The following is a 72,089-nucleotide window of genomic DNA, read 5'->3' as shown; positions in this document are numbered from 1 at the left end:
CTAGAAAAGAAGGCACAGTGGGACTTTTGTGCCAGATTCAGTTTCCTTGCTCCCTGGAATGGCTTAGTTTAGCAGCAAAGACCTCAGAAAACAGACTGGGCTACCATTCCCACCAGGTATCCTTCTGCTGATTAATCTCAACAGCTGGATCATGCCAGCTGGGAAACATCCTCCCTCCTCTGGACTGGCCTAGCACTTAATGCCTATACCGTTCCTCTGATATTTAACATGCACTGTGTTGCATTGGTGATCATATTTTTAAGTACATTATTCTTGTCTTCCTATCAAAATTCTAAGCTATTTGAGGATAAGGATCTACACATTATCTTCAAAAGCATCCAGCAGCGTGCAGGATGCCTTGTAGATGTTCCAGCAATACTGGTTGAGTGACTGTCCTCTGATGAAACTTGTCCAAGTTTTCAGACATGAAGGTAATGAACTATGGTAAGGAGGTAACCCTCAGATTAAAAGAAGCAGAATTATATCATGTTTGTTCAGAGGGCATCCATTCTTCTCTTTGATAAACATTTCTGTACCCATCCAGCACTAAGCAAATGGGGGATGCATATTGGGAAGAATATGGCTATATAAAGCAGAGCAGAATTCATCACTCTTCCTGGGCCCAATCTTTTGGTCATATTAATGCAGCATTAACATATTGTCCCAGCTAGTTGTCTATGTGTTTCTCTACCTAGACTATGAGCTAAAATGTACATCTAAAATGTATTATTCACATTTATATTTTGCCCCATTTCACAAACAATTAGTCTTCCATCTAATAGGAGCCAGTAGCTCTAAGATTCCTGGTCATTTAACAGGGGTACAGACAACACCTTCCCAATAAAATCTTTTGAGTTGCAACCTTATCATCCACATTTTCTCTGGAAAATTCTCTTTGACTTTGGCCCTAATCTGCTTACTCCTCAGGTGATCTAACTTCTTGTAACAGCTTTGTTATCACCACCCAAAGAGGCTTTGGTGCTTTGCAGTTTGTTTTTTGTTTTTTTCAAACATCCTGATTCATTAACTCACCAACCAGCTTTTGGTTCAAGCTTTCACATACTAGCATTAAATGTGTCCACAAGTCCCATTCTTCTTGACATGGCCCAATAGGGTGAGTGTTCACTCCCTTCCAAGCACTATGAACATCCTAGGCACACAAAGATGAATAGTCTTTCAGATAATTCCATCAGTGCTGTCCAACCAGACTCTACACAATGATGGAAATGTTCTACATCTGTGCTATCCAATCTGGTAGCCACTAGCCATATGTGCCTACTGAATCCCTAAAATGATAAGAGCAACTGATAAAATGAATTCTTAATTTCATCCCATTTCATTTAAATTTAAGTAGCCAAAAGTGGCCAGTAGTACCTGTATTGGACATTCAGGGGAGAAACAAACCTATTACATCCATAAAAAAGACAATTTAGCAGGTGCTCTATTCATAGCATACTATGTGAAAATACTATGTGAGCAGAGAGTAAGGAACAAGTTTGCTTCCAAAGGCTGAGAAAATAAAGCAAAATAGATGGCATACAAATTTTGATTTGAGCAACAAAAAATATAAGTGCTATAGAGAAAAGTTAAGTAATTAAAGCCTAAGGAGTTTAGGAGTACACAGACAACAGACAAAACTGGAAAGATTGGTTGAGGCCAATGATTTCTAGAGATGTGATACCAAATATGGCAGATACAAGCCACATATGGCTCTGTAAGTTAGTTAAGTCAAATTAAAAGACTCAATTTATTAGTTGTTCTAGCTGTATTTCTGGGATTCAATAGCCACATGTAGCCAAGCCAGTGGCTACCATATTGGACAGCACAGATGCAGAGTATTTCCATCAGTACAGAAAGTTCTAATGGATTTTGCTGCTATAGAGTTTTATGGTTGTTTATTTGTATCTTTGGTTTTGTTTTTAATTTCTCTAATGGAATGGATGGGGAAAGGATGAATGAGTATAAAGCAGTGGAAATTGTCAATAGGCCAGTTGGTCTTTGATGGGAGGAGAGAATCAGTCAATGGGCACCTGCTCTTTCCAAACAATACCTTTCTTTCCCAGGCAATATCATCACCACTGAATACTGAACAACACAACTTATTAAACTTTGGGCCAGCCCTGATCTGCATCATTTGGCAAGAAAATCCTAAGGAAAGGGACATGTGGGGATGAGACTCAGAAACTATAATGAAAGAACTGTGATAAATAAATATTCCAGGTGTTTTTTCATATGATTTGTAAAAGACAAGAATAAGAAACATCAAATGCATTTTTTTCTGTTCTCCTCTTTCATTTTAAGAGGCCTCACACTGATCGATGACTACAAGATGTTCCCAACTCTGCATGAGACTTGCACCCAGGCCAGCAATCTTCTGCTACACAGAGTCTACTCAGAAACACACATACACAGATGTGCTCCAGTTAAATATATCCTTTATTTCTGAGTTGGGCTATTATCCCAAAATTCCTTTCTGCTTGCCTACTTGTAGAAGCTGAGCCTGACAATGTGGGACTCTCATGTCCCCTTCATTGCTGTCCCTTAAAAATAGAATACAGGTTCTAAATAGTTATTCATTTTCTTTCTTTCCTGAGCCCTGCTCAGTTTCCTCTTGCCCAGCAAGCAATTCTCAAAGACTCAGCAGTTCTTTTGGGGCAGGGAACATGATGTCAAAATCATTTTTGTCATATTACTAAATTATCACTTACCCTTTTTACTCTTATTCTTTCACAAATGTATGACGTATTTTTCTGAAGCCACATGATGTGGGATGATACCATGGCTCTGATGGTTAATGGAAGATATGTTTGTGTGTTGAGTTTTCCGTATTTTTTTTTTTAAGTTCATAGGTTTAAAATATAAACCCATATACTTGTTCCTCAGGACTTCAAAGATTTTGCCAGCATCTTCCTATTTGATCTACAATCTATGTCATCTACTGTCCAACAAATTGTTATTTTTAAGTCCAAGTTTTCCTCATACCTATGCAAAAGCACCAAAAATAAATTTGTCTTTTGCAAAAATATTTTTAATTTTTAAAACTTTTAAGTTTTATCTAAAACATTTTAGAACTTAATAAATTTTATTCTAAAATAAAATGTATTTTAAACATGCTTTTCTTGTATTTTAGGATAAATCATTAGCTTAAAGGTAGAGATTGGATACATTTTCAACCCACAGCTGATCTGTAAAATGATGGAAAAGATAGACCTGACATATCGGAGTATTATCCAACTCATAGAAAGAAACTGCTCCAAAGGAACTAAGCAAAACTGTACATGAGAAATAAAAATATAGTCAGAGTTATATGTTTCTTGGTTTCATAGATAATTTACCCAATGTGTCTTATTCCACAGAACACTGTTGAACAGTATTTGTGGGTCAGTTAAGATGTAGTGTTATTGTGAGATTCAGTGTCTAGAGCATCGCTGGCAAGTGAACAGAATAACTGACACTTTAATAAAGCTTGTACATTTGGTATTTACTGACCTGATGGACAAAGTTGGTTAACAAAATCATGATACAGCCACTTTCCAAAAGCATGGTAACTTACTGAATTAAAATTTTATCTGTAAACATAAAAGAAGAGTCTCTCCTCTGCAGAACTGCACTTATGTCTACTATTATAATCTTAACAGCTTTCCAAAACTTAGTGACTTTTCTGATGAGGTTAGTGATTAATGAATGTGATTTTTTTTTAAATAAACACAACATTTGGAAAATTTGCACAACTTAGTAAACTAACATCTTCCAAATCACCTATGCAGGAAAATTATGAAATTATGAGTGAATAAAAAAATATATACAAAGTGCAAGACAGACTAATAGATACCAGTTCCACAGAGCACAAGTTCATTGATACGGTTTTGCATTCTGCATTGCACTCACTTTTAAGAAACTACCACTTATGCATTGATGAAGTATCAAAGAACAGTAACAGTTACCTGAAAAGGGAAAAATATTCCCTTTCCAACTACATTTCTACGTAAAGCTTGTATCAAATATACTTCAACCAAAACAGTATATGGCAATAGACTGAATGCAAGAGCAAATATAAGAATGCCATTGTCTTCTATTAAGCCACACGTGAAAGGGATTTGCAAAAATGAAACAACAAAATGCCTACCCATTACACATCTTGTTTTGGAAAATATAGTCCTTAATTAAAACATGTGATTGAACATGCAGCAGTATAGTATTGTTACTATCAAGTAAATACACTTTTCTCTAATTTCTACCTTAGTAAATATCAGTAAACATGACCCAAACAAAACCACTCAAGATTTCTTAGTCATTTTTACAAGACCAAAGGATCCTGAGACCAGAAACCACTACCTTTTAGTCATCAAGAGTCAGAATCTTTCAAGCTGAATGCATCTGGTCTTAAGTCCTACCTCTGAAGAAACAATGAAAATGATCACTGCCTTTTGACAGTCTCCCTAGATTCTCAGAGTATCTTCCTTCAGCTGCCCTTCATTTGTCATCAATGCACTTCTCCCCACAGCATGCCACCCCCATCCCCCAGAGTCCTCCTCTGATCCTGTGACAATGGAGAGGGAAGGAATGACAGTATCTTTCATTGCCTCTGTTGCCAGCATTGGGCATTGTCCTATTTCTTCCCAACCCATTTTTTGCGTCTATAGGGATCGTTTATTGCCAACACCAGTGAGAGGTGTCAGCATAATTTACCAGAAAGCGCTGGCAAGAATAGGTTCAAATCCTGGCTCCAACCCTCCCTCTCTGCAGGACTTTGGGCAAGCCATCCAGTACAATGGAGGCCCAGTTGCCTCTTCCGTAGAATGCAGAGAAGATCAATTAACTTACAGGGTTATTTCACAAAGCATGTATATTACCCAGCACTTAGGAGGCAATGGACAAATTTTAGCTTCTCTCCCTCTTTCTCTCACTACTTTTTGTTCTTGAATCTCAGGTCCCACAACCCAGGGCACTGAAGAAGTCAGAGAACTAGAGAAAAGTGGCTGTGTGGTCAGTCTATAGACCAACCACCCCACCCCTCATCTAGAAGAAAGATGAGAATACCTGGCACCCCCCTCATCTCCACCCTCTACACAGAGAATCCTGGGGAAAGATAAGCTTTTCCCCACATTTATCCCTGACAATCTCAAGGAAAAGCTGCTTTTGTGGAGGAAGATGATGCTAAAAGTAATACCCAGGAAGATCTTAATAAAATATATTATTGCAAGACCTTTGTAGCTTAGGACACAATGTTTAACTGGTTCCCTGTTGAACAAGAATAGACATTTTTGAAACAAGCATATGGTGACTCTGGCAGAACACCAAATGTATTGCTGAAGGATATGGGTTCTGTACATAGAACACCAAGAGAGACTTGTACTAATAGCATGCTGGTCTTTGTCTCTAAAAGTTATCTGAGTGTCCAACACCCTGGTGGGGACATGACCTAATTGCTTGGGCAGGGCAGAACAAATTGGAACTAGAGCTATGCTGGAGACAGGATTCCAAAGCCAAGCCATGAAGCTATAGCAATAAATGGTTTCCCAGGGAGCCTGCTCCAAAGCCTTGTGTTTATGATTTTCTCCCCAAGAGCCCTTTGGGGAAAAGGACCGTGCTTTTGCATGGCATTTTCCAACCCATTAAGGCAGCCCCTTTCTAGCACAGCTATCCTGACCTTGTACTCCTCCCCCAGGCATTATCAAACCCCCCTTTGAGGAGGCCACTCTTGCCACAGCTGTGGCCCCTCTGCCAAGATGGTACTCATAGCCTGGAAAGAATCTTTTTTATTACCTAATTGATAAACTCTGTTATGGAGAAAACAATTGAAATTTGAGAGACCTCATATAGTTGGTGCAAAGAGCAATTGGTAGAAAACTGCTTTAATAAGCAATGGGGTCATAAAGTTAAAAGCTTAACTCAGCCTATCTGCTTTTCTGTATCTCTAAATGGGTTTTCCAGCAGGATCTGCCTCACCCGACTCTAACAGGAGTGCAACTGTCATTCAAGGTATTCCTAGTGGGTAATTTTAGCCAGCTGTTAAATGTATAACCAAACAAACTTGCAGCCCCCTTTGGAAGCCATGCCTTGTTAAAAGAGAAACATTTTGTATGTTATTCTCCCCTACTATGATACTAGAAGGCACAGTATATAAAAATATCCTAATTGAGAGGATTATGGCAACAAACCTTTCTTTCCAGCCCCCCTTACCCCTGTCACAAGACAGACCTGAGTTTGCAAAGCTGCAAAGTGAAGAGTCAACCCAGGCTTCCAAATGAGAAACCGATGCTGGCACATGAAGCTTGATGCTCTAATTTGGACCACAATGGACCATCCTGAGCACCCAGAGACAACAGAGCAATGAGATCACGTGTGGCTTCAAACCTGCTGTCATTGTCCACTCAGAACTCTTCAAGGGAAGTCTGGAAGGACAGAAGGCTAAGCAGAAACAGTGGAATCTCTGGGAAGTGGAAATATGGTGAGGAGGGAAAAAAGAGGTGACATGCAGGTTACACATTATAAAGTATTGAAGAGACTATAGAGTATGCTGCCTTCTAAAAGAAAACTGGGAAAATAGATACACATATTTGTTTACTTTTTATAAAAAGAAAAACTAGTAGGACAAACCCAAAACTAATGGAAATGGTTGTCTACAGCAGGTGGTGGGAATGGATTCAAGAGGGTTTGGGGAACAATGAGATTTCTTTGAGTATATCTTATGTAGTTTTGACTTTTGAATCATGTCAAGAGTTTACATATTCAAAAAAATAAGTCACAAGGGACATAAAAAGCAAACACTAAAATTGAATACAAATAGAAATGATCCTAACCATATATAAAGTTAAAAACATAGATAACTAGCTGTCACCCAAATGAGAAACTGTATTAGAAACAGTAAGATTAAATCCCACACCATCTCCAGTTCTAACATTATACTGCCATTATTATATTGTCATTAAATATGAGATGTCTGATTTCAAATCAAAAGTTTAATTATACTGCTTCTTCTTTGAAATATAATAAAGTATGAGCCTAAACTACCAATATGGTTTTGCCATCTTAACAATAGCTTGTTTATGCCAGCAGCAAAAAATCCTGGAGAACAAGTGGCAGTGAAATTGTGAAGGGCGTTTTCCACAGCTTGTTGACAATTAAATATTTTTCCTTGCAAGAAGTGGTCCAAAGCCTGGAAGAAATGGTTGTCAGTCAGTGCAAGGTCTGATGAATACAGTGAATGACAGAGTGTTTCCAAGTCCAGCCTCGGCAGTTTAAGCAGCATTGTTTGTGTGACTTGTGATGGAGCACTGTCTTGTAAGAGGATTGATTGGCCTGTCTCTATTGACCAATCTTGGCTGGTTAATCACAAGCATCCTAATTTCATGCAATCAGTTGCAGTAGACATCCGCTATAATCAACCAACCAGGTTTCATGAAGCTGTAGTGGATAATACCAACAGCTAGACTACCATTAGCTTTTTTGCATAAACATTTGGTTTTGGCCTTGTTGCTAATTCATGAATAGGTTGAGATGGATTCATTCCCCCTACAGCTTTCAGCTCATCATTGTCCACCTTAGTCTCAGGTCACCCACATAGCTCATTTCAAAATTCAAATCACCAGAACAGACCTCCTGGAACCATAGACATACTGTGCATTCATTAGCAACATCCTTCCCAAAAACTTCACTTCTACTTCAAGCTGTCTGAGTAGCCTTGGTTCCACGATGAAACTCATTAAAAAATAACACCAAATTTTGACTTATCCATGATTTCACAAAAATTACTCTAAAAAATTTTGAAACATAATCACAAGCCAAAAACCATGCATTTCAAAGAATGAGGATGTACCTTCAGAATAAAAATAAGTGTCAAAGTGAAAATGTCAGAGATATCAACTGTCAAACTTAGTACTTAAGGTTATTAAGTATGAAATGTCCGATTTCTTTAACAGCTCTATATTCACAGCACCAATGAATAATGCTGAGTTACACACTAGAAACATGGACTCTAAATCCTGACACTGGCCCTTTCTTGTGATGTTGGGCTTCACAACTTCCCGAATTTGCCATGTGTAAAATGGGAATCAAGCCATAAATATATTGTCCCAGGATTGGAAGTTATACAAATAAGATGCCATCATGTATATGTTAGCCTGGCTGCCATAACAAAATACCACAGACTAGTTTAAACAATAGATATTTATTTGGAGGCTACGAAGTCCAAGATCAAGGTGCTGACCAGTTCAATTCCTAGTAAGGACTCTCTTCCTGACTTGTAGATAGCTGCCTTCTCACTGTAACCTTACTTGGTAGAAACAGAAAAAGAATGCCATCTTGCTGGTGTCTTTTCGTGTAAAGACACTAATCTCATTATGAGGGTCCCCCCACCCTTGTGACTTCTTCTAAACCTAAAGACCTCCCAAGACCCCAACCCCAAATATTGAGGGTTAGGGCTTCAACATATGGATTTTTGGGGAGACAAAAACATTCAGTTTATAACATGCAAGTGCTACATTGTTATAAAAAGATGCTAAAACTATGAAGGAACTGACATTTATGGCAGGCTTGCCAAGTGCCAAGCAGTTTAAGATTTTGTTTAATTCTCATCCTCTGAAGTAACATCATTTCCTCTGATTTTACAGAGAAGGAAACTGAGGCCCAGAGGAAGCATTTATAGTCTCGAGCTAACAGAGCTGGTAAAAGGCTGCAGCTGGCTTGAAACCTCAGCACCCTGCCACATTCCTGCAGAGGACTCCATGCTTCTTTCTGGGAAGCATTTTTATCATTACAGAGCAGTGACCTTTATAAGGATTCTTTACTATAACCTGATAGAATTCTGATTTATTGGCTGATATTTCAAATATGTGTAAATGTGTATGTTTATCCACATGTGTTAGATGCACTATTTTTATTTAGGAAAAAAATGTCTTATCAATATTCTATCTTGACCAATATTATTAGCCACAATTCTGGATTTTTTTTATGTGAAGATTTTATGACTTTAAATATTTCAAAAAACCTTTAATCTAGAATACTCCAGGATCTAGACCTTCCAGAGGCCAAATTTTACCATACTCGAGTGCCTGGATTAAACTTTGGGACTTCATTGTCCTAGTGCATTGACACATAGAGGTTAAAATGCACATAAACATACACACCCACAACTGGCCCAAGAGCCAATATTCTGCATACAGAACCGAAAAAGCAGGCCGGAATTAAGTAACAAGAGGCCCACAACAGAGTGCTTGTCAAACACGAGGAGAAGGCAATACTTGGTTTGTTTGCATTGAGACCAATGCAGAGAAAGGCAAGGCAATGCCCAGAGCACAGAGGGTGGTGGATTTCCACAATTGCAGAGAGATTTGAGCCACAAACATGGACTTTAGCATTCCCACACACCTGTGGGTGGTCCACAGAGAACCAGAGCCTGGTAAGTTGGAAGCTGTTACCCTATAGGCAGCACAAGCCCTGGAGGTCCCATGGCGGCTATGTGACTTTGACCATCATGCTACTTCTCTAGTAGCAGTTACTCCTCTATCTAATTTCACGTGGGAGCCAGTTTATTCCCAAGAGCTAAGAAATGGTTCTAACAAGTAGTTTTCCCCAACAGTCTCAATGCTTCTAAAACTAGACCTATGGAATGGTCTTTGGTGTAGTGTGACTGAGAGGATACAGGAAGAGTCTTGTCACCAAATATATCTATGCTAAATGCCTAAGAAGCTACCCTAAGACATACTAAATGCTATATGCTGAAAGAGATTATGAAATGAAATCATTAACTTTTTGAAGTGCATGAGCATATCTGATAGCTGCAGAGACTCTGAGCAACAGAGCACTGGTTGTCAATGAAGGAGAGTGGGAAAGGCAGAGAAAGCATGGACTGGAGGCCCAACTGGACTTGAACTAGCCCCGTATATAGGACGGAGAAGTCGGTGGGGTCTTTCCCAGCATAGCGCAGGGTCCCGTCAGAGTGCTCAGGTCCCTTCTTGAAGATATTGTCATGAGGGAAGAAAAAAATACTACCGTAAGAACTAAAAGTTCGCCATCCTAGACTCTCAGTACTATTGATCTAGCCAAGTCACTTCTCATCTGGGATGAAGTTCTTTCATCTTTAAAATGAGTGTGTTTGAGTATATAAAATTTAAGGTCCCTTTATGTTTGAATATTCTATGGTTTCGTCCTACTCTTCTAACCACCATACCCTCCTCTGCCTCACAGTTGCGTGGAATGTTGACATGAACAATGGCTGGTTATGTCTGCCTACATCAGTGCTGATCTCCTTGACAGCAAGCAGCTCACTTCATTCCTTTGTTCCCCCAACACAGGGCCTTGCAGAGATCAAGTTTGCAATCAATGATGGCTGAAAAGACATTTTAAAGTGTAAAGCTCTAAACAAGCATAAGAGGTTATTTTTATCTTTTTCACCCATAAATAGCCACAGGCTGCCCCTGCCAAAACCTTTCATAGATAGTGTGGGAAACTCCAGAACTGAAAACCCAGCCCTTGTAAAACCTGTTTTGTTGCTTTCTTTTAAAAGGACATACTGCATTTATATATTTTTTTAAGCCAATAATGAAATTAAAGCTCTTTCTCAGGTCCCCAACTAGAATTCAGTGTGGATAGAACTAAATTAGTTTGGCATGTACTAAAGTCAAACCACCAAAGCAACATCCATGGTGGGGGAGGTGGTATATTCTATACCCACGGTAACTCTGACCACACCCATCCTTGTGTTCACTAACCCAGGGTTCTCAGGAGGCTTTTGTGGCTCGGGCTGCACCATAAACAACTGTTTGGGAAAACTGCTTTTCAGGTGAATTGCATTTGGGTTTATGCAAAGCCAGGAGCTTCGGGCCCTGGGCCAGGGTAGGCCAAGCTGAAAGCTACAACCTTCTTTGGTTCACTCATCAGCAGCCAGCCTTTGCCATGCAGCTGGTTTCAAACAATCCAGGGAATTTGTACAAGGTCATTTCCCAGGCAAAATGAAAACAGCCAGAGGACTGACCAGCAGGGAACAGGAGCCATAATTAACAATGGCAGAGTCTTCAAGCATGAAGGTTTGGATTGAGTTCAGATAACCACCCAGAGGTTGAAAGACATTCTCAAAACCTTGCAGATTCCAAATTCAGACCTCCACTCAGCTGAGAAACAAGTTGAATGATGCTTACTTGGATGGAAGCCATAGTTCCTATTCCAGGTTGGACCCAAAGATAGGCAAAAGAAAAAGGATAAACTCTAGTGAGTAGGATTGAATGGTGGGTTGAACACAAGTTTAGATGGTTAGATGGATAGATGAATGAATGGATATAGAGACAGAAATATATAACAGATATGTCTGTATTTGTGTGGCAATCAGCCATTCTGGAGCATTCTTATGACAATGAGTAAACCTAGCTTTTGCAGCAAAAAAGGAGGTATTTGGATCAAGAACTATACCATGCTTAAAAGAGAGAGGTCAAAGAGAGAGAGAGTGGGGGAGGTAGGAAGGTATGAAGATAGGTATCTCTCTCCAGATATAGACCTAGATATAGATGCATAGATACAAAACGAGAGGAAGAGGGAGATCATTCCATGGCCAAGAGGCACTGCTTAGCCCAGAGGATTGAATCACCATCCTACCAAGGGCAAAGCAATGGCTATGGAAGTCATAGTGCAAAACCCAGCTATTGATCACCCCCACCCTGACACGGTGACCCTAAAGCAGTGTGTCTGCCAAAGGGGGAGTGGAAGCTGCTCAACATCTACACAATGTTTCTGGGAATCAACAGTGGGGGGAAATACAGACTTTTTTTTCCAACTGAAAGGAACACAAATTATTATAGTATCTTCCCATATTTTCTAATATTTCAGAATAAACAAAAACACTAATATAGGTTATCTTCCTTGACCCAGTTAATCTGTGAAGCAGGAAAGGTTTCTGTTGTTGCTTAGTTGGTTGTATTCTTTTGGGTTTTTTTTTTAGTATTTTCCCATTTAAAAGACCAAAAAAAAAAAAAAACTGAGCCTAGGGGAAAGTATCTTGAATAGGGTTCACAGCTAGTTAGAAATAGTTGGGATTAGAACCCAGATTTCCTATCTGGGTCCATTTCTTTACTCATCACCCTATGTGCCTGTCATCTAATGCTCAAAGGAGTCCACAGAGGACTACATTTGGAAGTGTCCAACCTGGAAGTCAGGCATTGGAGGGTTATATAAGCATGCCGACATTTATTTTGTTTGCTTGCTTTTTTTTTTTTTTTTTTAATATGCCATGTGATGTTGATCCAATCCTACTGCTGTGAAGTTTAGGCTTTTTTCTGCCAGTTACTTCCTCAGGACTGGTACAATGACTCAACATTGCAAGTACAAAGAAAGCTATTAATACATAAGCTGCCTTCAGAGTCAGATTCAAGATCAATTCTAATGAATGTCAACTATATGCCAAGTATTAATATCTTTTGTTATTTGATCTTTGCAATGTCCTTGAAATGTAGACATTTTCCCCATTTTACAGAGGTGGAAACTGAGAGGCAAAGTGGTGAGTAACTTGAAGGCAACAGCACACCTACCAATTGCCTTGTGTAGTTACACACCAGAGTCAAATGAATGTAGACAGTAACATGTTCTACAGAAATTCAGAGGAAGGTGAAATCATTTCCACTTGGAGTGGTTCAGGAAGTGTACACTCAGTACTGAGGGACTACAGAGGCATCTTCAAAACAGTGTGACAAGAACCGTCTGCCCTTCTGCCCCAGTGTAGGGGGCTGTGGCCTGCCCCTGGCTGCCTTTTCTGCCTCTTCATGCAAATGAAAATGAAGTAGCCAGGAATACAGAGCTGGGCATCCCAGCCTGTTTACACCATAGGTGGCCAAAAGAAAGGGAGCCAGGACAGAGGGGTGTGAGCATGGAAGAGCAGCTACCCAGCACCAGCTGAGTTTTAGGAAGAAATTTTGGGAAATTCTGAGATAGTGAAACGTGAGATTAAAGACAGCTGCTGTGTTTTGTGAGACAGGGAAAGAGACAAGCAAAGAAATATCCACTTTCCTGGGAAGCAGTCCAGCCTGTTGGTGTGAACCCCACTGCCACAGTTTAAATCCTGGCTCCTCCACCTACACTGCAGGAAAATCTTCTGTTACCCTCAGGTTCATGATCTGAAAATAAGGAATGCTACTTAAAAGAGTCATTGCAACGATTAAATGAGATAATCTGTGTAAAGTGCTTGGTGCTTTAGCCCTTAAATTGGCACAGGGAGTACTACTGCAACCTACTTTTGTGAGCTGTTTGAGAGGACTGAGCAACAATTTAAACTGTGCTTCAATGCTTTCTTGGATTTCGGACTTGTGTTTTCTTAGAATGGGGGGGGGCGGGGACCAGAGGGAATTACTATTTTGGATGGGATGGTCTGAACCAAGATGCAAATAAAGTGAAAGAGAAAGTTAGGTCAGTAACCTGGGGGGGAAGTATACCAAAACCAATGGGACATCAATTCCAAAGGGCCTTATACATATTCAAGCAACAGCAAGAAGCCAGCCTGGGCAAGGAAGCCAGGAAGGGGAGGAGTGGTAGCAAATAAGGTTGGAGCCATGGCTGAGAAACAGATCAAGCAACATCCTGTACACCTTGGTCAGGACTTTAGGTATCTTGTTAAGTGTAACAGAAAAACAGACTCCAGAGTTTTGAGCAAGAGGGTGACACCTGTTTTACAATTTAAATTCCTCCCTCTGACAACAGGAATTGCAGGTAGGAAACTCTGTGGTGTTAGGGCAGAGATAGCAGGAGGCTTGGACCAGGGAGTAGCCATGTAAGTGGAGAGGTGTATTCAGATTTGGGATGATTTTTAAGGGCCAGCCAACAGAATTTATTGATGAATTAGTTATGAAGTACACATGAAAACAGAAGGATGGCTCCAAAGATTTCGGCCTAAGAAATTAATTGGGTATTACTACTTTTATAATTTGTATAATCATTCTCCTAAACTTAAATTCAGATTGTTTCTACAAGGTTTGGTATTATAAGACAATATAGTTTATATGATGAAGTTTGTTCAGTAAATATCATAAACTTTATCAATTAGATTTTTCTTATTAATCTCTAAGTTTCTGGCATACAAAGAATATTAACTCTATTTACATTTGCATATATTTCCTCTTCATTTATTATTTTCCTTTAAGCTTTATATCTTGGGCCATAATAATTTTAAGTTCTATGTAATCAAATATGTTGATTTTTCTTTAAAGATTTAAAAGAGGAACATAGTAAAACTATACATACCATAGCCTTTTTTTTCCTAGAAGTAATCCTATAAATTTTTTTCCCCCAATTATTTTATGGCCATTTTTCTTTTGGTTTTTTACTTCTTGCGTCAAGTTGGTGATTTACATATCTAAGAAAATCATTAATTAACATAGTATTTTTAGGAATACTAGCATAAAGTTGCTCATAATATTTCTTTTGATATTTAAATCACCTTTCTCTAGGGTAAATCCACTTTTTCATTTCTACTATTAAATATTTGAATTTTCATTATCTTTGTGATTTATATTTGTCAGAATTTGGTCTATCTTATTATATTAAAAATACCAGTTGAATTAATCCATTATATTACCTTTAGGCATTCCAATTTAATATCAACTTCCAAAATTTTCTTCTTGCTTTTCTCGGTTGCATTTTTCTGTAATGACTCCTTGCACTTCAGTTTAATTCTCTGTAACTTTTACTGTTTCTGAGAACATTCAAAGCAGTGATATTTCTCTTGACAACATTGGCATAGGTGTGATATGTGTATTCTCATTGTTATTTCCTAACTAGTCCATTATTAAAAGTTCTGATGTCTCTATTAACTCAAGAATTATTTAAGGTCATTTTTAAATTTAAAACTTTACTGTTCATTTTAATGGACTTTGTATTATGATTCAAGAAACTCTTCCCTTTGTCAAGGCCAGTCAAAAGAATGTTAAAAGAAACCAAATATGTGAACAGCTGTGGTTAAGTCATATCGAAAAAAAAAAAAAAACATTGATCTACCTCTTACAATCTCGCACCCTTGCAATTGCTGCCAGCTGCACAGCTGCCGTCTTGCAGCAAGCACAAGACTTCCTGAGGTGCTCTTTGAAAGGAATAATTTGGGAAACATCTCAGAAATCATCATCTATTCATTCTTGTCACATCTGCAGAGGTTAGATGGGTTGTCTCCTCTTCCTGATATGCAGATAATATGGAGACTGAGCATGGCCTCTCTGCTCTATTGACCCCTTTGCTGGTTTGCAAGATCTGCTGCCAGCCTGGCCCCATGACCCTCACAGCAGAAGAGAAGATGATGGTGTTCAGAACAAGTAATAGTTGACCTAGGACACATCAAAATTAAGATTCCCCAAATGCCTGGTATCCTACAGTAACTGCTACCCGTATGTATCCAGACAGAAGGCAGGGGGGAGAACAGCAGTGGCCCAAGTCTGTAAAAGTCAGCTTAATGTCAGAGCTTTGTGGGAGTTTTCACAGGCTCCTAGATGAGGTGACCCAAAGTGGCCTTCTGGTATCAACAGTTTCCCCTTGAAATTTTGCCATATCCTTTTCTAAGGAAACAAAAAATCCTGGCAGGATATCATTTTAAATGCATGACTTTGTGCCAGGCTCAACGTGAGTATAATGCAGAGGTCAGCTGGGGGCCTTCAGCTCCTTGCATTCTTGACTTGATTTCCTTGAATTGCTGCACCCCCCCCCCACACACACACACACATTGCATCAGACCTCTGTTTCAAAGGTCTGGGGAAGTTCGAAGTTTGTTTCCTATCCATGCTCCTCCCTCCCTCAAGTTTCTCTGAAATCACAGAGATGTGCTGTCTCTAGATCTACCTTTCCCACCCATAGGCACAATCAGCCCTTCTCCCATGTCCACAGGACAACTGGTCACACCAAGCTTCTCAAATTTGGGGATCAGGGTAGAGGTCATAACATCAAGGGCATGGCATTCTGCCATCACACTCATAACCCTGCCTTACTGCGTCCCTCTCTCCCCATCCCCTTTCCTCACCACCTTCCTGTTGAAAACCCCAATTCTCTGGGTCCAAGTACTTTTCTTTCTGTTATGCAAAGAATTTTTCTCCTTCAGAAACACAAGCAACAAGCCCTGGAGGCTCAATTTCTACTCCAAATAGAATAATAAGACATTTTTCCAGGAAAGGAATTGAGACACTCTCAAAGGAATTCCAATACCTGCTGCAAAGGAGTAAGCATCTCCTTTTAATTAAAAGAGAAGTGTCAAGTTCTAGAAGAGGGAATCCAGCAAGCCTGTACTGAGTTTCTACTGGATGCAAGGTGCTTTGGTGGGGCTGGAGCAGTACAAGTCCAGCCTGCCTTTGAGGTGCCTATAGGCAAAGGAAGAAGAGGACACTTCGGCTGTGAGCTTCAGAACCGGAAGAAGCACATTTGTAAATGTGCCACAAATATCCTTATCCAAGGCCCAGTTAAGGGTCCCATAGCCTGATGGCATCCAGTGATTCTCAATCCAGCACACATTAATCCACGCATAGGGAAACACACAGTATTTTTCTCCTAGAAGAATCATCACCAGCCTTCAAAACAAAATAGGAGTGAGCTTGAAAGTGAGAGAATGAGAGATATTGGAACTGAAAAACAATAACCAAAGGTCAAAAGAAACTGAAGTTAATAGTTTGTGACCCAGCCTTCCTGGAAAAAGACCAATAGTCAGAATAAGTGACCTCATAAGTGATGTAAAGTTCGGTAACATTGGAGGCGCAGGCTGTTTTTGTTGACAGTCAGTTTGAGTGAGTATAGCGTGAGGTGAGAAAGGTGGCTGTGGCTAGTCATCTTGTCCCCTCAGGCACACATATGAAAGTAGCAGAGATGGAATCAGCAGTAACTATAATGGATTGTTGACTATATCGGTATTCCTTAATTCACACCATCTGTAAAGCAGGTATGATTGTATCTCAACTTACAGGTAAAAAAAAAAAAATGAAGTTAAGAGTGCCAAAGTGACTTGCCCAAGAGATCCCAGAGTGATCTACCAAGTGACAAAGCTGGATTTCAACAGTGGCTGCTACCTGCAGAGCCCCAGATCCTTCTAGTGGGCGAGATAGACACATATGCGATGAATTAAAATCAAAGTGGACCATGGAGAGTATGTAACAAAAGAATAAACAACATTCAGCAGGACTGTCAGAGAGGGAAATGTTAATCTTGCCCTTTCCCTGCCCCATTAAAATTTTCACTGACCATATTCCAGGCAATACTCAGAGAGGACATCTACGGCCAGTGAGGAAGAATAACTGGGACTGCACAGACACTGTCAAGAACAAAGCAAAGAGTAGACACTCTTCCAACACATCCAGATCAAATCTGCAGTGAGAACTGTTTCCCTGCTGGTATGTCACTTAAAGCAAAAAAGCATCTTCAACCCATTAAGAGAAGGCATCAGACTGGGAGTCAGGACAACTAAGTTTGTAATTCCCAGCTTTTCCATCAACTTGACGTGTAATCTGGAACCAACCGTACACAAGACTTCAACTCTCTGAGCCACAGTATCTTCAAATTCAAGAATTAGACCAGATGATTTCCAAGTTCCTTTGACTTCCCTGAGCTTCTAGGGTCTCCACATGATGCCATGGGCTCCACAGACAGTAAGTTAGAGCAAGACCACCCCTGGGCACCCATCCATATAGAGGACCTCACAAAGCATTAGCCACCTGTATTTTTTCCATCTGACTACATCCTAATCTGCAGGGCTGTGTTATTGTCAGGCTGCCCATCAGATAGAACATTCCACCTCACAGGTGGATGCATTTCAGTGGGTCGCCAATAAACTGCAAAGAAATCCCTGCACTTCCAGGATCAGATAGTCTGAAATGGCAGAAGTATTAACAGACTCCTCATTGTCGATGCAGTGCCCTGACAGAACCAGAAGCAAGCAACTCCAGGATCCTCTGCTGCCTGAGTAAATGCAATTAAACCTAGGTTTTCCCCTACTAAACCTAATTATCATTTACTCACTGATGGCAATAATAACACTAATAATAAGTTCTTACGTCAGTACTTTTCAACTTTTTTCAAATGACTTTGACATGCTTTATCTCACTTGAACTTCATGCTAACCAGGTAGTGTAAGTAGGGCAAGTATTATTATCTCCATTAATACTTAGAATAGCTAACATTTAGGTAGCCCTCTGCATTTACAAAGCACTTTCACACATATTTTCTCATTGTGAGAGGCTGAATTCCTGGGCACAAGGACTTGGTCACAGTCATCTCTGCACCCTGCAGAGTTTATACGGAGCCACACACATACAAGTCACTCAATACATGCACGTGAGATTTCACATTAATTTGAACCTCATGACAACTCCATCAGGCTAGTAAGGAAGGTATTTTTAGCCCTAGCTTTCAGATAGGGAAATTGAGGCTGAGAGTTTCAGTGGCACATCCAAAGTCACACAGGAGTGTCCAAACCAAGAACACAGTCATTTCTAAGTAACTCAAAAAATGTAGTGCTCTTTTCTCCACAGCAGTGCCTGTCAAACTTGATCACCTAGTGATGGTAAAAATGCAAATTCTGATTCTGTAGGTCTAGAGCATGAGAGTCTACATTTCTCACCAGTTTCCAGGTGATGTGGAACCTACTGGTTCAAGAGGCACTTGTTAAGAGGTAAGTGGGCATAGGAGGCCAGGAGCAAGTAAGTGACTTTCCCCAGATCACCCCTGAGCTAAAAGTAGAAAGAATTATGAGCTATTCCAATGACCCCCATTCAGCCCTGGTCTTGTTCTAGCCATTTACACTCCTGGTTCAATAAAATGGCACTGAAAGAGTATGTGTCCCTGCATACTCCCATCTCATTCACAGCTGGTAAGAATTTCTGAAACTCTCACTCAAAAATATCAAAAGCAACATTTCATTGTTGTTTAAAGAGCACACACCAAGACATATAACCAGGGCAAAAACTGCACTTCAGAAAATCAGGCTGGTTTCTTGTTATGTTACTAAGTTGCATTGCTCCCTTCAAATCCCAGTATCCTGATTTTGTCCTTACATGCCACCTTCCAAGGCCCATTAAGCAGAGACCCTCTCTACCCCTTTTGTCAGAGACACCCAGGATTCCATAGTCTAGAAAATCCCCTCTGGGAAACAGGGACAGAGCCAGATCTGGCCCTAGGTCAGGCCATACTAGAGTACCAGAAATTCTTATCCTGCCAAACAGGAAACACAAGACAAGAGAGTCAGTAACCAGGCACGAAATAGGGCCACATGAGCTGGTGGAATAACCTCTCTGTGAACTTTATATCTTTATCAATCACCCTGACTGGTCCCCAGACCTCAGGCAGAGCTTGGGGCCATGCAAAGAAACTAAGTGTATCAGTCAAGGTATATTTCTCCAGAGAAACAGGAATCAATAAGATAGAGAGAAAAATATTAATTTATTATAAGGAATTGGCTCACACTTGACTGGCAAGATCTGCAGTCAGCAAGCTGGAGACCCAGGAGTACGGACACTTTAGCTCCAGTCCAATTCCAAATGCCTAAGAACCAAGAGAGCTGATGGTGTGGTTCCAGTATGAAGGCCTGCAGGCTCAATACTCAGGAAGCACTGACGTTTTCATTCAGCCCAAAGGGACAAAAATCAGCCTATTTACTCTGCTGCTCATTGACTGCAGCCTACCCACATTAGGAAAGGCAACCTGCTGTACTCAAAGTCCGCTAATTTAAATGTTGATCTCATTCAAAACCATCCCCACAGACACCCCCAGAACGTGTAACCAAACATCTGAGCATCCTATGTCTCAGTCAAGTTGACACATAAAATCATGCATCACACCAACCACATCCACACACTATCCAGTTACAGAAGCAAAGCACCAAAAATCTGACACAACTCCAAATCCCCAGTACCCTGTTCATGATGTCTTGCTTAACTCATCAAGCATTCAGGACCCTGATGCTCCGTACCAATTCCTTCATCATCCTCCAAAGCCTGCTTTCAGAAAAAGCTCGGGTGTCAATCAAGGAACCCTTCAAGGTGTGCAACAGTTGGTTCACGACCACTCCCAAGGATTAGGTTATTAATCCTTACTAAAGGAAAAGATTTTCTTCCATCAATGGAGAACAGCAGCAGAGAGAAGTTGGAAGAAGTAGTTAGGAAATCAGGAAGACCTCTCCTTCAAGGAGTACCACATCTACTTCACTCCATCTGAGAGTCAGGCCCCCAAACAGAAACACACACAACTGTTTTGACTAGCATTCATTCTTTGTTTATTCATTCTTCAAGAATTTATTATTCTAGCCTTATTTTTTAATTGACAAATAAAGATGCACACATGTATTGTATACGCCATGTTGTTAAAATATTATGTATTACGTGCCAAGGACTGAGAAATGAAGAAAATACAGGTTCTTCCCTCAAAGACCCAATGTCCTATTGAGGCAGACACACAAACACCAAGCAGATGATCGAAATTCAACTGCCACAACAGAATTATGAGCTGTAGGACCTGAGGAAGGTAACTAACCCAGCCTGAGTGAGAAGGCATCACAGAAGGTTCAAATTTGCTGAGCCTTGAAGAATAAGATGGAGTTTCTAGACAGGGAAGAGAAATCAGCAAAAGAAACTGTGTGAGCAAAGACTGGGAGATATTAATATAAAGAGCATGAAATGTTAGTGGCAGGAACATAGGACATTACCCACTATCTGTGCCCAATATGATGAGAGCTGTAGTGGAAAGGAAGTTAGAACTCAATCCAGAACAAGGGGAAATCAAGACATTTTCAAGGAGAGAAGAAATATGCTCAGCACCCAAAATGCTTTACATGTGGTAGGTGCTCAATTTTGTGTTGAATAAATAAAGACCAATGTTTGGTTTTCAAACATATCACTGCTGTCTTGCACAGATTAGATGAGCAAGGAGATGAGACCAGATTCAAGGAGAGAGGTAGGAATCTCAAAGATGAGGTCTCTCAGAGTCAAAGATCAGAGGAACATCTTCATGCCTCAGTTCAATGTGAAAAGGCTCTTTCTCTTAGAGAGCTGACAGGAGAAGACCTTCAATTATTTCATGGAGCATAGGTTTGGTTTTGTTTGTTTGGTTTTTTTTTTTAATGGAAATGAGGCTTTCCACCTGCCAATATTTTTCTTTTTTTTTCCACATCTAAAGTTTTCTACAAATGTAACTTCTTTGAAAATCAGTGATATACTCCTGTTCAGAAGAAATCATGGAACTGTTTGATAGGCAAGAATGATATGTTACAAAGCCACCAGTCTAGAATCTCAAAGCAACTTCTTGGGGCTCAGGAAGACAATCCTAACCCCAAGTTCCTTCATACCCACTATGGTCCCATGACCAGGCTTAGACAGGATGAAGGGTCTGCTCTTGGTTAAAGCTGGTGGTAGAAGATTGCAGGAAAGAGTATAATATCTTTCCATACTTTTTATATCATGTTTATATCATAATCCCAAAAGACACAATAACAAAAGCCATAATCTCAAATGTTGAAATCCTGAAACATCGAAGCCCCAAAAGTCTAAACCCCCAAAGTCTAAAATCCCGTATGTCTAAAATCCCCAAAATCACAATCATGGGATAGTTGCATCAAGTTAGGCCAGCCCTTGTAGACTATCTCCACACAACTGCCCATTAATATACCTCTGTAATCCACTTTTTCATATGCCAAATTTTCTTTTTCGTTTTTGAGTTGTTTTTTTTTTCTTTGTCCATTCTTAGGGTTTTTTGCACTAAATTGTCAACTTTATGTTTTACAATTTGCTATGCCATGTGTTTCATCTTCACATCATTTCCAGTACTGGAAGTATAAATTGTACAAAGACTTTCAGAGCATTTTATTTCATCTTATACATTTTTTTTTTGCCAATTCAACTCCACAAAAGTGCATATCACCACATGTACTTTGTAACCATTGTGTGTACATGTAAACATGTCGAAACTTCGATGAGACGTCTTTTTCACACATATGCATTCTTGAAAGGTAAAATTTCTCATGATCTCTCTGCTCTTCGGTTCATGACTGCATATGCAGTGGTGACCCATCAAAGTTTTTGGTCAATCTTGCCAAAAGACTTAGGTTGCTCGTCATGGTATTTCAGATGACCATAGTTATAAAGCTCAGCACACACATTTACCAACTGCAGTAGTACACACTTATGCATTTCCCATTTTGACCTATTTCTTTATAAATATGGTTCATCTACTCATAACTGTTGTACCAGTATGACTGTAATTAGTGTTCATCCTTGCAAAAATAGATATTGCCTATTTTATTGTGTGAAGTGTCCTATCAAGTGTTCTGTCATGTCTTTATATGTTTCTCAAATAATCCCCTTTTAAAAATAGAAGTAAATATCTTTGAAATAATTATTTTTTCCAGAGTTAAATTTTCAGGATTTTGATCTTTCAGGATTTTGACATTCAGGATTATGGCATTCGGGATTGTGTCTTTCAGGATCATGACTGACTCTGTTTAATGCTTTGGTCTCATTAATGGAGAGCCTAATATGTGCAAGGAATTGTGGGGAATACAAAATGTTTCTAGCTCTGAGATATAAATTGATGAAATAAAGCATAGGGCACGCAAACACCACCTCCAAAGAGAATTATACCAGGAGTTATCACAAAACAGTAAATGACAATTAATAGTGGGTTATGTGGAGAATAACTCTGGGAAGTTACTGCCCTTGGTCACATCAAGACAGGACCATCTCCTTCTAACAGAAAGCATGTAGCAGACTGTATAGTTTTACATGTAGCTATGGGTCTAGGAGACAAGGTCAGGTTACATAGCCACAGATGAGATTCCCTCAGCCATCAACTACCAAGTACTGCATGATATTTTTATGTGCTCCATTCCTCTCTGGCAATCATCACAGGATAAGCAGAATGGGTAAAATGCTTGGTCTTTTCTCTCCAGGAGCCTACAGTTGAATTAATACACGTACTCCAGCCACTGTTATAGAATAAGTAATTGGAACACGAGGCTTACTGAAGATACAAGCAGAGATGAGGCAAAGGAAAAGTTAAGAGTTTGAATGGAGAAAGTAGAACTTCAGCTATGCTTTGAAGAAGGATGTTAAGAAAATGTTCTGCATAACAGACTGGCAAGGTACAGAAGAGAATTCTAGAAAATGCAGAGTAAAACTATTGGCCTAGGACAGAGGTTTTGTGCTGGAAAGTGATGGGCAGGATGGGAATTACAAGGCCAGATTGTGCTGGGTCCTAACTCTCAGTCATAAACATCTGGACTTGACTTCTGGGGCACTGGGGAGCTCCTGTAGAAGCTACTCAGATTCAGGAATGAACTTGTTGCATGGTTTGGGGAGAGTAGTTGAACTGTTATAGTATAAAAGAGAAAGATTCAGTTAGCACTTGCCTGGGTGGCCCTCTGGAGCAATGAGTTTTTAATACTTCTTTAAGTGGAGTTCAAGGTTCCCTAGAGATATGGAACCCATAGGAGGGAGAGGGAGATAGAGAAGAAAGAATTTAGGGAGTTGGCTCACGTGAGCACGGGGCAGCAAGGCTGAAATCTATAAGTTAGGCTGGAGACCCATGGAAGAGTAGATGTTGCAGCTCAAATCCAAAGACATTCTGGAGGCAGAATTCCCTCTTCCTCCTCAAGAGACTTTAGTCTTTCATCTCATTAGGTCTTAACTGATTGGTTAAGGCACACCCACATTATGGAGGGTAATCTGCTTTATGCAAAGTCTACTAATTTAAATATTAATTTTACCTAAAATATGCCTTCATAATGACATTTAGATTGGTGCTTGACCAAATATATGGGTGCTATGCCCTAGCAGAGTTGACATATAACATTAACCATCATAGCAAGGAAAGCAGGAATCTTCATCCCTCCAGCCCTGTCCCTGCCTGGTGGGTTGGCTCCCTGCAAGGTGCCCAACCTGCCTGGAGTGGATGTTTTGATCTTAATTAAAAAGCACTCAATTCGACCTACAGTGAAGCCAGATCTTGTCCAGCAATAGGAAAATTATCTTTGTCTTCCTAAATCCACCTTTCTCAAGGCTTGAGCTTGCTTCTCACCTCTTCTCTCATTTAGCAAAGTAGCCCCCAGGTTGACCCTGGAAAAACCTACCTCTAGCAGACTCACCACTAGTCTGCAGTAAATAATCCGGCAAAACACTTCACAAGAAACTCATGTTATGAGGGCTGTGTTTTGTTTTGGTTGGGTTCAAATATTTCTGAACCAGCTCTCAAACCTTCATTTAAGCTTATAATTCACTGTGGTTTGACATGGTCTTATGTGAGGGAGAGAGATGACTTTCATTTAATATTAACCAGGCAGCTTTCTACACCACTTCCTCTTTTCCATTGTTTCACTTTAACAAACAATGGGTTTAGCAAGTTGTTTAAAGTCGGCTGGGCTCTGAAGCATTCTCGATATTCTGCCTCACCATGACCTTCTGGAGATTTTACTCAGCATCTGTTTAGAAAAACACACACACATACCAAACACACAAGACCCAAATAAACTATGCATTGTTTCTAAGTAATGGTCAGAACGTACTTGATGTTTCTTGAAAGGGAAATGCTACACACAAAAAATAAAATTGTTTTCCTCCAAATTATTCATGCTGAACAGAGGAAAAAAAACTTTGAAGCCAGAAACATTAACCCACAGCTAATAACTCCCTCTCTCTAGCTAGGAAGGGATCCATGATTAAAAGCCCTTAGAACTTTCTGGTTAAAATGGCACCCCATCTCTAACCAAATTCACATTCGAACATTGCTAAGGGTATAGAGAAATATGAGAACTTACAGCACCAAAAACTAAGGCTTAGAGACTGCATCACATCAGACTATTAGTAATTTCCATTAAGGAGAGTTGGATTGAGAAACACTAAAACCAGATTTCCCCTCATGGAAAAATTATGCTTCATTCTTTGAAACAAGTAGGAAACAAGTAGGATACCTTATGAAAATAGCAGGGCTAACGTAAGGGAGGCAGTGGTGCCCTCTCCTCTAGGAGAGAGAAAAACCCTATAAGCAACATTTCCCAACGTCTGTCAAATTCTGGGTGCAAACATAAAACAACATGATCTAGAAAATTCTAAAATAAAAAATAAGCAAAGATAGGTCAAATAAGTGGTATAAAAGCAGGGATAGCTGTATTTATGGCAGACAAATTAGAATCATAGCTGAAAGCATAAAACATTCCAAGAGGGTCAAGTTCTGGTGTTAAAGGGTAGTATGCCCAATGAATACTTAAATGACATTGCCAGGTGTGAAGTATTAAACTGAAGTGTAAATTATTTTAGCTTCTTATCTTTACATTAAAAATAAAAACCTACTAGACACAAAAACATCCATTTCTTCAATCATTGAAGAAAATATTCTAGGCTATATGCTGGGGTACACTCAGAAAGGACTTCAATGTTCCTGGTCATGCAGTAGCAAAAAATAGGGACACAATTGCTATTCTAAGACTGCCAGAAACATGCTTTCCATAATCCTTCATTTGAAAGCTTGAATTTACCTAAAAAATAAAGGGCAGACATTGTTTTGTTCTGAGAGGCACCTCAAGATGAGTCTTCTTCAGCACGCAGATGTCCTTTAATAAAGTACTTATTCTTTAACCATGGAAGTTCCCAATGCCCATGAGGTCACTGCAATTCAAATACTGTAATGTGAGACGTCAAGTATTCTCTTCAGTACTGCAAGGAGCCATTCTATTTCCTTGGAGGAAGGAGTTACACCTGCAGGTAACTTACATAAATTAGTGGGCCAGGTGGGGATAGGGGAAAAACGCAAAGCCCAGATCCAAAGAGGCAGCCTCATTACTGTGATTTGAGGATGTGGTCCCAATATTGTTAGATCTTCCCATGAATAAAGGAAGCCACAAATCCAGATTTGTTACTATAATTCATTGACTCTAAGATGTATATTATTTTCACATTTTAACATGTTTCAAATCAGGATATGTTTCATAAGCAGTGGTGTCTTATAATTTCTTTGGTGGTGCATAAAATAATGATGTATTTTAAAATTAATTATGACATCTTAGATTTTATGAAATATAAATATGAAATCTCCAGATAACAAAATGCTGGTAACTGATTGAATCCAAAAAGAAATAAGAAAAAACCAGAAACCCACTGTGAAGCCAAACGAAACTAATTAGAGAATAGATGGGCTACCAGTTCACAACCTTTTATAGAAATACCTGCAACAAAATAACCGCATCCATTCAGGGACATGAGTTATTCCAGATCCTGACCTTTTGCCCAGGCCCCGCTGCATTCTCAGGTCTGAAGACATAAAAGTGCGACAGCAGCAATAGTTGGAGAAGGTTGTGTCGGTGATATTAGCATTAGAGAAAAGAAACTTGGCCCAGGAACAGTATTGCTACAGGTGAGCACCCTCAGTGCTTACATGAAGGCCCATCATCCTCCTCATATCTGCACCATGGACTATGTGGGTAGGGAGACTCCAGCCTTCATTCTTCACTATTTACATGAAGGCTAGAAGCCAGGATATCTTCCCTGGATAAAAAGGAAGGTGTGGGAAGCCGCAGAGATGTAGACCTGGGAGGTGGGAGTACAAGTAGCTCTGCTATTAGATCCATGATTGAGCTGGCCAGGTAGCCAGAGCACCCAGAGAACCAATGGGTCCAATTTCCATTGAAAGAGGAGAAGAGAGGGTTCAAAGTCAAATCAGCTGTTTCCCAGAGACCTAGGTGTAGTTATGGAATTGAAGTAATGCACTAGTCCTTCTATGTATCTCTGGTGATCACGTTGCTGTTAACTCACCCTCAGCATCCTGGGTCACTTAAAGGCCTATTCATGTGACTGGAGCTCCAAAGAACAGGATTCTTGGCTTAAGTCCTATTTAGAGAAAATCCTTCAGAAAGAAAAGTTGAAAGTCCTGGCAGGGATAGGCCAAATGGCAGCAATCTCAAACTCAGAAGTGCAAAATGAAAGCATCCACACTCCAATGGCCTCAAGAGCTGAAAGGAGATTTGTATTATAATATTTACTCACTTCTCCAGGGTGGAGTGATTCTATTATAGTTAATATTACTTATTATAGTTTTCATCATTTCCTTGTAATTTGCAAATGTGATACTGCTAGATTAAAAGAGGACATCTACATCACAGAGAGTTGTTAAAAGCTAGCTGAAAATGAGTGATACACATATCCAAAGCCTTCTATATACACAAACAACTAAAAAGGTACACTGGCAAAATGATGCTCACGACATAGATGTACCTAGATATAAATTTAAGAAATGCACTATGGATAAGTGCAAAAGAATACATAAGTAAATAAAGTGGTCATATGCATTCTTGAATAGAATGTCATCACAAAGATAATTCTTGCTGAATTTATGAACTGAATGCATAACCATGGGATATTTTAACTATACAAGTTAACTTTAAAGTTGATATCAAAAAATATTAATGAGAAAAAATAGCTTTATCATGTATTTAAATGCATCATAAAGTTATCACAAATAAACAGTGATAAACTTGTATGTGGACAGATTAATGTAAGAGATTAGGAAGTCCAGATATATACTCAAGAAAGAAGATGTCATAAATTATGAGGTATTTCAAGTAAGCTGTTAAATATTAATGATTTTTTAATAAATGCTTTTGGGACTACAGAGAAACCATCATGAGAGAAAAATGAAATTGGCTCCATATTTTATAGCATACATCAAAACAGATTTTAAAGACTTTAATTTCTGATCCATCTAAAAATTAAAACCATAAATAGTGCCAAAAAACATTATGGAATGATTTTTTTGTCATCACAGAATAGAGACAGCTTTTCTAAATATAACACTGAACTGAAAAGTTATAATATAAAGACAGAACTTCTGCTTCTGGCCATGATAGAGTAAACTCAGACTACATTAGTTTCTTCACAATAAATAATTATAAAAGTAGACAAAATATATGAAGAAATTAATACATTGGATAATAGGCAGGGCGAGACTAATTTCTGAGAGTAGAAAAGTCAAGAGGAAAGCAGAGCTTGGCAATCTTGCTAAGCTCAGGAAGCAGAAGTCAAGAGCTCAAAGCAGATGATTTTACAGAAAAAGGCCTAGAGAGTGAGATTTGTAGAGTTGGGAGCTCCAACAGTCTGTTAGATACCACCAGGAGCCCATAAGGAAGGCTAAACTGTACTGTACAAGACAATTCCATTCAAGGCTTACCGGATACCAACTGCAACAATCAGGGTTGAAAATGGAATCTAGATTTTAGAGGTTGGGTTGTGATAAGGTAAGAGCAGTACTGGGGAGTTCTGACCCTGCCAGAGCGGAGAATCCTCAATTACTTCCCCAACATCAAGCTGAATTACCAGAAAAGCTTTCCTTAAGATTAAGGATGATGTTCTAGTCTAAGACTTATTCTGGACCTTCCTAAAATCAACAATGCCTAAAAATCAAATCCTGACAAGGTTCTTACAGAAGAGAAACTTTGGAAGTTGAGATCCCTTTTGTTATAGAGGACTGCCAGGACTTACATAGGGGCTTGGGAAATATATCCACCCAAATAAAGCATAAAGTCAAGCCTATTCAAATTCAAAATGATCAACTAGTTTCACTGCCTGCTAAAACATGCCTCAATAATCTTCAAAGACAGATAATAGATTCCAGAGTCTCTAATAGTGTCTTACTCTAAATGTCCAGTATTCAATTAAAGACCACTAAAAATAAAATAAGAAAATATAACCTATCATAAAGAAAAAATTAGTTAATAGTAACTAGAAGCAGGATGGCTCAGATTGTATATTTAGCAAAGATTGTAACCTAACAACATTGTGGTGGATTGTATTTTCTAAAGATGGTTACAGCGATATTTCCCATCATATATGATCTTTTGCCAAAGTGTGCCAATTTCCCATTGTCTTGTCTTAGAACTTTTAAACCAATAGAATGCAGTGGAAATGACATAATAAAACTCATAAGCCCTACAACTTCCACCTGTGTCTCCTGGGACACTTGCTAAGCTGCTACAATGTAAGAGTTCAAGCTATTATAATAAAGAAGCCATATGTAAATGCTGTATGTGACACCTCCAACTGAGTTGACAACCAGTATCAACTACTACTCATGTGGATGAGCCATCTTGAAGGCCTAGCTTGGTATTTCTGTAGAGTGATAGAAATTATTCAGTCTGTGGGACAGGGAAAAAAAAATACATTCTTAAGATCTGTGGAAAAATATCAAATGTTCTAATACATGTATAATAAGAATTTCAGGAGGATAATATAGTAAAATGTAGCAGAAAAAAATATTTGAAGAAATAACAACTGGAAACTTTCTTAAATTTGATTTTAAAAAATTAAACTGACTTACAGATCCAAGAAGCTCAAACTCTAAGCAAGAGAGATATTTAAAAAACTGCTCTTAAAATGATGATAAAGTTGCACAAAGATGAAGTCTTAAAATTAGCCAGGAAAAAAACAAAAAGTCTAATTACATGTAAGGGAACATAGATAAGAATGACTAATGTCTCATCAGAAACAATGGAAACCATATTTTAATGGAATAACATTTTTAAACTGCAAGAAAAAAAATCATATCCAGAATTTTATATCTAGCAAAAATATCCTTCCAATATGAGGGTAAAATAAGGATATTTAAGAAAAATCAAGAACAGAATTTGTTGTCAGGAGACCTTAACTAGAAACAGTGCTAAAGACTAACCTTCAGTCAGAAGGAAAGTTACACTAGATGTAAATTAGGATCTACAGGAAGGAATCAAGAGAAACAGAACTGGTAAATAAGTAGGTAAACATAAAATATCTTTTTCTTCTGCAACTTATTTAAAGGACAGTTGACCATTTAAAGCAAAAATAAAAGCACTGGAAGGTGGAGTTAACCTATAGAAGTAAAAGATGCGAGAATTATACAAGGGGGTAGGTAAATAAAGTTAATTTTTTAATATATAAATTATACTTCAAAGTTGATTGAAAATGTTGAATATTGATCACATGAATTTTTTAATATTCTCCAAAAGGCAATAAAATAGCAAAATAAGTATTAAAAGTAGGAAAAAATGATATAAAAATTGTTAAATTAGAGGCTTTAATAAAACCAATATAATGGTGCCTTGAAAACAATAAAAATGAATAAAGCTTTACCAAGTGTAATAAAATAGAAGATACTAATATTAAAAGCCAAAAATGATCTTAATCAGTTAGAGAAATTTTAACAATTCAAATAAAATACCACAGAGAAATTTATTCTGATGTAATGAAAATGTAGATGAATACTTTTTTCTAGGAAAAACAAATTGCCAACATGGACTCAGCTGCTGGCATTTAGTGTTGGTCAGTGTATGAGTAAAATGTTTGCTCTCCTAGACTGTTCAAAGAATTGTTATAGCTTTTTAAGGAAGACACTTTTTCAGCTTATATAAAAAAGTGTATGTGTTTACTCTTTGACCCAGAAATTTCACCTTGAAGAACATATTCTACAGAAAGACATGTGCTCAAAAAGGCATTTGCAATGAAATAGAATAACTTCTAATGCTGAAAATATTGAAACAAGCTAAATGTCTCCCATTCAGAAGTTGGTTATATATTTTTCACATCAATTCCATAAAACCGTTTAAAAATAAGGTCTGTGCTTACTTAAATGAAAGTTCCCAAAATGTACTTAAAGGGGAAAAAAAGCAGTATGTGTAACATAATCCCAAATTTCTGAAAAAATGAGCACAGTGTATAATACATTGTATCTGGCAGAATACACTGTTAAGAATGATCACATTGGGATCACATTGGGAGGTCAAGGTAGGTGGAGCCTGTATAAAGGGACAAAGATGAGAAATATAGATGTGCACACGCGTATATATATACATGCAATTGGTTTTCAACAAGTACACCAAGGAAATTCAGCTAGGAAGGACTTTTTAAAAAAATAGTTCTAGAACTATTGGATAGTCATATGCACAAAGAAACAATTAACCTTGACCTTTACACCTCACACTATATACAAAAAATTTACTCAAAATCAATAATTGTAACTTTAAGAGCTCAACTTAAATTCTAAAAGAAAACATAGGAGAAAATGTTAATGGACCTTGAGTTTGGTAAAGATTTCTTAAATGTAATACAAAAAGCACAAACTACTTAACAAAACTAAAACTTTGCTGTTTGAAAGATAAAAGGTTAAGAAAATTAAAAGGGAAGCCAATGACTGGGAGAAAATATTTATAAGTCATATATCCAACAAAGGACTTATATCTAGAAGAACTTATACAACTCAATAAGACCAAATCATTTATAAATTAGGCAAAAAATTTGAACAGATACTTGACCAGAACAAGGTATATGGATAGAAAATAAGCATATTGAAAGAAGCTCAACATTATTAGTTATTAGAGAAATCCAAGTTAAAATCACAATGAGATACCACTACAGACCCACTAGAATGGTTAACATTAAAAGGATTGGCAATAAATAAATATTGATGAGGATATCGAACTCCAATTTACTGCTCATAAGAGTGAAATCTAATAACCACTTTGTAAAACTTTCTTAACCCTGTGATCTATCCATTCCACTCCTGGGTATCTACCCTAGAGAACACATTCTACACCAATATTCCTAGCACCTTTATTTGATATAGCTCAAAACTAGAAATAACCCAAATGTCTACAATATGTGGATTAAACAAATTGCACTGGATCTATACAATGGGATACTACAGCAATAAAAATACACTCTTGATAAACACAACATGGATGAATTGTGAAATAATTATGCTGAAAGCGGTCAGACCAAAAAAAATACATACTGTATTTATATAAAATTTTAGAAAATGCAAATAAATCTTTAGTGACAGGGAGATCTGTGATTGCCTTAGGACTAGACAAGGAGGGAGGTGCTGGATGAGGAGAAGGGAAGAAATGATTACAAAGGATAGTGAAAAAACTTTTGTGGTTATGAATATGTTTATCATCCTGACTGTGGTCATGATTTCAAGGTACAATTTTAAATACATGCAATGAACATGTGTCAATTACACCTCAGTAAATATGTATAAACATTTTTAAGTTCCAATAAGCCCTGCTCATCCCTTGGCTTGTGGGCATCACTGGTTGCCCAACCTACATTCATTCTGTCCTTCAGCATCCCCCAAAGAACTCTAGAGTCTTGTGCCTCAAGGGAAGATAATCCCTATTTCCTGTGATGAGCCTAATTAGTCTATTTACCCCCACCCCCATAGCAGTAATAAGTTCAGGAAATCACACGTAAGTCATTAAATACAAGGTATTTTTCTGGTCAGGATTTGATTCAGCAATAAGCATGACTCAATTCAGCCCAATTATAAGCCAGGAAAAGTTGTACACCAGGAGCTCCTGGAAAGTTCTTTCCAGAGTGAGCAAGTAGAAGAGACAAAACTCTCTTCTGGATGCCAGGAAAGATTGATGTGAAGCCAGAGACAAGAGAAATAGTCTAAGGATAAAGTCCATACACAGGAGGGTACACTCAAGGTAATCTAGATTAATGAAGGCAAAATCATTAGAATAAGGTGAACCTAAAGCCTTCCATACTTCTAAAATTCCAATCAGAAGAGTCAATACATACCCTGGTTGTTTAAACAAGTTTGAGTCAGCTCCTCTGTTACTTCCAGCCAGAGATATCTCGCTTGATACACTTGTACTCCCAACAGTATTTTACAGTTAATTACTTCTTTTTCTAAAGCATCCTCTTCCCTTGCCTTTGGTGATTGAACCCTCTTACACCTCCCTGAACACACTTTTTAAATCTCCTTTATAACCTCCTTTTTCTTTATCCAGCCATTTAATATATGTGTGTGATTTCCATAGACTTTCTTTTTTGGCTTTCTTTGGTTCTAACTCAATACTTTCCCCTAAATAATATCAACCATTTCCATGGTTTCTAAACCCTGACAACCACCAAACTTATAACTCCAACTCAGACTCTGCCCCCCACCCCACACCCTGAGCTCCATATTTATATATCCAACCAACTGAAGTCTCCTATTACACATCTTAACATCTTGATTTGTCCAAAATTGAGGTCATGATCTTGCACTGACACACAAAAAACTCTCCCATCAGTGTTCTATATCTCAGTAAATGTTACCTTCATCCAAGTTCAAGACAGAAACATGAAAGTTATCTTTGAAACTACCCCACTTCACCGTCTCTCTATCCAGACATCAGTCACCTGGTGCTATTGATTATACCACCTCCTAAGTATCTTTTGGATGCATTCCCCACCCCCTTATCACTGTAGTCCAAACACCATTCATTGTGCCTCATTTCCTGTTAGTCTACCTATTCCACCTGAGTTCTCAACCAATCCATTCTTCATACTGTACTGTGAAGTATATACTTTTCAAATGCAAATCTCACCATGGCACTTGCCTACTTAAAATATTTTAATGGACTCTCATTGCCCTTAGGAAAGATTCCAAAAGCCTTCACAGAGACTAGAAAATCATGCTTGATCTAGCCCCATCTCAACCTCTTTGGTTTCATCTAATATCATTCTTTAACTTTCACCATATGGTAGATTTTTCAGTTCCTTGGACCCCCTCCCCATCCTGCATCTCAGGATGGTCATATGCATGCTGTTCCTTCTCACTAGAAACCTCTCCTCCCCCACCCCACCCCTACTTCACACACCTCCACATTGAAGGCTGAGAGGGCATCAGGTATATACACTAGTGTATGTAGAGTTGTGCAACCCAGCTCCCCCTGCCCCCAACTATTGCCTAACTACATTTTACTTATTGCTTGATTTCAGCTTAAACACCTCCTCTACTAGGAAACCTTGTCTGGCCACCCCACCCGCCAGGTTCAGTCTGATTATTGTCTTGAATTGAGTTGTAACACTCAGCACATTTAAGAGTATTTGTGCAATGTTAGTCTGTAATTTCCACTTAGCCAAACTATTGATATTAATAGAGGACTGAACATAATGGCACACATAACGTGGTTGAGTTTTTTTTTCCTTCATAACACATCAAATGCTTAAGTAATATTTAAAAACATGTATTTTCTCTCTATCCCTGTTGATAATGTTGGCTTAGACACAAGATGAAAGAAAAAAAATACTATGGATAATCTTTCTCAATGATTTTTAAATTTGTCAGTTCACATAGTTATGAAGCCTAGAGAATATAGGTGTGCAATTTTATGCCTTCCCACTATGCCCACCCCCTAAAATGATAAGGCCTAGGAAGGCCATAACCATACAAAGCCTTACAGATCAGGTGAAGGACCTCACTAACAGAATCAACTATTTGGGTGACACACAAGTGCCCTTCTATGAAAGGAGAGACTAAAAAAATATTAGATTTGTGACCTTTACCAGGTGGGCACCCACTATGCTACATATGAAGGAAGAAAGGCATAAGCTTAGAATTTTCCCAGCAATTTTGAGGAATGAAAACTTGGGATCCCTCAAATGAACACCAGTAACAGCCATAACTCTAGAGTTCCCCTTTGTATAGAGAGAAAGCCACGTGCTCCCACTTTCTCCTCTTTTTTTTTTTTTTTTTTTTTGAGTCAGTGTCTCACTCTGTTGCCTGGCCTAGCATGCCATGGCACCAACCTAGCTCACAGCAACCTCAAACTCCTGGGCTCAAGTGATCCTACTGCCTCAGCCTCCCAAGCAGCTGGGACTACAGGCATGCACCACCATGTCCAGCTAGTTTTTTTCTATATATTTTTAGTTGGCCAATTAATTTCTTTCTATTTTTAGTAGAGACGGGCGTCTCGCTCTAGCTCAGGCTGGTTTTGAACTCCTGACCTTGAGCGATCCGCCCGCCTCGGCCTCCCAGAGTGCTAGGATTACAGGCAGGAGCCACTGCACCCGGCCCGCTTTCTCCTCTTAAGTAGAGAAAATGCCCTCAACAAGAGATTGGGCTATTCCCTAGCAAGAAGCAAGAGCAATTTCATCAGGACAATGAAGGAAACAGAGAGATAACCCACATGATTTTGTTCTGCTGCAGTATTTGGGGGCAGCCAGCAGTGAGCTCAGCAGTGATTACTAGAAGGAGCAGTGTGGGGAGATGGCCAACAAGGAGATGAAGCTGAAGAGAAACTCCAAAGCAAACAGGACTCGTAACCCTCTGGATGCCGCAGGCTGGCCGGACAACTGTGCATCACTGGCAGTAGCAGAGAGAACTTTCTTAGTGGGAGGAAAGACAACATTCATAAGTGCCATATTCTTTCCTCCCTGCACTGCCCCATCTGGCAGTTTGGAAGAGTTTTTTTCAATTAAAGGCAAAGATTACCAGGAGCTAAAGGGAAACACACTCTATTTACACCTTTCCTAGGGGAATAGAGAAACATACTTGGGGAGACATGGCAGTAGAATGAAAATGGGGCACCAACATGTCCTGGATTCCTAAATATGCTTATTTCTGGATTGAGTATTTTAGTTTTCTTCTATGGCATGCCACTGGTTCAAATCATGGGTCCTGGAGTCAGCCTAGTATTGAATAAAGACTATTTCTTATTGCCTAGGCCTCTTTGAACCTCACTTCAAAGTTTTAGGTACAATATATACAATACTTGTATTACATACACTGTTGTGAATGAAGATTGCAACAATAGGATGAGTTGAATGAGGTATGTCCAGCACTCGAAGCCCTGTAGGCTCTCAAGTAAAGGCAGGTTTAATTCTGAATGTGGCTGCAAAGAAGGATGATTGAGGCTATGGGAATAAAACTAGTCCAGGTCTGGACCAAGGTAAACCCAGAGGATTTAAGTGGAAACCAATTGGCTTCCAATCAGCATTTCCCAAAGTTAGTTCCAAGGAACATTAGCTCTTTAGAACATTGGTAAGTGTTACTTATTTTAAAAGGCTTTCTGAATCAAATGCATTTGGGGAAACATTGGATGAAATGATTTAAAACCTTTCTTCTTGCAGGATTTCTGGGTGACTTTCATATGCTAATGATCCTGTTATTTACCTACACCAAAGTGAATTTGAACATAGGGTCCCAGTTCCATGGTTCATTTCAGAGGACTGTGGGAACAACCCTCTGGGAAATATTTGTTTAAATGAATGGGCCCCTGGATCCTGTCTGGTAACAACTTCTTGAACTCAAAACTCAGACCCATGTTATTCCTTAGGCACTATAGGATAGTGCCCAGTACCTATGAGGTTTTCAAAGACTTAAAAATAACTGACAACTGGAAAGAAAATCTTATTCCAAAGGGAAAAATTACTAAAAGAAAATTGCAACAAGTTGAAGCATATATTTAAGTGTTTACGTACAAAATGTAACATCATGCCAACTCATCAACTGCTGTTCAACACATTATCTATAATTACATAACAATACACTTATCATGGAATACGGGTGCATTTTAATGTTTGCTGTGCTGTGATTCAGGGGCTCCATTAGAACATAGAGTTCAGAAAGGCCATAGGTTAACCTTGATAGGTCCCTACCTTTCAACTGTGTATATACATTTATATGATGTGTATACACACACAAGAACTGTAGAAGTTCCAACTAATAAGGAATGAGAATTATAAACCAAGCCCCTAGGACAAGAGAAGCAGCTGGATTCAGTGTCTTCACCCAACAATGGGGTAGGTTTGGGGGGTTTCTCCATCCCCACTTTCCCCAAGCCCTCAATGCCTAGAAACTCAGCACAGCTCGGATTCTTCCCATGTAGCAAACCCTTTTGGCAATAGACACAGAATCCTACAGCAAAGCATAGCTCTTTCTCGGTAAATCACCCCCCTCCCTGTAACAAGCCATTCATGGCACCTATTTTACAGCTGGTGGCTTCGTATTCACCACTTCCGAAAGTAGCTGGGGGCTTCCAGTGGTTCTTTCTAGGTTGGTGGCAAAAGGCATTGTTTCAGGAGTGGTGGGGGGGTGGGGACAGGAGTCTCCCAAGAGTGATGCCGTGTCTGTGCACCTTTCAGAATGATCCAGAAAAGCATCTGGACTTACCAGATAAATCTAAGCTGTCAGTCCACTTCTCTGCTTCCTTGAAGGAAAAAAAAAAAAAAGAGAGAGAAGCTATGACTTTAAAAGCCCAGAACACTGACCCTCTCTCCAATCAATCCATTTTTCAAGGTCTGTTATGACATATCATATCAGGAAATACACTTTTCTCACTTTGAACGTTTGATTTTCGCAGTAGTGACTCATTTCTCATTGTTTCCCGTATTCCAAGGTCTATTGTGAGTGACTGAAACACCAAATGACAAAAAAAAGGGTAAAGCCACACACACACACACACACACCCCAGAGGAAATGGCCCTTCCTTTGTTAATCTAACAAGAGAAACAGTAAACGCAAGTAGTTATGGGTAAGTGAAGGAATTATTCTAGGCACAAATATGAGAAGGAGCAATGAAAAATATAATTAAAATGTGTTGTTTGAAAAAATATTCCAAGGCTCTACACTTTTTGGAGCTAAATTTCCTCATCTTAGTGGCAATGACTCCCCTATGATATTTTTGCCCCTAAGGATTTCACCCACTTCCTCCAAAGCTATAACTTTTTCTCTCTCTTCCTCCTCCTTGCTGTTATAGCCACTAGAGAGTACGGAATGACATGTTTGAGAAAATGCTTGCCTGGAGGCCAGAGTGTGTTTCCTTTGCACTTGGATTTCCATTTATTCCACTAAATTTCCTTACAATTAATTTTTAAAAGGGCTGCGAGAGTTCATTTCCCAAACAGCTGACAAGAACCGTGTTCCATGAGAGCAGACGAAATGGTATTTGGTGACCATTTTTGCTACCATTATAAAAACCTTACAGTATAAATTCTGACTCTGCATTCTGCACTTTATTACTCTGCTATAGCAATGGGACTATGTTGATACTCCCTTGATATCCCTTTCCAGAGCCAAAAACTGATGTATCTTAATTGCACTTTAGCCTAAAGCATATTAAATGCAACTTGATTATAAAACACATCTGAATTGCCATAAAAATTTTCTTGGCAAGACTGCCAAACATCAAGTACAGAAATCTATAATCTCCTAGTCTGGCCCTTTTGCAGACTTGCCAGGTAACTTTGTATAAAGGCTGCTCCCTCCTCACACCTCCTTTTCTCAGCCAATAAACTAGTAATAGATTTGTCTAGCACTTAGGAAAGGCTGAATGACAGTTCTACTTGGACAGCATTTTGCAAATGACAAGCTGGCTTTAGGCTAAATATGTCAGGATGATGCTCCAGCATGGGTTACTGGAGTGAACTTTTTTTTAATTTCTATTTCACAAACTCATTGGCATCATCGACCAGTCCTCCCCTCTATACAGCTTCCAGTTTTAACGTCATACATGTGCCGCCTCAGGTTCAGGCTCATGCACCTACATCTGTCACACGCCTTGACTATACTGTCATAATGCTGACACCGTTCCCAGCACACACTGAGGGAGATATCAGTTGGCTGGAAGTCATAAGCCTGGTTCCTCTCACCAGAGGAGTTTGCACATCTCAGACATGCACAGTGTGACAGCCTGCCCCAACCCTCGAGCACTCCAAACCGGTCCCTGTGTCTAACTGGACACAAACCCCATCTTCACACAGGTGTTGGGGACAGGACCAGGAAGCAGGAGGTACACAGATTTGTCCCCATGTCTGCCTCCCACACTCCCCTGGAAAGATTTCCAAGCAGTAGTACAGGCACAAAAAGTGAAAGAAATAGCCTGCAAACTTATTCAGCCTTGACCTGTCTAGACACCCTTAGAAAAGGCAACCCTAGGTAGAAAAACAAAGGAAATTTCTTTTTCTTCAGTAATGAAGACCAATGCTCACTACAACCTGGAAATAGAATCCCTTTTTTAAACCAAGGAGCTCAAAATACCAAAAGTGTGTTATCTGAGGGTACAAATCCCCTTAGGACTGGGCTGAACAGTTAAGAAACCTGCCTGCAACCTATTTCCCCATCAGGCAATAAGAGAACAGCATATAGAATAGTGTATGTTGCAAATACCACGCTTGTCTGCAAGTTCAGTGGCTGAGTCTCAGATGACTGCTCTAGACCTCAAACAGACATTATCCCCCCCCTAAGCAGCATCCTGACAGTATGAAACAATGGCTGATTAAACATAGCCAGGATTCACAACTTCTTTTCCCCCCCAAATTTAAAGGAAACAGCTCCTCATTGTTGGTTGGCTTGAGCGCCCTCATGTGTCTCAACAGAGTAATATCATTTCAGGTCTTCCCCTGGAGCTATTTTAAAGGACAGATTTGATGACACACAAATCTTCTTCACACTTGCTTCAGAAGCCTCATAGGAGACTCTGAAGATTTGCAGGCTGCCCTAGGACTATGAATTTGTCTTCCCTGATACAAAGTGACATCTGAACTTATACCTGAGAAAATGAGAAGCAGGTATTAACAGGAGTGGTGGCTCATTTCAACTTGCCTGTTCTAGTTTCAGCATGTCATGTTGGCCTGTCTATTTCTTTTTCCTACGGCCCACCTCACCCCTGCACCCAGAGGGACAGGGCTCTAAGACTACACACTCCCTCTACTACTGTGGTGGGCACACAGCTACAGAATCCACAGCTACTTCTCTAACAAGCAGGTCTCAGGAGGTTTATCCATCACACACCATGACCATGGGTAAGCCATTTTTATCTTTGGGTCATGGGCTCCTCCTGTGGGATGGAAAGAGAGCAGTCCCTGCTCACAGATAAGAAACCTCTGCAGCAGCAATGCCTGGCATGGGGCAGATAGGCACCCAGTAAATGTTAATTGAATCCAAACCTATAAAACTCTATTCCAACCCACTTGCTGTATTATATTTCCAGCAAACAGATATTCTTCCTCAAATACGACATTCATGCTTTAAGAACTAGTTTGGGAATTCATGGAGAACAGGAAAAGCCAAGATATCTCTCTGCATTTCCCACAACACCTAAACTAGTGCCAGTCACATAAGTAACCCTCCACCAACCAGCGGGAGCAGGAGGGAGTTTGCCTTCTTATATTCTCATTCTCTTTCTTTAGTAGAGATTAAAGCAATCAAAGACATGTAAGAGGGCACAGATTCACTCAAGAATTTAGGATTATCCCTGCAGAAAACCTGGTGTCTTTATAGAAGGATGGGAAAAAAATATGTTTTCCCCTCGTCTCCCTCTTTTTCCTTCTCCTTTGTCATGAGGTTAGGAAGGCATGACTCAACAGTCCAATGGTCCAACAGGAAAAACACAGGCTCACAATTCCCCAAGAAAAATGGTCCAACCATGGTCATTATGTCAGAATAACCTTGGTGGTTCTTGCACACTGTTAACAAAATGAACATTTAAGAAAGCATGCTCTTGGGCTCCTCTCACTGAAAAGGCAATGCACATTCACTGCTGAGCTTTAAGCTAACCAAATCCAGCAAAGCCCCAGAGAGTCTTGGCTTAATCTTCTCACTGAACTCGTGCCAGCCTTGCACGGGCACAGCCAGAGCATCATCAACCAAGCCTTAGGTATTGGCAGCTTCTCCCACCCACTTCTTAGCACCTTCCCTGCTCAGGGGCAATGGCAAAGTATGCCCTCCCCTCCCACCTACTGCACTTGGGGGCACCTCCCCTCAAGCACAGTCCAGTCCTTTTGTTGGGTAATTCTGCTACCTTAACAGAGCGCCAGAAAGCACCTGCCTAACAGAGATAGTGTACTACATTGTCCTGTCAACTAAAAAATCATAACCAAAAAATAGGAAAGGAAAAAGTCCTGATGTATATTATCTCCATGTTCATTAAACTGAGAGGTGTTTTCCAAGACAATCCTTAGGTTAATTGATAATTTCCATTTCATTTGGAATATCTTTCATATTTATCCTCCCTCTTCCCTTCCTATTGCTACCCTCACAATCTAGAACCTCCTCAATCCAAACTGGTATTACTAAGTAGTCTTATGACTTCTATTTTCTTCCTCCCAACCATAACAAGTATGATGAAAAGATCTTCCCCAAACAGTAATTTCAACATGTCACTTAACAATTCCTATTCAAGAACTCCAATGACTCCCTCTTACTTCCAGGATAAAATTCAGACTCTGAAATCTGATATTCAGACTCCTCCATAATCTCCCAGACTTTCCTAGCCCCAGAAGTTACAAAGGAACCAGATGTCACCACCAGAGTTCCCAAGACTCTTCTATCATTGCTGTATCAGAGTCCAGGACAACTGCACAACAATTGTAAACATTCAGATATCCTCAAACTATGACCTTTTAGGAAGAAACTCTACATTGGGCATTTCCAGACTTCCAGCACTCCCCCACTTCTAGATTCTCAAATGCATTGACACACACACACACACACACACACACACACTAGTTACATTCAGACCAAGGTGATTGACCACTATCATATTTCTCCAAAGGACAGTCCATCTGCCATTGTAAAACACTAGGCATACCTAACAATAAACCTCCAGGCATATGACAGTGAGTAAAATACAGAGGAACCATACATAGATCCATATCAGAAAAACACACACAAACACATCTCGATGCTTCAAGGACATCACATTCTAGTGAGAGCATCCGAGAGTTGGAAAAAAACAATGTGGCTGGTCACAGGTAAATCATCACCCTACCAGGCCAGTAGACCACCTCAGGGAAGTCTAGCAAGAGAAGCAAGCAGCACTGCCTGTCACAACGAAAAACAGTCAAGGAGGTAGGGAAGATTGAGGAACAGCAGTCATGACCCTCAGGATGAAAAGGCATCTCTCCTCTTCTTCCCTTTCTGGAAGAGAACACTGAGTGACTATATTGCACTGCTGTACATCAACAACTCTTGCCTAAAGCAATTAAAAACAACCTCAGAGCTTTCCACGAGTTTTATTAAAAAATAAAATATTAATGTCATAGCTTTTTCCTAAATTCTTAAAAAGCAGTAACAGCAATTTTCATCTCCCCCCACCTATTACTCATCTCTCCTTGAAGAGACTTCCACAAGGCGCACCCTGAAGCTTTACTGAACCTGACTGAGTTAGGCTGGCCATCCTCCTAGCCCAACTGCAAGCACACCTCAAGGACAAGAATCATGAGTTTACCTTCTCCATCTCTTCTCTTTTGCCGTCACCCATCTGGCCCCTAGCACTCAGCCCAGAAGGCACTCAAAAAATACTGTCAGTTAACACAAATGCATTTAATGAAAACCTGAAAATTCCCTTTCTTTTAGGTATTTCCTGTACCCTTTATTCCCTCTATCCCTTGTTCTGGGAAACATTCATACTTTCCAAACAACCCTATTTCTTAAGTTTCGGGCTATAATCACCCACCAGACCCACTATGCCCACGCACATACAGCCGATTCTTGGTTTGGTTTGTGCTTAATAGAGTTGGCACTCTTTCACTGAAGCCCCTGGGCTCCATTTCTTTGCAAGATCATCTTGCCCAAATCTATATGAGTCACCAATGGCCCTTTCTCATTTACTTCTCAAAAAAATTTTTTAAGGTTTTATTGTTTAATCGCTTCAACCTCACTCAGCCCTTAAGGACTGCCTTCCCACCACCCTAAGACATCTTCTCCCAGATCATCAGCCTCCTTCACAAGCTAGGAACAAGCCTTACTGTTGCCTACAGCTCACTTATAAATGGGAGCTTCCATACTAGGCATAATTTGTGATTCCACCATAATTTTCTCATTAAGTCTAGAGCTTATCAGTCTTCTCTCTCCTACACATTCTGGTCTTTCCTTATCCCCCAACTTCTCTTCCCCCAAACCCCCAAGAAATGAACTGGTTTACCCAGCAGGTTTAGTCTTGCTTTGACCAGCTTATTGTTTCAATGTGATTATGAAGTTGCTGGGCTTGAATACACAGTTTATTAATTTCCAGGCATTCACAATGTCTGCCCGTTGCGTGTGGTGTGTGTAGGTGTGCATGAGTGTACCTATGGTAACTAACACTCCTGGAGTTCGCAATTCTGCTAATGACTGAAAAGATGGAGCCAAGGTTAATTCATGTTTCTAAGCAGCACATCATTTTAGAGGTATAAGGAATGCCATAGTTCAACTCTAGCATTTTACCGATTTAGGAAAACAGAATAAGATAAAGGTCTTGGCCAGGGTCACAGGCTGAAAAAATAGGAACTAGAGCCACAGCTCAGAGCTATTATATCTCATTCCACTAAGGCTCATCTACTCACGTACGTTCCTCTTCAAGGGCTCATATATGTGAGAACTGAGGATGCTCACATGCAACAAAAATGCATCACAGACCTGTGAACACATATATGCAGAAAAGACATGGAGATACTGCATTTGCAGCTTACAACACAAAGAACAGAGAATGTGCTGTTAAAATTAGAGCAAAACTGGTGTTATAAGGTTAAATTCTAATCCACAGAGATCACACCTCCCCACCTTGCCTATGCTACCCATTTCCCCCAAGTGGCTCATGAGGAGAGATTTCGAAAAGCACCTTGAGGAGGTTTTCATAGGATATTTCTTTAGTTGGATCAATACAAAGTTATCCCTTCCATGAAAATAGCTTTCTCACACATCGCTGCACACACAGCCCCACACACGCGCGGCACACATACAACATTGGCAGCAGGTACTTTTAATTTGCTGGAAAATATTTCTAAGAAGTCAAAAAGCTCCAGCTGAACTGCGTGCTCTCCTATTGGCTAGCCAGACCGGTTGCAGGACCTGATTGGTCCCTGATCCTGAGGACCGATAAGAACGGCTATAAAATCCCTGGGTGCAGCTCTTGGGCCCCCAGTTTGTAAAAGCCAGAGGTGCAAGAAGCAGCGACTGCAGTACCAACAGCAGCAGCAGCAGCAGCAGCCGGCGGCAACAGCAGCAGCGTCCTCCGCAGGAGCAGCAGCAACCAAAAAAAAAAAAAAAAAAAAAAAAAAAAAAAATCCTCATCAAATCCTCACCTAAGCTTTTTGTGTATCCAGATCCACATCTTCACTCAAGCCGGGAGAGGGAAAGAGGAAAGGGGGGGGAGGAAAAAAAACCCAACAACTTAGCGGAAACTTCTCAGAGAATGCTCCAAAACTCAGCAGTGCTTCTGGTGTTGGTGATCAGTGTTTCTGCAACCCATGAGGCGGAGCAGAATGACTCTGTGAGCCCCAGGAAATCCCGAGTGGCAGCTCAGAACTCAGGTAAGCAGCAAACCCAGGACCGGTTTTCTCCCCCAAAGAGCTGTCCTCATTTGCCTCTCGCTTTTGCAACTGTGTCTGTGACGGCTGATCTTGATAATAAATGTGCTTCATGCCTGATGGCAGTAAACTGCCAGTGTAATCCAATAGCCTTAGGAAGTGAAGCTCCTTTGTTTAATAAATTGCATGCAACTAACGAAGAAGCTGGACGCTCTGCTGAGGGTATTTCATTGCATAAGCCTAGCCTGATTGCCTGAAATCTGGCACGTACCCTTTTGGGGGGAGGGGGAGGGGGAAAGGCTTGAATGTTGGCATGCCTCAAAGCGCTCTTACACTTTCCAGAAGCTGATCTAAGGTGAGACATGGCTTGCCTGATGCTGTTCCTCTTTCCTTCCTTCTTTAAGACCCCGTAACTTGACTTCCCTCCCTCTTCAGACTGATTTTCAGAACCATAGCCCTCAAGTCTGACAAATCCAGGGCAGATTCAGAGAAAACCCTATACACATCCCACCCCCAACACTGCTGCTTCCTCTCCCCTCCTGGCACTCTCGGACTCCATTCAGTCATCCCTGCAGCCCTATGGCCAATAAGCCCCTTGAAAAAGAAATATTTGTAAAATGTAGCAGCTGTTTCTCCAAGAGGAAGGTCTCACTTTCGTCCTGACTCTGGAGCAGTTAATTGTGCATGATCTTGGCCTCTGAAGGAGAAGAGTCATTAGGAAGCCCGCATTGACACATCTGCCTCTTGACTTCTCGGGCTTCACTTGCTCCCCCTTCCATTACTGCCCTTCTCTCCTCCAACTGTCAGCAAAGATGGGATCGCAGGTGTCAGAATGCTGCAGACATGCTCCCCTTGGAAGAGCACAGGTCCCTGCTGAGAAGAGGGCTTTTGCTTCACTTCCTTTTGTACTTAGTTGCTATAGAGATGCAGTGATTCACAAATCGAGCTTGCCTAAAACAATAGCAGCCCTAATGCATATTAAAACTGCTTAAAGCAAAGTTATAATTTGAACCCGTGGAAATATATAATTAGGGAAATGACTTGTAACATCTCAGAGGCTGCGGGTGGTGGGAGGGGGTGGGGAAGCCTAACTGAACCACGCTTTTGATCTCAGAGGAGAATCCTATGGCATGAAGGCTGCAGATCATTTCTTGCTGAGCTGCCTGCCAGAACATCCCCCCCCCCCTTCTGTGGGAGAGAAATTACTTTTATGGGAGATCTTATCCAGAATGGAGAAAGCCTCATGCAAGTTCTTTGCAGTTTTCTTCCAGTCTTGCACAAGGAGTGACTTGGCCTTGTTATTCCATACCTGAGTTTCTTTTAAAAAGGCTTTTAATATGAAAGAGATTAAACATAGCTCTAAGCACTGTCCTATGGGGGGGGGTTGGGTGAAACATGAATGGATCAGATTCCTTTCTGCCAATATGATGGTAAGTTAAAAGCCCAAAATCAGAAGGGTCTCCAAGTGAACTCCTGGCTCATTCTTCTCTGCCATTTATATTAAAAGCCCATGCTCTTTACTCTAGAGTGCAGTTTTGAGGAGCTAGATGGATTCCCTGGCTCTCTCACCTCTTAAACCTGACCACCGACCTCTGTCTTCTGCACCTTTCCATGCTTTCAAGTGCCAAGTGGTAACCTTTGGTGCTGTAGAGAGCTGCTTAAAGGCACTGTGCATTTCATTTCAGACTCCAACCTCACTTTTGTGTATCATGGTGAAACCACAGAGAGAACATATCTCAGAGGGAGAACCTCTTCCCTCTCTGTCATGTGCTCTGGCTCCTATAAGCCAAAGGGCCTCCTGGTCTATCCCATCTCACATTTGAATGTGTGTATGTGTCGCTCCTCATGACAGGCTCCTAGGGTAAGTTGTTCTGACCCCTTTGTCCTTGAAATTGGCCTCTGCACTCACTTGATCCCACCCAGCTGCCCGCAGGTCAATCCTATATGACCTGGATTGGATGGATTTCTCTCTTTCAGCTGAAGTGGTTCGCTGCCTCAACAGTGCTCTGCAGGTCGGCTGTGGGGCTTTTGCATGCCTGGAAAACTCCACCTGTGACACAGATGGGATGTACGACATCTGTAAATCCTTCTTATACAGCGCTGCTAAATTTGACACTCAGGTAATAAGAACTTGACCCCTTGCTCACGCTGGCTGTGTCAGACCATTGTTCTTAGGAACCAGTCCTGTAAGGAACCAGCCCTGCCTCTCAGCCTCCCACTCTAAATTCCCATTCTCAACATGTGTGTACACACACACGTGGCCAGGAAATAGGTTCTAAGACTCTCCTCACCCAGCTAATGCATGATCTTGTAAGGAGCTGACAAAGGCTCTCTTATATGGGGAGGAGGTAAAGATCCACAAAGATCCGCTTTTTTTCCAGAGAAAATTAAAATGTGCTTCTAACAAAGAAGTTGTTCTCTCTGTATGACCTAGCATACCAGCTTGTGATTTGAATTCTCAAAGTCTCAGTCCCAAGAACATAAAACCGGATTATGACAATGGTCAACCTGCAGGGTGGTTGATTATAGTTCATCTCCCTTTTCCCTCTAATCTCATTTCCTTTCCCTGAGCTCAATTCCTCAGGGAGTCTAAGGGAGGAGGGGCATTCTTTTTAATCCTTGGCCATGGCATGCCGTCTTCTTATTGCAAGGATATGCAGATGGCCACGATACGGTGCCAAGGCGAGCCCCCTTAAATTCCCCATGTTGTATGCCCTGCCCTCTTATCAGGTCGAGCTAAAGCCTTCCCTCCTATCCTCCCTCTTTGGCAGGGAAAAGCATTTGTCAAAGAGAGCTTGAAGTGCATCGCCAACGGGGTCACCTCCAAGGTGTTCCTCGCCATTCGGAGGTGCTCCACTTTCCAGAGGATGATCGCTGAGGTACAAGAAGAGTGCTACAGCAAGCTGAACGTGTGCAGCATCGCCAAGCGGAACCCTGAAGCCATCACAGAGGTTGTTCAGCTGCCCAATCACTTCTCCAACAGGTATGAACTGAGTCTACTTGTTTATCATCAGTGCAGGGGGAGGGGGGATTGGCTGGCAGAGCCAGACTGGGAGGGAGGTTTAAATTGCCACAGTCACGCTCTTATTTTAGCTTGCAGTCTTCCCAGCTTTTGCAGAAAAAATATGTTTGCAATTGGTTGTGACAGTTTAAGCAGCTTGGGTTTCCCCCGCCCCCACCATTGTAGGAAAAGTTTTGCCATGCAGCTCATGGAAAGCTTCATCTCTGCAGCAACCCCGGGTGCATTTTCATTGTCCATTTCTTGCCATAAAACCTGAAGGGAACAGTGAAGTTTCTGGAAACAAGCTTTTGAGACATCTGATTTGGCTGAATCCATGACTATGCAGCAGTACAATTAGCTGTGATCAAAACTCTGGTCAAATGTCATAATGCGCACTTTTAAATCTGCACATATTTCGAATCAGTCCCAAACCCATTCAGAGATGTCACCAAGTAAGCCCAGAATAAGCCATCTCACTTCTCTGGGACTCAGATTTTCTTTGTGAAGAGTGAAATGGCTCAAGTAGACTATTCTCAATGTTCCCTTCCAGGCCTTAAGTTAGCCCATTCCGCTAGTCCAAGATTTCCTAGAATGGTGTTCTAGTGGCTGCACATATCACTTTCTCATCTTAGTATTCCAACATGACCCAAAGCCACTGGAGCTAGTACAATAATATCTGAGCATCATGCCTTTCCGTCCCCGGCTCACTGCCTTCCTCGGCCAGGAGAATAAACTTCTAAACCATAAGAGGGCTGGCATCATCATTCCACGTGTATGGCCTAGAAAGGTTCCCAGCAAGGACAGAAGATGGTGATGGGGCTAGTGTGGCAGGGGCAGTGCAGGCTAGTCAAATTTAGTCTACTGTGATGCCCCTTAGCTTTGAACTGGGCTCCCAGTCCTGAAGTTCTACTATTCTTTGGCTCTCCTGCCAAACCTGCACACATTCGCAGTCGTCGGTCCTATGCATGTTACCCCAACCACCTGAGAATTAGGACAGACTTATCAGATTAGTTTCGTAGCCGAGTACCGCCACCCTTCTTCCAATAGTGACAAGTCTTTCTGGAGCTTCCAAGTGAATGAGTCATGTACCTACATGCAACAGAAAAGGAGCTCCTCCTTAGGGAAAGGTTTAGGTCCCCAATATAGACATTTTGTAAAATTTCTGATTCAGTCTTAACTGCAGGTGAGTGCCCTTCTAGAACCATATGTCGATTTATATAAATCATTTCTCTGGTCCTTGGAAGCAGCATTATGATAGGGTTTCTAACTGATTTTCTCAGAACACGACCATTAAATCCCTCCTTTCTCTCAAGTGGCCTCTTCATATCAACCTTGGTTTTAAAATTCTCCTAGGACTATTCCTGTTGCATGGATGGGGGAGGGAAAGGAGGGGACACCTGACTAATTAATTGCTGGAGACTCTCTTCACCATGAGGAAAAGAAATCAATTCTTCGACAGGGACTAAGGACCGACCAAGTATGGGTTTGTGTGGTGGTTAGAGGTAGGGGAGGGGTGTGTTAGCAAAGCCACAATTACAGGCTTAGATCCTTCCAGGATCCGGTGACAAATCATGATAATATGGCATGTCACCAATTTTGAGTCAATACTCATCCTATCTTGACTGAAGTAGCATCTTCCATTATGAAGGGAGAGGTCTTGTAGAAGAATGAAACAGATATTAGACTAGAGAGCTCAACTTATCTCAGAAGTGACTAATGAATTTTTAATTGGGGCATTCCTTTTAATAGGTGCTTTATTTTCAACACCTTAAGGCGACTTTCTTAAGTGACCATTTTCTAATCTCCCCAATTTCATCTCAGGGGACTCATTAGGAAAAGGTCAGTGGGGAGGAAAAATGGCCAGCTCTTGAAAACCAGAATCTTCCATGCAACCTTTCTCCAAGAATTTCTCTTCAACTGGCTAATATTATTCCTGTTCAGGACTGTGGAGATTTCCGGTTCCACGCTGGGCTTGCTTTGCTCTATTTAAGCTCCTCACACCCTCCTGAAACATCCTGCTTTCCCAGCCTCTGCCCCACCATAGACACACGTGAAGTTGGTGCCAATTGGCACAGAATTGCAAAAGGAAGTAGTTACAGGTTCATTCCACCTTCCTGTGACTTATCTAGCATGAGATTTGGAGCTGGGAGAATCCAAAAGCCTGTGACTGGACCAAGAGCCAGAACGACAGGATTTTCTATGACAGAAATGCACCTGGAAGAAAAAAGGGAGCTAAAGTGTCCCCCCTGCCTGAATTTGCAAACTATGCTTGTGACCACAAGGGAAGTAGGCAAAATTGATCAGGCAGGGCAATCCAAGGCTTGGGAGGCCAATTAGACCAATCCAGTTCCAGAGTAGGAAAACTGACAAAGCTTCCAACTCTCTAGGGCATGGATAGGGAACAGGAAACAGAAGAATAATATTGATCAAGGGAAACAAAGGACTATTTATAAACCCTCACACAGAATGTTTCTAGGCAGTATGTGTGTATTTGGGTAAGCATGGCTGAAACAGTAACTATGGAGAATATCTGATCTTATTCTTTACCAAGGGAAAAAAAAATCAGGGCTGGAATTTTAAAAGTGTGAAAAAAAAAGAAACATGCTTAAAAAGGTCCTTCCAGGCTGGGTGATCAGAACTCTCAGCCCACTGAGTCTTTGCAACACATCCCTTCCAACCTCCATAAAGATATAGAAAGGAATCTTCTAAGTAATTTTAACTCCTTCTGCAAAGAAGGGGCTGTAAGCAGAGCTGCACTACTTTTTGTTAAATTAGGAAGGAAGATAGATGTTGAATTCCTAGAAACATAGAATGTCATAGCTGGAGATGACTGCAGAGGTTATCTAGACGAACTGCTTCATTTTACTGATTAAAGAACAAAGGCTCAGAGAGAGAGGCGTGACCTGGTGAAGGTCACACAGCTTGTGAATAACTGAGATTGAGCCTAGAACTCACATGGCCTGGAGCCAAGCTATTTGATTTCTACTTCAAAAATGGCAGCCAGCAAAACCTGCAGGAAATATCCCTAATCTGAAAATAGAATACCAGGCACAATTGAATATATGTGCACCATGGTAGTCAGGAATTAAATTTGTGTACATTCGCTCCTAAAAGAAAGAGCACATCTTACCACCAGCCATAGTGACAGTAAGACTTGGAACAAGAACATGCTCAATAAATATGTGGCAATGGCTAAGCCAACTTTTGCTCATGGAGACCTCTTAAACAGTCTACTGCCCTTTAGTGACTTATAGGAAAGATCTATCTCATTGACCAGCACAATCCCACAGGTAAATGCCACATTCCAGGCCCTTAATGGGGGGGCACAGGGTTCACCTATTGCTCATACTGACAAACTGTGTTAAAACCAAGGCAGCCTGATGCATTTTTCAGCCTTTCAAAGGCTACTAATGGAACCTTGGACCTTTTTATATTCTAAGGAGCTCCCTTAACCTGCCCTTGTTAACAAAGCTTGGGGGGGGGAGAAGTAAAGGTAGATTGGCAAGGGTCATCAAGAAATATCAAGATCAGGTATCATACCTGGGTTGGCAGAGAAAGTGACAGTAAAGGGAGGAGTCCTCAGAAAAAGGAGAACCCTAAGGAAATGTATGGCCCTACAGCTGCAAGGCTGGCTATAGCAGCTTAGTTTCCTTAAGGGTATTAGACTCCTTCATCCAGAGAAGAGCTAGCTGCCAAGTCCTTCTAAGAACAAACTTTAAATTCTTTTTTCCCTAAGGAAAGATATTTTTCTGAGCCCATTCTGGGGCTCATCTGGCATGAATAGCTCTTTCTAGAAGTGGAAGGTTAACTTCTAAGTCATAAAGTCCTTATTAGAGGGGCAGGGGGTCAGAAACCTTATCCTCTAGGATCTAATCACCCTCTGAAATAGACACAGCAAGCCAGAGGGACCCAGGTCCTAGCAGAGCCCAAAAGTTAGGAGATGCCTGGAGATCTATTATAATGTGGGTATGTAGATGGGTGAAGCTGTTGGTACAAAGTTATTTATTCTCCATTTTTCGAAAATCGGTTTCCTCCCCATTTCCCCATCCAAGCCAGGTCTACTTTGATCCATGTGCTTTTTAGTCTCAAAGGATTGGAAAATGTTCCTCTGTGTCCCAGAGTCCAGATTTTAACCACAACTAGCTCTAATTTTCCCTGGAGGGCAGGGTATCACCAGGCCTGTGTCAGTGACCCAGACACTGCACTTGTCTTTCAGTCCCCAACTTCATTCTGCTCAGCCACAGAAGGGTGACCGCTCTGCCTCATTACCCATGTTCCACTCGATTTATCGTCCATCCTTGAAAGGACCTCTCTGGGGGGTTAAGTTATTCTGAAAAGATGTTTTATCCTGGACTCTATGCGGCAAGTTAAAAATAAACAGGTTTCTTTTCATAGAAGATCCTGTGGCCCCAGAGATCCTTGGGCTCCTCTGAGGAAAGGGTCTCTCCACATAAATGCTGCAGGTCACTGTCATCTGGAGAGTTCCTTATTAGTGAGCACAGAGCTAATGGGTTTTAACAACTGCCACCTCCAAATGGAACAAACACATCCCAGCCTGAATTGGAAAATACCTGAACTGTCTTCCCAAAGAACAGGACAAGTGATTTCTATGCTATAAATATTAGACAGTTTAATCCTTTCTGAGCCATAAGGCTTAGAGGCATTGATTGGGATGCTGAAAGAATTTGCTCCAAACAAGAAGGCAATTTATTCCAAACACAAAAATTTTTTTGTAAAATACACCAGACCTACAGTTAATATTTTTTTGTGAGAATCATGACTTATTGAAGAGAATCAGATTTTTAAGACTCCATTTCTTCAATGGCCATAAAATAAATCCACAAAGGTACAGTGAGCAGACAATAGAGCCCAGTGACACTGGACCAGAGTAGACACAAAGATTAAGGACATAAATCCCACCTCCGATAAGTTTCAGTCTAGTCAGGGCAACAAAACCATCATGAAACCACCAAATGCTGGCTTGTGTGATCATAACCAAATATATATGAGATGTCCAAAATGGAAAGAGGCCAGCAAAACCTAGAACAGTGAGAGGCTTTGTGGAATTATGAACGCATGAACCCTTAAGGACCACCCATCTTTCTATTTAAATATCCTCATTGCCTGGCATTTGGCCTTCTAACTACCATATATTTTTGGAGGAAAACTAGAGACAGGAGGCAGTCAATGGCCTTTATCAAGGCCCAGCCAATAAGAGAGTTAGATTTTGTATAAAAATGCATGAGACACAGGAGAGAGGGAACTTAGATGGAAGTTTTGTCAGAAGATGTACATATCTGCACGCATACCCGTGCACACATCAAGAAAAGGGAAAATTGCAAAAAAGCGTCAAAATAACTATGTATGTGTAATAACCACTGATATCCATGTTGACTGTTGGGCTCACCCCATTATAAGTTACTTCAACTCTTCCACCTGCATTTCTTCTCTACAAAGAGAAAGTTGAACCAGTCACTAAATGGTTTCCGTGGTCCTCTTGGCTCTACAATTCTGTTTCTAAAGATTTTAGTCACGGCAGTCAGCCTACTCTCCAGAGTGTGATTTAAATCTCCTGAACTCTAAACACAAAGACAGACCCTGCCTGGCATGGTGTAGCAAACCCAGGGCGCAGATCCACTCAAGCTAAGGGGACATGGCATAGGGCTTAGGAACTAAGAGCCACCTTCAGCTGATCAACTAGTTATGTTGGCACGGTCCGGCCCTAACTGAATGACCATCACATGGTCTCTCTTTCCTGATACAGATACTATAACAGACTAGTCCGAAGCCTACTGGAATGTGACGAAGACACGGTCAGCACAATCAGAGACAGCCTGATGGAGAAGATTGGGCCCAACATGGCCAGCCTCTTCCACATCCTGCAGACGGACCACTGTGCCCAAACACACCCACGCGCCGACTTCAACAGGAGGCGCACCAGTGAGCCGCAGAAGCTGAAAGTCCTCCTCAGGAACCTCCGAGGTGAGGGGGACTCTCCCTCCCACATCAAACGCACATCCCAGGAGAGTGCATAACCAGGGAGAGGTATTCACCACCTCACCAAACTAGTATCATTTTAGTGGTGTTGACACACCAACATTGAGTTGTACTGTGCCTGGTTTGATTTTTTAAAGTAGTTCCTATTTTCTATCCTCCCTTAAAGAAAATTGCATGAAACTAGGGTTCTATAATCAATATCCCAAACATTCTGCAATGGTAGCATTTCCCACCAACAGAATACATGTGATCATTCTCTGCCTCTCCTCAGGAGAAAGCATCCCCCCCTCCACTTCTATCATCTTCCTCTGCCATGTCTTTTTCCCAGCTCCCCTCAAACAACTCTGAAAAACAAAACATTCATGTAACTCCCCAGTCATTGTAATTTGAAAATGTGGAGCCCCTTAGAATGGTTGCCCCAATAGCGTTAGCCGATGAGAAACTTTATTTAAATGCATGTCTTAAATGCTCATAAAGATGTTAAATGGAATTCGTGTTATGAATCTGTGCTGGCCATGGATGAATATGAATGTCATGTTTGAATTCTTGATCTCTAATGAGCTAGTGTCTTAAGGTCTTGATCCTCCAGTATCTAATTTCCTTTCCGACACATTTACCAAACTGCTCGAGCCTGGCCCTCCAACCAGACTTTGAGCCTGCATCTTCTTGCATCTAATGAAAAACAAAAAGCTAACATCTTTATGTACTGTAACTGCTCAGAGCTTTAAAAGTATCTTTAACAATTGTCTTAAAAACCAGAGAATCTTAAGGTCTAACTGTGGAATATAAATAGCTGAAAACTAATGTACTGTACATAAATTCCAGAGGACTCTGCTTAAACAAAGCAGTATATAATAACTTTATTGCATATAGATTTAGTTTTGTAACTTAGCTTTATTTTTCTTTTCCTGGGAATGGAATAACTATCTCACTTCCAGATATCCACATAAATGCTCCTTGTGGCCTTTTTTATAACTAAGGGGGTAGAAGTAGTTTTAATTCAACATCAAAACTTAAGATGGGCCTGTGTTAGATAGGAAAACCAACAGGTTTATCTGAAGGACCCCAGGCAAGATGTTAATCTCCCAGCCCACCTCAACCCAGAGGTTCCTCTTGACTTAGACCCATCCTGAAAGAGCTCTGTCACGTCCAACTGGGAAATACTGGATCAAAAAAGAGCATTCCTTTGGGCTTGGACCACTCACAGCATGAAGAGGCTGACTATAACCTTGGAAAGTGGCAGTTCTCAACTCTCCCCCTTTCATCGGTGCCTGGTACTCTGGCAGATGATGATGGGGTGGGAGACTTTCCATTAAATCAATCAGGAACGAGTCAACCAGCCTTTGGGTCTTTAGTCCAGGGGACTTAGGGCTGAGGCAATATAAGTAACCCTGGGCTGTCCAGCCTTAATAGACTCCTCTTACATTTTTGTCCTGTAGCACGCTGCCTGCCAAAGTAGTCCTGGCAGCTGGACCATCTCTGTAGGATCATTTAAAAAAAGAAAAAAAGAAAAAAAAAAGGAAAGAAAGAAAGAGGGGAAAGAGCTGGTGGTTTGATTATTCCTGCCGTGATGTTTACAAGATGGCAACCACCAAAGCCAAATGATTAACCTATCTATGAACAACAGTTTCTCAGGGTCACTGTCCTTGAACCCAACAGTCCCCTATGAGCGTCACTGCCCACCAAAGGTCAATGTTGAGAGGGGAAGAGGGAGGAGGGGTAGGACTGTAGGGGCCACTCCAAACTCGCTTAGGTAGAAATTTTTGGTGCTTGACTCCCACTAGGCTGAACTCAAGCTTTGCCGCAATCGAGCGATAGGAATCCTGGTGGGAGGAGGGGGGGCACATCTCCAGGAAAGTGAAAAGCAATACAACTTTACCATAAAGCCTTTAAAACCAGTAATGTGCTGCTCAAGGACCAAGAGCTGTCACAGCAGACCCCGCAGCAGCAGCAGCACAAACGTGGCTGCCCTTGTTCCCACACAGCCTCCAAGTGTGCCGACACCAGATCGTTAAGGGCATTTTTATACTTAGAACTGTCCCATCCCCAGGTCCCCAAACATATGGACACTGCCTTAGCCTCTTGGAAATCAGGTAGACCATATTCTAAGTTAGACTCTCCCCCCTCCCTCCCACACCTCCCACACTCCCAGGCAAGGCTGACTTCTCTGAACCAGAAAAGCTATTAAAGTTTGTGTGTTGTGTACATTTCGCAAACCCACTAAGCCAGGAACCCCCCCAAATGCAATGAGTAGTTCATGAGTATTCCTAGCAAAATTCTCTTTTCTTTCCGTCCAGTAGGTTTTCTTTTGCTGTGATCTCTTCAAACCGTGGTACCCGCCTTTTCTCCCCATGATAATACTTATATATGTATCTACAATACATGTATCTACACATACAGAAAAGAAGCAGTTCTCACAATGTTGCTAGTTTTTTGCTTCTCTGTCCTCTAACCCTCCTCCTCCCTCCTATTCCCCCTTAAACTTCCAAAGCTTCATCTCGTGTTTGCTGCAGAGTGATTCGGGGGCTGACCTAGACCACAGTTTGCATGATTTTTCTCTTGTGATTTGGTTGCACTTTAGACATTTTTGTGCCATTATATTTGCATTATGTATTTATAATTTAAATGATATTTAGGTTTTTGGCTGAGTACTGGAATAAACAGTGAGCATATCTGGTATATGTCATTATTTATTGTTAAATTACATTTTTAAGCTCCATGTGCATATAAAGGGTATGAAACATATCATGGTAATGACAGATGCAAGTTATTTTATTTGCTTATTTTTATAATTAAAGATGCCATAGCATAATATGAAGCCTTTGGTGAATTCCTTCTAAGATAAAAAAAATAATAAAGTGTTACATTTTATTCGTTTCCTCCCATGTCTTTCATTGTTATTCTTTAACTTCTTGAATGGGAATTTCTGAACATAGCCCACTGGCTGGTTAATTTCTCTACCATCACTAGTTGTTGATATACGTGTGAATATGGTCTAAATCCACATTTTCCAAATTTCTTTAATACCATCTAGTGGCTCCCATTAAAACCCAAAGCTTTCTGGTCTGCAGGCTGTTCAGCTCTCCCTAGACTGAACTTTCTCTCTACACAGTGACCTCTATACTCCTGCCACACAGGCAGTGTTGGGAAGGATTGTGCTTTTTCCCTTCCTGATCTTTATCGAGGCTCTCTGCTTGTTTTTTGGAAGATCTTTTCCCTCCCCACACTTTGCCTAGACTGGAAGCACCTTGGGGGGCAGGGAGTGTACTTGTATGTCCTAGCACTAAAATAGCACCCTCAGTACTTTAAATGAATGACTCAGAGTTGACCAAGAGTTGGAAGAGAGGAGAAAGACAACAGAATCAGCATGACAAGGGAAGCAGATAGCTCTGCCGTTTTTTTATGACAACTTCTGGGATTTGAATTCTGGCTCTGTCACTTATTAACTACATGATATCAGATGAGCTACTTAATCTCAAAACGCATCTGTTTCTTCCTCTGTAAGACAGAGATGGTGAGAGGGATTCTCGCAGCTGTTATAAAGTGATAAGGTGCACCCCAATATACAGTTGTGCTCTATAGGGGTCAGCTACTGTCATCACAAGTAGAGGAGATGAGAGCACAACCCCCTACCCCATCTCAAAAATGGCAGAAGGATTCTCAACAGAATGACAGTCATCTGGGTCTTGAAGGATGGTTTTGAGTTTCAGGCACAGAAAAAGGGGAGCTTCTGTGGTTTGATCCCCTCCTCCCCAAGGAGAGACCTTATGCAACTTTTTTAATTAGTGGATTTCCCCCATATTTTTAAAGTCAAATGGGGGCATTTTCCTCAATTTTATTCCTTTCTAGCTCCAAATTGCATTCTCATATGCAATCTAAGTTCAGATATGCAAAGAACAGCTAACAAATAGAAAAACCGCAAAGAACAGCTAACAAATAGAAAATTTTTGGTTCAAGACCAAAAATATATTGCCTTTGCTTCACTCTGACCTGGCCAACGAAAAAGGAGTACATTATTTTTCTTCATGCTGAGTTATTCTTCTATTGATACTGATTATACAGAGATTGTGTGCTATGCTATAGGATACTGTTAATGCATGTATACCTGGCATTTCTGTGAACTGAGTTCAAATCCCAGTTTCTCAACTATCTGTGGCCTTGGGCCAAGTGTCTGACATCTACATATCTTAATTTTTTCACTTATGAAAATACCCATGTGAAATGGGCACAAATAAGTCTTTGCTCCAGGAGTAACTGAGAATTAAATGTTTTCCATATAAAGCACTTAGTGTTTAGCATATAGCAAGTACCCTCACAATAGTACTCAACACAAATGTAAACTATTACCATTTACACTAATGCTGTCACCACCACTTAGCTTCTACTCCCACCCTCAACATGAGTCTTGAGGTACCATTTTGGATAAAGGATGTTTTTCTTGCCCTTTTGCTTTTTGTAGATTTTGCAGATTACTGTTTAATCAAGATTTTATAAATTTGAATTATAAAATATTGCAACCTACAAAAAAGGGCAAATTATACTCTGATGAACACCTATATCCCATCACCAAGCTTAAGAAATAAAATAGCACAGGTATAACAAAGATGTGCATGCCCTCCTGAACCCATTAACAATCCATGAATTTAAAATGTTTTGAAAATGCATGGCTCCAAAAGGATGGAATTTCTCATATTACTGAAATATTTTAAAATTTGTTATTTTAAAAATATTTAAAAATATTTTTAAAGTGTATTTTTAAAATTTCTATCATTTTTCCAAAAAGATCATAGAATGGCTTATGAACCTATGGTATGAGAGGAAACGGTCAGGTCATCCCTCCTTTGGGGTCCACATGAATGGCATGAGAACCATCCCATTGCTCCTAAATCAGTGCATCTCAGAAATCACCTGGGAATATTGTTACAATGATTATGTCTGGGTGAGGCCCAAAAGTCTGCATTTCTAAAGTGCTCCCAGGTGATGTTGCTAATGCTAATGCCCAATGGAGGATGCTTTGAGCTGCAAGGTCTCAACTCTTGCATACCTGAATCAGTCTATCTTAGAGACCGTCTCACTGCCACTACGGAGACATTGCTAAAGTACAGTTCTTTCTAATAAATTTCTTCTAATGAATAGTCATCTCCTCAAACTCTTTTTCATTTGCCAAAGCCCTATCACCTTCTGAAAGCATTCCTCAGCACAGCCAAACATGTAGCAAACTGCACTGATGGCTGCTTGCAAGAAGAGGACTTAGTCATTCCTGTGCTCCCAGCACCTAACACAAAGCTGACAGGCAGTAAGCATTGTAAGTGCAAGAAGGAAGGAAGGAATTCTCTCCACCACCACCAATTAAACCATGACTTTCCCTCCCATAGGAAGGCTCAGACCCTAGCCACAAGAGCAAGGTGTGCTGGGGAATGGAAGCCATGTTGCCATGGCAAAGAGAGAAACTAATTCCAATTGTCATTTCAGTTCCCCTTCAGTATGCCAGCTGTAGCCACACTACAGAATACATTTCATTCCAGCACTAGCCCTGATCAAAGGGCACAATTTCTCTTACTTTCTCCTGCTAATCTTAGCAACAAAAGATTCATCAACACACATACTTAGGTATTTGCTAAGTGTATGCAAGGCATCATATTAGAGAACCGAGATACATGCCCCAAACCGAGCTCCACCATGTTTCTTTGTATCCTTATTTTCTTGTGTAGTCATTCTTGTAATATCCCTCAGCTCACTAATTCTCCTTCCCTATGTTCAAGCTCTGCCATGAACTGCAATCCCCATGGCTCTTTGATTTTATTCTCAACACCAAAGAACTTGAGGGCCAAGGTGAGATAATACCTAAGCCCAACCCACCACTTTCCTGTAAAATCTGAAGAGTAACACACATCACTCTATTTTCAAATAACTTATAGCTTGATTGCTGAATAAGCATCAACTGAGTGCTGATGTGCTTCTGGACACTGTGCCTGGTGGCCAACATACTGAGAAACTTACTCGTTCAGATTCTCGCCAGCCAATGAATGCGTCTCTGCTCCACCCCCCACCATCAGTTCTAAAGGCTTCCACTTGATAGAGTGCTAGTCTCAATTCTAGCACAATTAAGTCACACTGCAGGTGTACTCTACTGCAGGAAAACCAGATACAGTATATGTCCCACAAGAGACTAGTTGTTTCCAACATGTGGTCAAAGCCCTGGAACCAATTCCAATGACGACCTGCTCACTTCTGGGATTTCTTGGAAGCACAATCGCTACAAGCCACAGCTCACTCTGCATGCTGGCCTGAGCTCATCCCCCCTCCAGCCTCTTATCCATCAGGAGGCTGCTGGGACTAATTATTTGGAAACGCTGCAGCCTGCTAATCCCTTCATGCCTTGTATCCTGGTCATCCCAAGTCACCACTCAAAATATCAGCCTCTGTCTGCTCACTCCCGTGTGGTTTTACATTCCTCTCTGAGTCAATATGCCATTACTCTCCTTCCAACATCTGCCTATTTCAGGGTAAACGAATTCTACTCTATCTTCAACATCTTTAATATTTCTTCCAGTTTCTTGTCTTAAACTTGATTCCTCCAAGAACATTGTCTCATTCCATCCTCCCAGATGGACAATTATTCCAAATCTCAAGATTTGGCAAAGGGGACCCATGTGCCACTTTTCCCAATGCTGCTCCAGACTACAGTTCTGCCACTGTCCTTTAGAACTTCTGACCAACCAAGGTTTAGGGACACCTTCCTATACTGTCTCCTCTATTATCCAGCCCAGAAATACCTTGAAATAACATGGACAGGAATAGCCTCTCACTCAATGATGTTGCTATCAGCCTCATGATTTTCCTTTTCATTCCCAAGTCACATCACAAATCTGGGAAAATTCAATATTCATGGGAGTGATTCATCCAGTGCTCAAACTTATCTTCCTCAGCTCCAAAAATGGTAACACGTATCTCCCATATCCACACCCTGGTACACACCAGTGTGGCTGGATTGGTTGCTAGCCCCAATTTGTCCTTGTCAATGTTAACACCAGTGAAGTATGTTCAATATTAGCCTTTTCTGAAACATACAATTCTGAAATCTGAAATCGAAAATCTGAAATCCCCCCTTCTGACTACAGGGTTTTTTTTTTGCATCTCTATTTATTTTCACCACATGCATTACTCCAAGTTCTTTAACCTTCCGCCAAACCTGCAGTCTCTTGACCCTTCTACATTCTCTCCTGGTCTTTTAACTGCCCTATCATTCTCCTCCCTGCCCAACCTTGAACCCCTAGTTTCATCACTTCAACCATGCTATTGCATTGCCCTCTAATAGCTTGCCTCATCAATCTTCTGCTACTCAACTGGAAAAATCCTAACCCTGGAATCTGCCTTCTCAGCTAGAGATTTAAAAAAAAAATCACAATGCCATAAACAGATTTGGCATCACTTAAAATTTTTCAGCTTCAAGCTCAACAGGACCCTCAGTGCTGCCTGAGAATCTTCTGATCCATTCCTGTTCAGCTCCCTTTTCTACTCTCCATAGCAACTGTAAAACCTTCTCCAATTCCTTCGAACCTCCCACCAACCACCTCCCTCTTCCAATGCCCAGCAGAAAATCTCATCTCCCACTGCACAAAATAGAAATCATCACATAGCAAATCCCCCAATTCCCTGCCACCCTACCCATCCACACCTGTCCTTTGTTATTTTCCTCTATCACAAAAAGGTGTAGAATTTCTCTTTTGGTCTCAGACTAGTGAAATCTGCCTGAATTCTAGATCCTAGTCATGCTTCACCTCTGGTGGGCCCCTCCAACCTCAGGGGTTCATCTTCAGAATTTTCTCTCCATCCCTGCTTCATCCCTGCAGCCAAGTCAGCACCTCTCCCTCTTTGCTTCCTCTCACAACCATCTGTCTTTCGGCTGCCTCCCTCTCTTCTCTCATCCCTCCACAACCAATCTTGTTTAAAGAGATGACTGCATTCACTGTCTTCATTTCCTTACCTCCCATTCAATCCTTAACCCTTTAGAATCGCATCCACCTGCACCCAATGCCTACCAATAAGGTCAAAAAACCCTCATTGCTAAGTCCAAAGGTAGCTCTGTACTCCGTCTCATTTGCTTAACCTGCGCCATATGATAGATATGCTGTTCTCCACAAAAGGCTTCACAACACTTTTTCTAAATGCTCCATCTCAATCTTTCCCTTTCCTTCTTATCATTTAAATATTGGAGTTCCTCAGCTTTTTTTTTTTGTTGTTGGGGCCTTTCTTTTCATTCTGTATACTCTTCTTGGCATTGTTGTCTACTCCCACATTTCAATTGCTGTGTGTTAGTAACTCTAAAACTTTGTATTTTCCTTAAAAATGTTATTGTGCTTCAGGGTCCACATATCAGACTGGAGGAAATCCACTCTGGTGCATGACAACCACCAAAATCTTAACACATCCAAAGTCTCCAAAACTTCATTTCTTAAAGTGACCAATTCCTCCCTCTGTGTTCCCAAAATCATGGACTAGCATCTCCTCCATCCTCCTGAAATATGGGTAACCATCTTTGGCTCTTCTCTCCTCGCCCCTCTCAGCAAATAATACCCATTGATTCTTCCTGTTTACTACTCTAATCTGTTTATGCACATTCAGCCCCACCTTCCAAAGGGCCTCCTGGATCCTCTCTCGGATTCCAGGAATACCATCACTATTTCTTTACTGTCCTGTCACTTATTTGAAAACCATCAATGACAATGATAGAATATCAGATAAAAATATCCACACTGCCCAATATGCAACATAAAATGCTATATAATCTGATCACATCTTACTGTTCGGCCTCATCTCTTGCTAACCAACCCAACCCCCTGCCCTACTGCTCCCACTGTGAGTTCCAGCCATGTATGTGGGTATATGCAATTCCATGCATTTACTTTGCACTCCCTGACTTCTGTTACCACTGTATTAATACTTTGTTAACACTATTCCCTCTCACTGGCATGCACACACACCCCCACCCTCCCCTTGTCTGGCTAACTACTATTCATTATTTAGGGCTCAGCAAATACATCTCTTCCTCCAAGAAGGCCCCCATAACTACCTAGAAATGGATTGAGGTGCCCATTCTACCTGCATCCAAAAGTACCTAGTGGTTAAATTCTGTTAGAGAATTTAAATTGCCTTTTAACTTGTTCACCATGAGAGGTAAGTCTCTTTTCTCAAAATTGTATGCTATTACCTAGCACAATGCCTGGCACCCAAAAGTTACTTAGTAGATATTTGTTGAATTTAGTTGAATGAGCATATGACAATTAAATTAAAAGGTAGTCATTCTCTTTCCAAAAGATATTGTTCTGAAATGGCAGCAAGACACATATAAGACATAAAAAGAGTTCTTAGCTACAACAACAAACACTCTGGTAGGAGAAGTGCCAAGAAAGTGAAAGCAAGTTCCAAAAGAAAAAATATAATTGGCCATTGCAGATGAAAAAAGCTCAAGACAGCAACAGTCTAATTGGTAAATATTTTTTAACAATTTCCAGAGTTGATCAGCATTTGAAGGAAACAAACTTTCAATCACTACTGATGGGAATGCAAAATAGAAGTACCTTTGGGATGATATTTCTATTAAAATCTATACAATGTCTTAAAATTTTACAAATACTTAGACCTAGAAACTTTACTTCTAGAAACATAGTATAAGACAATAAGCACATGCAACAGTTTACTACAGAGATACTTATCACAAAAACTTTTGTTACCAAAAAAGTTCAAACTAATCTGACAATAGGTTGGAGAAATTGTGGTGAAATATTTACTCATTAAAAAGAATACAAAACAATTGCCAGCAATGCAGGTTCAAATAAAAAATTAAAAAGAGTCCAATAGACTCCTAGATTTGATAAATGAATTTGGTAAAGTCTCAGGTTACAAAATCAATATACACAAATCAGAGACATTCATATACGCCAACAATAGTCAAGCCGAAACTCAAATCAAAAACGCAATACCTTTTACTATAGCCCCAAAGAAAATTAAATATCTAGGAATATATTTAACGAAAGATATGAAAGACATAACAAGGAGAACTACGAAGCACTAAAAAAAAGAAATTGTAGAAGATGTAAACAGATGGAAAAATCTACCTTGTTCATGGATTGGTATAATCAATATCGTTAAAATGTCAATATCACCTAAAGTGATCTACAGAATAAATGCAATCCTGATCAAAATACCATCATCATTCTTTAAATATCTGGAAAAAATAATTCTTCACTTTGTATGGAACCAGAAAAGACTTCGTATAGCCAAAGCAATCTTAAGTAAAAAGAACAAACTGGGAGGCATCAGTCTTCCAGACTTCAATCTGTACTATAAAGCAATAATAATTAAATCATCCTGGTACTGGCACAAGAACAGAGGCATCCATCTTTAGAACAGGACTGAGATTCCAGAGATGAAACCATCTGCATGTGGTAAGCTAATCTTTGATAAAGCAGACAAAAATATACATTGAGGAAAAGAATCTCTTTTCAATAAATGGTGCTGGGAAAACTGGATAACTATAAGCAGAAGAATGAATCTGGATCCCTACCTCTCACTTCTCACAAAAATTCACTCAAGATAGATAACAGACTTAAACCTAAGGCATGAAACCTTAAGAATCCTAGATTATGTTAGGAAGACCCTTTCAGACATTGGCCTAGGCAAAGAATTCTTGAAGACTTTCAAGGCAATCACCACAGCAACAAAAACAAATGGAATCTGATCAAATTCAAAAGCTTCTGCACAGCCAAGGAAACTATCATTAGAGCAAATAGACAACCTACAGAATGGGAGAAAATATTTGCTATCTATACTTTCAACAAAGGTCTGATAACAAGAATCTATCTAGAACTCAAAATAATTAACAAGAAAAAAATCAAACAACCCCATCAAGAAATGGACAATGGCAATGAACAGAAACTTTTCAAAAGACAACAGAATGGCCAACAAACATATAAAAAAATGCTCAACATGTCTAATTATTAGAGAAATGCAAATCAAAACCACAATGAGCTATCACCTAACCCCAGTGAGATTGGCCTCTATCAAAAAATCCCCAAACAACAAATGCTGGAGAGACAGGAACACTCTTACACTGCTGGTGGGATTGCAAATTAGTGCAACTTTGTGGAAAAGAATTTGAAGATACCTCAAAGAGCTAAAAATAGACATACCATTCACTCCAGCAATAGCATTATTAGGCATCTACCCAAAGGAGCATAAGACATTCTATAAAAGACATCTGCACCCAAATGTTTATGGCAGCACAATTCACTATTGCAAGGACATGGAAACAACCCAAGTGCCTGTCAATTCATGAGTGGATTATTAAAATTTGGTATATGTTTACAATGGAATATTTCTCAATTCTAAGAAATGACAGTGAGCTAGCACAGCTTATATTATCCTGGATTGCACTTAAGCCCATTATCCGAAGTGAAGTGACACAAGATCGAAAGAATGGGCTCCACATATACTAGCCATCAAATTGGTACTAACACTATGTTGCTCAAATGGTGGTGATGTTCCCCAGGTATTCAGGGGTTGGGGGTAGACCCACATCTGAGGAATGTGGTAAGCATTGTGTAGGGGAAGAGCACGCTCTAACCCTTGCTAGGGAGGCAAAGATATAAAATGCAACCAAAATGTTTGTACTCTCATATTTTCTTGAAATAAAAAAATAACATTAAAAAATTAAAAGGATACAAAACATTCATAGACATATACATGTAAGTGAAAAAAGAACTTAGCAAAATGTGTGATAAGATCTCTTTTGTAAAAATATGTATAGGTATACATATAAAAAAGACTAGAAAGTTCTATTAATAAAATGTGGGTAGTGATTATCTTTGTTTCATAGAGTTACTTATTTTGAGTTTGAGTTTGAGTGGAATTTTTTTCCACAATTTTTACAAGATAAAATATTTTTGTAATAGGACAGAAGTAAAATTTTAAACAATCAAAATCAGTCACTACTATTAAATTATTCTAGTTTGACCTTAAATGATCCAAAATATTTATACCATGTTCTCACCATATACATTTATACAAAAGGCCTCATTAAAGTAGCAAATTCCTTTGCTGTGTTACCAGCTATTCATATACACATCCAATGATTTTAGTATTTAGATTTATGTGCCTGTTCCAAGAAAACTGCTAAATTACACAACTCAAGGTCAAGGCAATTTATACAATGCGCAACACCATGATCTAGCTCCTCCTAAGTGCCAGCCTCCACACCAATCCCAGTCCGGGACTAATGCCCACCTTCACCCCTACAAAATAATGGTTTATAATCTTTTCTCATATTTTTAGTGAATGGAAAGCCCCTCCTGCCAGGATACAAATTTGCCATTCCTTCTATGCAATGATGAAGCTGTCATGACAATACAGGCTTTGAGCTGGCTTCCCGGATGGCAAAAGTGATGCACACCTGTGTCTCTGCCCCCACCCTGCACTTTCTTTGGCTCTAGTGATGCAGAAAACGATGGGTGCTGTGACACGGCCGCTTGCCACCTCCCGGTCACTCAGCATCCTCGCCAGCTGGCGCTGCGCAGGGCCAGTTGGCTGCTGCCGGGCCCCATGGTAGACCCACCGGGCCCTGAGTGCTGGAATGGCGCCGGGACACGTGCCACCGCCTGCTTCCAGAGGCGCTGCTCACGTGATCCTGATTGGGTAATTTTTGAATCCCGCTGTTGCTGATTGGATGTTAAAGCTTTTTGCTGATTAGATGTTAAAGCTTGTTGCTGATTGGATGCTTTTTGAGCCCTACCAAGGGTATAAAAGCGGGAGAACAAGGAAGGCAGGGTCAGAAGACAGGAAGAGAGCTGCAACACTTGTTGGGTTGAGCCTGCTGGCTGAATAAAGACTGTTCTCCGACTCTCTGTGTGCTACTCGGTTCTTTCCCCAGTCAAGAGCCGTAACACTAGCTGTACACTTGCCACAACATTTTGGTTCCCTGACCAGGAAAGCCAACCGAACTGGCCCCTTGAAGCCACCTAGACAGCGGACGGTGGGCTGAGACTAGCGAGTACTGAGCGGCATCTCTCTCCTCCAGCGCCAAGAAGAGAGAAGCAGAGCTGTTGGCCAAGGGCAATGCCAAGCTTGCCAAGGCCTTGCTGACACAGGCCACGTTGCACCTGGCAGGTGCTGGCCTCCACAGTGCACCAGCAGGGTGGGTGCCGGGCTGAGTGAGCTGGAGTGGCAGACCAAGGCCAGGACGTTGGACAAGGTAGGGTCCCCGAGACCCGCCCGAGGTAGGCCCGTCAGTGGGACAAAAGAGGAGCCCAATCAGCTCCTGGAGTGTAGGCCCGTCAGTGGGATGGAAGAGGAGCCTGATCAGCTCCTAAGAACAGGGATCCCCCAGGGGAAGGAATGTGTGAGTGGAAGGAACACATTGACTGTTTGCGGTCATTGCGTCTGTAGCCCCACAGCTACAGGGTTTGAGTGGGTGCTAACCTGGGGTTCTGTGGCGACATCACAATGATGATTTGCTAAGGGGAGGAGCTGGAGCAGGGACCAGAGTCTGGTCAGGGACAAGGTTTTTGTCAGTGGTGTAGGGAATGGGAAAACATGGGAGGGTCTGAATCCAAGCCAATGATTTTGGGGTGCATGCTGACACATTTTAAAACGGGCTTTAAGGACAGATATGGGGTCACGATGACACCCGACAGATTAAGAACTCTCTGTGGGCTGGAATGGCCGATCTTTGGAGTAGGCTGGCCTGTGGGGGGGGGGGGAATCCCTTGACCTGCCCACTATATGTTCAGTGTGGAGAGTGGTGACTGGGATTCTGGGTTACCCAGATCAATTCCTCTATATAGATACATGGCTGGAGATTGCTCAAACTACACCCTGTTGGGTTTGGCTCTGCACTGATGAGGGACAGAGTAGGGTTCTAGTGGCTGAGAGGGTCCGTGATCTCAAGACAAAGCCAATACATCAGGGAGACCTGATGGAGGACCTACCTCCACCTTACAACCCACAAGTCACATCACCCTCCCGGCCACCCCTGATTGCACCTGAAACCCCACCACCATCAGTTTCTCCTCCTCTGGCATCTCCACCACTCGTTCGTCAGTTGCAGTCTGCCCAACCTCTTACCCTGGCCTTCCAGATGCCTCTGTGTGAAATTCGAGGTCCACCACAGGTGACAGAACCATCCAGCCAGGCCAATCTGCTCTGTATTATCAGCCTTTCTCCACCATTGATCTGTTGAATTGGAAACACCATATGCCGTCCTACTCAGAGAAACCACAGGCCCTCATTGATCTCCTGGAGTCTATCTTCCAGATTCACAGCCCCACGTGGGAAGATTGCCGGCAACTCCTGCTGACCCTCTTCAGTACCAAAGAACGGTGTCGGATCATGACTGGAACTCGGAAGTGGCTTCAGGAATGGGCGCCTGCAGGCACCCTGGATGTGGAACAATGGGCTCATGAGTGGCACCTGAGACCAACCCAAGGTGGGATTTCAATGCAGCAGAAGGACAAGCAGCATTTGAGCGGTACTGAGAGGCTCTTCTCCAAGGAGTGCGGGAAGGGGCCAAAAAGCTGACCAACATGAACAAAGTTGCCCTAATTACCCAGAAGCCAGAAGAGTCACCCAATAACTTCTACAAGCGCTTCTGTGAGGCGTATTGAATACATACACCTTTTGACCCGGAGGCAGCTGAAAACCAGAGAATGGTGAATGCAGCGTTCACCATTCCTGCAAGAGCTCTGCCCTGCCAGCCATGCCCTTAGCCTCAGGCTCAATGGCTGTGGCCAGAGTGTGCATAATCCACGGTCCAATTTCTCTTGACCCCTCTTGGCAAGTCCTGCTGAGCTCCCCAAAAAGCCAATTCTGATATCTCCAGGATCTACTTTCTTCACTAACTTACTACCCCCCTCCTTCTCATGTTCTCCTGGAAGAGCAGCACATTATATAACTTAACTAGATTTCTGAATCTTGTCCGAACAATGACAGCTCTCAGTATGCTGAGATAGTGGAAATGATCTCCCTGTAAAATAAATTCATGGGGCCACTTAACAGAACCTGCAGGGGCCTGGCTGAGAGCTGGCATCTCCAGCTGCCAAAAGCCAGTTTCCCTTTATCTTTCCTTTCGTGCCACTCTCTTTTCATTTAAGGTTAATGTTCCTGGGCTTTTTGAAATAAGTGATTCTAGCCATGTTAATAAAGCAAGGTGTGATAGCATCTTCTATGACTTCAGATGTCAAACACTGAAGAGAAGAGGAGAAAGTACTTTTAAATGACCACATCCTCTTAGTAACATTCCAGTGGAGAGACTGCTTATCTAGATTTTAATTCTCCAGTCTCCTTTCATCTCTTCCACTAAAAATATAGCTCAGAAAAAAGATCGCCCATGAAGTACTTATTGCAAAGACATTACTAACAGTTAGTGGGAGCCAGCTGGAGTGTGGAGCAACTTAAGGGCAAGGATTGGAGGGGGACGGTGACAAGGGAGCCTGATAAGGATACACTCTATACTCTGTAATCCCAGGCACAGGTCCTAAACACAGACTTGAACACATTCAAAATTTAATTTAATTTGAACAAAGCATGGCCTGAAATTCACCTGGGAGTTCCCTCTGTAGAAACAGCTAATCAAGCAAAATACTTAGGGAAAGAATGTTTACCCTCCTTAGGAAATTAAATTGTCCTCTATCTCCAAAGAAGCTCTAATTTAAAGCAAGTCATTCTTACCTTGTCTTAAACCTTGTGACTTTAAATCCCTATTGGCCAACAGGACATTTCCCTTTATATGAAAGTGGGACTTGCAGAAACCTCAGTATCGGTCAGTGTTGCTCAGAGTGTCTGAGTCGCGACCTCCCTGCATCAGAAGCACCTGGGATTCGAGGCACAGTTCTATTCTCCACTTCCCTGTAGTTCTCCAACACACCCAAGCCCCTTCCCTAACCAACCTGCAAAATCAGAATCTCTGCTGGAGTTTGAATTTGGAGTCTACAAGCAACTGCAGCAAGGCACTTCTGGCTGGCTGGATGGGTATGGTTGGTGAGTTTCACCTATAAAGAGTCTGGATCCACAGATTCAACTGAAAGTTAGAATTAAAGAATTCTGGACATCTAGTGCCAGAAACCCAAGTGTTACTGCCTGAGCTGTGATTATTGCAGTCTCCATCACTAAAGAGAAAATAGGGTGCCTGGTGAGGCTTCTAGATCAAACATAAGGAACCAAGGTGAGAATGAAAGACCAGGGACAACAAATACATCTTGTTAGCAGAGATCTAAGTCCAGAGATGGAAATATTGGAGCAAAGATCAAAAACCCCGAGGCAGAGCAGATGATTGGTGAATTTAGACAGAGCCAGTTAGCAGCAAGATGGACATGGTGAGGGTGCTAAAGTCTTCTGAAGGCGGCTCTCAGAATAAGACAAGGCCCCTGGGTTCTTGAGCTGGGACAAGGCATATTTACACAAGCACATTCGATTCACAAGGGCAAATGAGTCCAAGACACTCCAACATCAGGGTCTCCCTGAACTCATAATACAGGGGTTTCCATAACAGTGTCTTATGTGAGATCACAAAGCCACAGTTGGAATTCACAACCACATACAGGAGGATAAGGGACACAAGAGCTGACATCACTTTACACTCCCAGGCTGAGTTTTAACAAAGGCAAGATAAGTCAGCATCAGTCCTGTATGCAAGCTTTGTTAGTTGGGGTGCTCAAGGCCAGGCCCTGGAGGACCAGGTACGGAGGGAGTGTTCCTACTGCTCAGCAATGAACAATTGGCCAGGCAAGAGGTTAGAGCAGAAACGAGTTTTTTCCCACTCTCTGGCTCTTTCTCTGTAAGTAAACCAGCAGCACAGATAGCATGAAATGACAAAAATCAAAATTTAAGTGAAGGCTTACCAGAGGTTCTGTGCTAGCTGCTTTCCCATGCACTATTTAATAGTTCCAACAACTCTGACACATTGCGTTGTCCCCATTTTACAAGTAAGGAAGTCAAGGACCAGAGAAGTTATGGAACCTGCACAAGGTCTTATGTCTTGTAAGAACCAGAGCCTACTCACACCTTGAATCCAGTTCTGTCCAACTCCAAGAACCAAGTCTGTTCCGTGACACCAGGCTGTGCCATCTCTTTTCTGTTCTTGCTGCCTGAGGCCCCCTCCCCAACTCTCTCCACTTGTTGGGATATTGCTCAAACTTCAAAGGCCAGCTCAATTCCTACCTTATATAGGAAACCTGAATTATCCACCTGTGCTACCTTCCTCCTCATCTTATAGCAAGAAGGGACAAAACTAAACAGTTACCATCAAGACAGGTGTTAGAAGCCAGAGATGGTGCAAAGTTAGGCTTCCAGGAAAGAAAAAGAAGGGAATTGAAATTTAGTTAAAGTAGCTAAAATAGAGTCAAAGCTGGTCCCAAGTCTAAATATCCATTAAGGCAGGGAAAGACAATAAAGCTTGTCAGAGAACATGGAAGATGAAGAGGCTGGGAGTCCACCCAGGGTTTCAGATGCCCACAGCTAACAGGGAGACAATGCGGCCACCCTGTCATTCTGGAGTGAACCCGAGGCGGCCATTGAAGAGCAGAGGTATTCTGCCAAAGGGGGGCTCATGCCCGCCATAAGAGCAAGGCAATCAGAGTCCAGAATCTGACCCCATAGTTTCAACCAGTACACCCCTCACCCAGAAGCAGAAAGGTTCCCACTTTTACAATGTGATTGTACTGAGAGTGTCACTGCTGGTCCCCAAAATATCCTCCACCACCACCTCACCAATGCCCGAAATGCCTTTGGTTGTAGAATATAAACTAAAGGATACTATGGACTCCGCCTTTCCTTAGTGTGAGCTCCAGTTGTCCCTCCCTGCTTGTGCAATTGAGGCCGGCATGGGGAAGGGTGGCCAATATTTGATAGTCTGTAAGTGCACCCCATGACCTTTCCACAACTGCCAAGGACACAAGATACACAAAACTCAACTGGAGGAGAAAGATACACCTGCAAACCCCAAGCATGTAAGTCAGCAGAGAGCAAAGCCAGCGCCAGGTCTGCAGCCTAGAGATACCAATACTGCTCCTGGCTGCCACTGATTTTTCTCTGTGATATTGGACAAGTGCCTAAACCTCTCTGTACTTTCATTAATTCATTAACAGTATGTCTAATTCCTGTCCCATAAGAATGTTGTGGAAATTAATGAGCTTATAAAAAACCAAACAAAATTTATGTAAAAGTCCTTTGTATACCCTAGAGATGCTATAAACACCAGGTGATCTAATTTAAAATACAGATGTGTATTTCCACTTATATGAGCCAATAGAAGAACACTCAACTTTACAAAGCAATGGCTTTAAAAAAAAAAGTGAGGGTTCTATACTGAAAACTTAACATCCTGAAAAGGCAAAGAAAATTAATGCTAAGTACTCAATTTAAGATTTAAATATTGTACCAATAACCTTTATTGAGGGTTTACTATATGTTAGATGCTATGTTGAGCATGTATGATTTCATTTAATCCTCAGAATAACCCATTGAGGGGGTCCCTTCCTATTGCCCATTTCACAGATATAAAAACAAATTCTGAGAAACAAAGTAACCAGCCCCAAATTACACAGCTAATCTGTAGTGGATACAAAATTTGAACCTCAGGACTGCCTAATTCCTCATCCATTTCTCTTTCCATAAAATCACCATTTCCCCCACCAAACATATAGACCATCTAGGCCACTTAATGTTTATAGAGTATTAAATGCAAAAGAAAAATAAAAGAAAAAGCCTGGCACAGCAGCTAAGGGAGAAGACTTAGAAATCTAAATGTTCATCAATTCTAAAGACAATATAGAAGATAAATGATTTCTAAAATTAACAAGAGGAAAATAATGTGATGTGTGACATTAGTCACATTTGCCCTTCCACTCAGCTCACTTTGGTCATATTTTTGACAGGAGTTTCCAGGAGCACAGAATTCAGTGGGCCCCCCCATAGAGAAGAGTATCTGTACCTGGGACCTGGACCTCCCAGCCCTCACACAGTGTACAAACTTGGGCAAGTCACTTCCTATCTCCATTAAAGTTTAGTATACTGAATAAACATTACAGAGCAAATCT

The 72,089-nt window shown here is 41.0% G+C and overlaps 1 protein-coding gene across 1 annotated transcript; it reads left to right on the top strand.

The window, feature by feature from the left end:
- Positions 1-43,622: 43,622 nt before the first annotated feature.
- Positions 43,623-55,832, top strand: STC1 (stanniocalcin 1). The gene is made up of 4 exons (XM_012739354.2): positions 43,623-44,006; positions 45,981-46,123; positions 46,775-46,986; positions 52,769-55,832. Exons 1-4 carry the CDS (start codon positions 43,889-43,891, stop codon positions 53,037-53,039), a joined length of 744 nt encoding a protein of 247 aa, XP_012594808.1. The 5' UTR covers positions 43,623-43,888; the 3' UTR covers positions 53,040-55,832.
- Positions 55,833-72,089: the final 16,257 nt, after the last annotated feature.

Source organism: Microcebus murinus, chromosome 24 (genome assembly GCF_040939455.1).
Source record: "Microcebus murinus isolate Inina chromosome 24, M.murinus_Inina_mat1.0, whole genome shotgun sequence".
NCBI lineage: Eukaryota > Metazoa > Chordata > Mammalia > Primates > Cheirogaleidae > Microcebus > Microcebus murinus.
The sequence above is the reverse complement of the archived record's forward strand: the minus strand, read 5'-3'. Positions and strand labels throughout refer to the sequence as shown.

What these genes read in the sequence shown, in the direction of transcription:
- STC1 (XM_012739354.2), top strand. Translation starts at nt 43,889, where the DNA reads ATGCTCCAAAACTCAGCAGTGCTTCTGGTGTTGGTGATCAGTGTTTCT. An exon ending in CTGCTAAATTTGACACTCAG is followed by an intron (nt 46,124 to 46,774) that starts GTAATAAGAACT and finishes CCTCTTTGGCAG; the next exon opens with GGAAAAGCATTTGTCAAAGA. An exon ending in CCCAATCACTTCTCCAACAG is followed by an intron (nt 46,987 to 52,768) that starts GTATGAACTGAG and finishes TTCCTGATACAG; the next exon opens with ATACTATAACAGACTAGTCC.